Source organism: Poeciliopsis prolifica, unplaced genomic scaffold, assembly GCF_027474105.1.
Source record: "Poeciliopsis prolifica strain line A6 unplaced genomic scaffold, Auburn_PproV2 SCAFFOLD004, whole genome shotgun sequence".
In the NCBI taxonomy this organism is placed as follows: Eukaryota; Metazoa; Chordata; class Actinopteri; order Cyprinodontiformes; family Poeciliidae; genus Poeciliopsis; species Poeciliopsis prolifica.
In genome coordinates, this window is record NW_026562379.1 from 8,042,995 (window position 1) to 8,112,323 (window position 69,329).

Here is a 69,329-nt window from a genome sequence, read left to right on the forward strand (position 1 = left end):
TATATATATATATATATGGTCTTTCTTTTTATAAATATGCTTAACAGTCAATAGCTTAGCCAAATAGACAGCATCTCCATTTGGCTAAGCTGCTTCATTATTACAGATGAGCCCCACATCTATACATTTAGTTCATGATCCATCCTCCCATAACTTGTGAAAAAACACTAAGATACTGAAATTCTTATATTCAAGGCAAAGACTTTATCATTTGCTTACTCTAGGTAAAAGGTCAATATGTCTCCCTTTTTTAGCAGATCTTCAAAACAAACCCAATGCTGTCATGACATGTCGTTTATCTTATGTAAAGAAACCAAACTTAATGATCACTCCTCCTAACAGTTTGTTTTATTCCACAGTAGGTTAAAAGGAACAAGAGAAATACTGGCAATTAGGAGCTTAACAAACTAAGCCACTTAGTGCATGATATAAATTTTATGGAACAGACAGTTACTATAGAAATGATAAACAGCTTTACAAAAATATGTGTACGTATTGCTTGAATTCACTGTTTATGACCTACATGATGATGAAAAAGTGGCACTTCTGCTTTTTTTAATCTCTTAAGCTCATCTGTTCTTAAAAATCATGTGTTGTCAAACATTGAGGATGAATTTGATGTATTTCTTGCACTCTCACCCTTAGATTGAAGATTTTTCAAGTCGCTAATCTCTTCCCTCTGTCCACCCTGGTTTCAACATTTCTTATGATTTGTCGTATTATGTTCTTTTTCTAGAGCCACCTTCTGCATGAATACAGGGTGGATCTGCCATTCTCTTTTCTTGAGCCAGCTCTCAGGGCTCATGGTTTTTAGGATATGTTTGGAAAGAATCAAGGCACTGATTAATTAATTAATTAATTAATGTCATGCACAGGTTTCTGCATGAATTTTAAGTTTCTGTCCTTTCCTCAAAAAGTCTTTTTCAGAAGTGCCAGAGGTTGAAACAATAATGCTCACTTGTGGCCTGTGTGGAGCAATGATCATATTTTTCTAGTTTCAGTATGGTAACATATTTTTCCTCTCATTTTTGTTTTCAGTTTATTTGGTGAAAATCACAATTAGTGGTTTAAAGCAGTTACCCAACATCTATACTAAATAAGCAAAAACATGGCATGCATGTGATGAGGTATCATCAGGCAGTTCTCATGACTCAGTGCAAACTATGAGACAGCTGATTTTGTTTTCTTCATGGAATGAAATGAAATCACCTCTTTAATGCAACTAAAACGTACTTCAGAAACTTTCACCTGAGTGAGGAAGAATAAAGAAATGGAAGTTTAAAATTTCACAGAGTAACCCACGTTACAAATACAAGTCAAAAAGAAGTGTAGAATGAAACACCATTCTTTATTTATTGTTTTGTTTCTTTCCATGTACTCTTTAAACACTTTGTGTTAGGAAAACTTAGCTGTGCCAGGGATTTAATGGAAACTGAGCAGACAGCTACATAAAAGCTGAGAATTATTACATTTTGTCTCATGATTTTAATCTATGCCATTGACCACAACTGCCAGGCTTTGATATAAAATCACCTCTTCCCAAGTTTGTTTTTTTTCTTTTGCTGTTCTTCTCTTTAGGGTATAATTTTGCAAACATTTTCCATCATTATGCTGGATATCAAGAAGGTTTGCTTTCTGTCACAGCACTGTCACTTCAATAATACACACATATGAAAAATAGAAAATTCTTGACATTTAATTGGGTGTAAAAACATTCCCATGATCATTTGCAACAGAATGTATTAGACAGAAAAAATATGTACACTCTGTAATAGTTATTGCAGTGTTTTGCGAAGGTAATTTTCACATTTCAACATGTTTCAAACAGGTTTTAATGTCTTAGGATTTATGTATTAACCAACTGAAGAGTTGGTTAATACAACTTTTTGTATTAACAAAATCCTTTACTTGATATCTGAAAAAAGCATGTAAATAAAAGGAGCGTACAGTATTTATTAGCACTGTTTTACTAAAACACAATCAGTTAAGATCAGAATTTAGAAAAGAATTACAGAGGCAGTGCAATGAAACACAAGAACTTTCTTCGGGAGGGGCACAAGACAGATTTATTGGTGAAGTTTGACCCACATTTGTGTTTTAAGGCCAGAAGGCTCTACTGCTCTGTAAATTAGGATGCACCCAGCTGGAGCTGGACCATAAAGTCAAAGGTCAAAGGGAGGGAGCTTGAAAACAGGCAGCCACCGGTAATAACTATATTTGCTTTGGAGACAAGCGCTCTTGTATGAAAAGCTATTTTCCGAAATAATTTTGACTTTGTTGATGAGCACCTGTGAGACGGGGCCTACAAAATATTTTGGATAATTTGTATTATTGGCTCTGTTTTATTTCTGTCTGTTTGGGTCACACATAGACCCAGTTATTTCCACAGAACACACTAACTCCTAAATTCAACCAGCACTACAGTCTCCAAGTTATTTCTCCCATAATTGTTTGGCCATGGGGGCCAAAAACTCTGGAACAATTTGCTGGCAGAAACAACACAAGCACCATAACTAATTGCAAGGCAAAAGCTGTAGTTGCTATCACTTACATTATGAGCTTTACTTTGGTTGAAGTGAAAAATTGTGCTCATTTCCCAATGTCTGTAGACAGGACCTGCTACACTGAAAATCATTAATAACAACAGTAATGGCCAAATAGCATGACCAAAATAGGTGGGCAAAATTGTTAGCGAAAAAAAGTAAAGCACACAAGTGCAACTTGCACATTCACTTGTGGCAAAGCATGTTGACCTTTTGTAATAGTTTCTCATGAACATGGTGGCTTGAAGTGCTGAGGGCAGCAGTTAAACCATGTACGCTGCTTAAGCTTTCGCCTCCTGACTTTGCTGACATTTACTCCGGTCAGACCTCATTCAGAAACTAAATAACAGTGAAGCATGTTTTGTGATACTGCTAATGCTAATTTCTCCATGGCCAATTTAATAGTCATTTACAGGCCAAAACTTTGTAAAACAATTATCTTGACAAAGTATTTATACTCCTTCAACCTTTTCACATTTTGTCCTGTACAAAACTCAAACATTAATACATTTTACTGTGAATTTTTGTAACCAGGGCTGCAAGGTGATGCAGTTAATACCACTCTTTATTCCTTGGCAGGTTGTGAGCAGGACGTATATATGAGGATAACTGACAGTGCAAAGACACACATTTTGGATGTTATTGTGTGGTTTTGTATTTCTGCAGATGGCATAGGACCAGAGGGAGAATATAGAGAAAAAAATATTTTTTTTTCACAGATTATATGCCTCATATTAGATCTGTTCTTCCCACTACATAGCTCTCCACAGCAACTCTTTGAAGATATTTGGATGATGTGAGTTACAATATTTAATTTCCCTTTGGAAAGAAGAGAGTATTTTTTTTTATTTAACTGAATAATGTGAGGATGTTATTCATTATCATGGAAAAGGAAAGTCGTCAGATTTGAAAACTGCCCTTCTGAATGCAGAAGTGCAGTTTTCAACAGAATGGTTCTGGAAGAAATTCTTAGAGACTGAGGAGACGAGCAGGACAACCTTTACAAAGATATGGCTTTGATCAAACCACATTCATTTGCAAAAATGGGTTCACTCAAAGTCCAATTTGCAAAAACTTCTCATCCAGTATTAAATTGTTCGCAAGGGGGAATTCAAGAAAATGTACATCTCTAGATGTGCCAAGTTTGTAAATATTTGTAACCCTTCCTAGCTCGGCACATCTGAAAGGTACTTCTATCACTTATTGGAGTTTGAGCATAAATGAAGGTCACCCTTTTAAGAATTTTGTTTTGGCTAAATATTTTGATCATATTCTGTCCACTTCATAACTATGCATTGCTTTATTTTGCTCACAATATAAACGTGTGAGGCACTGTACGTCTGATTTTCATGTAAGTCTAAGTCACACAGAAGGAAAAAAAGGGCAAGCAGTGACTCTTGTTGATTGAAAGCAGATGCTGCTGAAAGCCAAGACGAAGAAGAAAATGTTTCGGAAAATTCTCAGGGCTCAGCCGTCCCTTTCTAGGTTCTTTTCCGGGTGGGCCAATCACTGCACAGCCCCCACAGGTCTTAGTTGTAAATGAAGCTCTTCCATTGGACAAGGACAAAAAACGTGGGCGTTAGGAGCAGATGTCCTGGGAAAGTTGTTGAATCCCACTTGACTCAAAGTGAAATAAAAGTGAAAACATTGACTTGTTTGACTGGACAGTAACCAAAGGCTGTTTTAATCCAGCTCACACGGTTTCTGCCTTATGCTGCCATGCTTGTTCAAAACGAGGTTGCGTCTGAATGCTGCAGCTGTGGATATTGAATTACTTCTCGAATGAATTGGCTTTTAAATAGTTTTTCGGCTTCTTTACAAAACCCAAGAATATTACAAGCTCACTTAAAGATTCTTTTCTTTTCTGCTGTTGTCTGTCATCTCACTTGGAGACAGTGTTTGAAATGAAAGCCTTTCAGCACCTCAACACCTTTGCCATCTCTCAACACTCGTCTCCCCATCCCTTCACACCTCGAAACCCTCCACTGCTCCTTTGCTCCTTTTCACCTCCTAACCTTCACCCTCCCACATTCAGCTTTCTATTCCATCTCTCATCTCTTTTTGTCTCCAAAATTCTTGCTCGTGCTCCCGCCCCCATCATCTGCTCTCTGATTCAGTCTCAGTTTAGTTTGCATGTGGCCTCACCTGCTCACAAAGCTTCATCACTCTCCTCTATTCTATGGTTCTATTTCCTATTCACAGAAGCAGTACAACACAAATCAATCATCTTTTCCTAATGGAAAGTCCACATTAACATGAGAGGACACTCCATTTCCGCCCAAGAATGCTAGGTCGAATGGTACCCGAACTCCAGCCAATGCAGATCCAGGGGCCAGCAGGCACTCTCATTTCGGGTGGGATAGCAAGGTGATGCAGTTTGGTCCAGAGGTGGCTCAGGAAGTCAATGGTGTATTAACTGAGGATGTGACAGCGGCAATAAAAATGCAAATTACCAGCCAAAGCAGGAGATGCCCTGAATCTGCCCTCTATAAACCTGGATAATATAACCACCACACCTGCCAAGACAAGTCGTTCAACACTTTGCAGACACAACAATGCCATAAATACCACAGAGAAAGAAAAAGAGTGAGTCTGACTATACAGAGAACATGCTTTGACATAACACATTTTACAAATTACTGATGAGCTTGTAAGTAGTCTGTTTAGTTTGTAGTGGGTTCAACAGGGAAATCCTTGAGTCTTATGTAGAAGTTTGGGTTAATTTATTTCTTAAAATCTCTAAAGAGTTTTTTCATGCACTCTAGGACTCTTTAGAACAGTTGTGGCCAGTTCTAGTCTTTGGTGCCCCAGTGTCCTGCTTGTTTCAGATGCTCTACATACACCTGACGAGTGCATGAGGACAACTCAGATTTTAGAGTTCCCCAATAAGATCCATTTTCCTACGGGTCAGTTTGCAAAGTCCCAATAAAAACCAGTCCCAAATTGCCAAAAATGAAAAAAAAAAATAACTGAAAATACCATTTTTGTGTGTATATTTTACCTTCTTAAACATTAAAAAGTAGACCTTACAATGATTACTAATGAAGTGAATGCTTGATTCTAGAAATTATTAGATCTTGTGAATTTTTCATAGAATCTTGAGTATACTGAATACTTAAATATGTTTGTGCTTTTAATAAGTAACACATACTTTAAAGCACCACTTAATGTAGCTTTACAATGATACATTTTATTTAGAGAAAATATTAAATTATTTGAATCAGATGTGTTAATTTCCCACTTCTGACCTTGGAACCCAAACAAGTGGGTCAGATTAGCATTTAATATGCTACTTTTATTTCCAGTTAGAATTCAAAAATGTAACAATAATTAAAATGTAATATGATGGATTGCCACAAGAACATTAAAACCAGCTGCTCATTAAACATTTATTATTTTCAAACCTGACCTCAATTTCAATGAAAGCAAAACATCTCTGACGCATACCTTAATTCCAGACATAATATTTGGCTTGACTGAAATTGGGGCAAGTCAACACCATTATACCTTAGTTTTGCTAAGGGAACTGCTATTTTATTAAATATGCCAGTTTCTTAACCAAAGGGTTTTCAGTGAACATGGTATAAAGTGCATTTTTTTCCAAATCATTTCAATTCAATTCAATCCAATACGTTTTTCTTCACTCAAATTCTATTTTATTTGGTGAATAAAAAATGTGCTAAATGGAATGTATGAAAACTCAATGGATGCAGTTTCTGAAGTTGGATAAAAGCAATGGTTCTAGTTGATAAACATGAAGAAAAAAATAAGATTATTCGCTCCTTTTAAACTCGGTACACATTTGAGAGAAATGGTAAACCAAACTCTTAATCCCTTGACACCAGTGGAGTCTACATTAGCCCTACCCTCCTTAAGGGTCCTCTGAGACACATTGTCCATATTTCACAACATGTCTGCGTAATGGAATCACAGACTTTGTCTCTTGTGCGTCACAAAGTCAGTCTTTTGACGAGGAGGAAAATAGATGTACTCCTGTTCCCTGAATAAAAGTGCTAGGCTCTGAATTTTAACCTCTATTTCTTCACAATATGGTTGCAGTAGATCTTGTAATTTCTTTCTGTCTGTTCTAGTGGTGCTACAGAAAAAATACATACCATGGTACAACCCTTTTGCTAAATATTTAACTTTGAAATCTGACAAACGAGATGCAGTCAGGCATCTGGAGGTATGTGGATGGATGAACATGGAGGAGGATCCTTCTGGACGGAGCAGCAAGGAGTTATCTGTAATTTTTTGTGACTGTCAGTTGTGACTGTTCTCACTTTCTGCTTAGACTTCCTCTGCTCTTTGCAGCCCTCCATCTTAAAGCTCTTGTTAAATTGGAGGAAATTTAAGCGGGGTTGCGAAGGCAGACAGAGTGGGGAAAGTGGATTCTTCATGATCCAGCTTTGAATCTGTGTTTGGATGTGGAGCTGGTGGGTATGAGTGGTATCACAATGGACTGTTAGAGCTTGCACTGTCTGGAAGGATATTTTAAAACCTGCCCAACAGTCATGTCTGGTTTCAATCATCAGCCCAGTCAGAGCAAGGAGGTGGAATAGGAGAAGAACCACCTGGTAACCTCGGCCTGCCCTCAGCCAAGAAAAGCACTGAGAAGGCAGCACTGTTGTAATATACATACACACATAAAATACTGAATTAATTAATATATGTTTTGAAGTATACAAACTTGTCTTTGACTAAACACACATCTTCGTCTTTAAAATATTGACTCTGCTTTGTCTTTTTCATTCATAATAAAGTACAGTGATCTGCATCTCGACTCTTCTAATGTGTTTCTACTCGGCTGCAGAAGGGCCAAAACATCTGTGCAGTCTGAGGCAGCAGGCCATGGCTCTGCATGTTTTCTATCTTTGGTGGAATTTATATGAGGGGTTGCTAGAACATGAACGAGTCCCAATGTGTCGGTTTCATTTTTACATGACCTTATCAACACGTAAGAAACACTTGTTAAAACTGGGACACTGTGGTCGGCTTATGTTTCAAAGTCCCCCTACAGAACTCTGGAGTCACAGCTTCAGCTGGTTCAAGTTAATACTATTGTTCTTCTTGTTACATTGATATGTTCTGGTTGGAACCTCAAATGTTAAAAATTATAATGGATATATCTGATACATGCAAACAAGTATAACCATCACATATAAACTGAAATGGATAGAGAATAAAAAGTGAATATATTTCTAAAATATTAATGAGTTTGAACAATAGGTTAAGAAAAGACATTTTTAATGTCATGTAGACACCAAACCCATTGAACACTACTGCCAGATGTTTGGGAAACACAGAGTCTAGAATTGCCAACTTAATGACAAAGTCTCTATATTTAGTGAGTTTTCAAACACTTGTAAAAATAGTAACAAGCAACAAAGCTAACAACTTTTTCTTATGTGAGATTTTTGGAGACACTGATATGAAACTGCATTTAAAAAAAAAAAAAGAAACACCAGTTAAAGGGTCCTTTGGTCCATCAGCTTGTCCCCACTAAACCAGTATAATAAAATTGATAAGAGTACTCCGTATTTCCATCCATAATCATATTGTTGTGCCACTTCTGAAAGAACCTAAATTGGATCTCAACAAGTGCCTTGGATATTACTGAAGGGGACAACAGCTGTTGTTCAGCCTGGAAGTCTACCTTTGGACTGTCCAGTACTCAGTAAATCAGGAGGAGAAAAAAGGGTGAAGCATGCATTTAATGGTCTGAAGCCTGGAATTAAACTCAGGGCAATCACATAAAGGACTACAACCTCTGCACATGACTTCATCAACTGAGTTGCCCAGGGCCCTATTTGATATTATCTTAAAGTTGATGCACCATAAATTGATTCAAAACTAAAACTTACAAGATCGTTTTCAAATGCACACACTTACACACTGTATGCAAGATAACGTAGATACAGCATATATCAAAAGAATCTCATTCCCAAAAAAATGCTTGATCACAAAGTTCCACACCTTGCCTATGCAAAATGAATGATGAATAAATTAAATAACACACCACACAGAATGCTAAAGTCTTTCTTCACATATATTTTATAACATTTTGAAGTACATTAAGTACATTTTAGAAATAGAAGCTACAGTTTATAAAACCTTTCCAGCAGAAATCATTGATGGGCCAGCATCAGCCTTTTTTTTCCTCAAGCAGACAGGTCTATTTTTGATATAAAAAAAGAACACAAAAACAAAACAGACAATTGGAAATAAAATCCGCTACATTATTTTTGTCCTGCGCTACCTTTAAATTCCCATGAAAGCACCAGCTGTCTGCGTCTCTCGTCTTTTATAAAATATAAATTATTGAAAAATATTCAAATGTTTGTGAACTAAATACAATAAAAATGATCTCATAACAAAAAATACAAAGACACTATAAAATATACAGAAAAGAATAACATCCATTAAAAAACAATAAGGCTTTCCTTCTAAAATCCATTTTGAGATATGCATGTCACAAAATATTGGTGTTTATGTTCTTGTCACTGATAACGCAAGTCCTGCAGTAGATTGTAGTCTCCCACATTGAACAACAGAATGGTTCCTGACAAAACACATTTGAAAAAAAAAAAATATTAGCATTATAGGCATTAAAGTTGTTCTTTGTTATGAACATCATGGCAAAAATAATAAAAAAACACAAAACAATGAACACTGTTTTGAAACAACTTGTAGAAAGGAAATAACATACAGTGCAGTTTAATACATTTTTAGGATCCAATTCTCTGTTGTAAAAGCAACACAGGTTTGAGAGTCAGTGCTCGATAACGATGGAGCTTTTTACCAGTCAGACAAGAAGAACAAATACAGCATCTCTTCTCTGCACTCAGTGGGAAATGGCAAAGACTTTGTCCAAAACCTGTCTGCTTAACAAATATTTTAAGAAACGATAAAAGACAACACTTTCCAAATACATGAGAAATTTCTGCTTCGTGTCAAACGTGGTAGACACCCAAAGCACCGTAGCCAAAAGACCTCACATGAGTTTTGGTTATTATTCCTGCTTTGTCTCCTGATTATTTGTGTAATCCGGGTCTCAGTAAAGCATTATGAAATACAATCTGTACAAATAGACATCTCCAAAGCTATTTTCATCCATATGGGTAACATTCAGCCACTGTAAACAATAACATAGTATTTTAGGATAATATTCAACTTTGGCATTTCCCAGTGTAACGACACTGTTCCCACTGTTTGGGGAGGAAACCGCTGCCAATTTGCCTAAAAGGTAACCAGTGAATTGTTATAAATGTGCTCTTAGAATACAACACTCTCTGAGACATATATTATTTTGATCATTGATAAAAACACACATAAACTACAATCTGAATAGTCTGCCATCAGCCATGCAACAGACACACAAATCAATGTGTATCCTTTCTGTTACCTAAGTGATAATTCACCTGCACAATCCACGTACTTCTTTCCATGACCTTCATTCACAACAAACAGGTTCCCATTCTTTACATTTGTCTATTGCCTTTCTGTTTTTCTTTCATCATACCATCACACTACTCTAGTTCCTTTCTTATGGACAAAATGTTCTGCATAACAAACCAAAGTTGACCCATATTTGACATTCTTATGGTTGTGTAAAAACCCGCCAATCACTATAATAACTTTTACAGGTCAGACAGACAGGACTATTAAAACATCATTAAAATGATTGGTTGATGTGGACAGTGAACTGACAAGATTGTTGATCTAATTTGCACCAACGTCTACTGATTCTCCTCACATAGATTGTCTACAGTTTGCTAATACTGGAGGCATTATGCAAAAATGCATACATTTCAGTCACAGAATGTGTCTCTAACAAGGTGTCGACATGTACATAAAGGTGAAAGCGTCAGTTTCAAAAGTAACGGCTTCTTTCGGTTGTCTTGCAGACCTCTTTGGGTATGAGTAATCTTCAACAGGCTCTTCAAACCTGACAGAGCACAGGGCCAGTGTGTCTAGTGTTGACTGACTCAAATCGGCACATTTCTGCTGTGGGCTCCATGAGAACAGAACAGTGTAACTTGGCTTCAATGATGGAATCTAATTTGAAACACCTAAAGATTAAAATACTCTGCCCAATAATCAGCCTAGTGGATTTAAATTGGGTGCTCTAACAATGTAATACTGGCACAAGCATATGGTCCTCAAACATCAAATTCTACATTACACTTTTTTGGTCCTTGCTGAAAACTCTCCCCTTGCAGGAGAAACAGTGATAATGGTTGTAAATATCAGTTCAGTTTTGACATTTTGGCAACTGAACCTTTTGCCTGCTTGTTGCTTAACTCAAAAATGAAACAAGTTACTTTAAAAAGGCTCCTTCTCGACTTCGTTCATTCACACCTTGTATCGCAGAGCTCTCGCCTCCCCCTCTTTGCTACTTAAACAGAACACAAGATAACCTGATAATTCTACCCAGTAGCGCTCATTTACCTTGAGCTGCTAAATAATACCAGTATTATGTCAGACGCGCGCACAATCCCACACTCACTCACTCATTCATGCACACTCGTCAATTCCAACAGGTTGTGAATACAGGGTTTTTTTTTTTTGGCTTCTGCCTTCCTTTTCAAACGTGGTCTGAAAGACTGGAGCTCAAATCCAACAAAGACCTCACTGAGTCATTAAAAACTTTTCGGTCCCCCCAGAAAAATGGATAACCAACTCTTATCAAACAATTAAGACAACTTCATGAGCCTCAGTCCCAGTAGCTCAACTTTTGTCCTAAGTTTGTTTTTGTTCTTTTCACCAGTTCTGCTTTCACTCGTCTGTATCAGGCTTTACGTCCAACATCGCGTGCAGCTCTTCGGGTGTGTAGCCCAGCAAGCTTTTCAAGTCACAGACAAAGCGGTAGACATAGCGCTTCCCAGATGTCTTGTGGATGATATTCTTGTCATAATAATAGCGTAGGCCACGGCTCAGTTTCTCATAATTCATCTTGGGCTTGTTTTTCCTTTTTCCCCACCTCCGGGCAACCTGCACAGAGAGAAAGAAAGAGCACATCAAATTTAAAAAAGTGCATTTGATAAATATTTTATGATAGATTGACACAAGATAGTGCATCATTGTAAATGGAAGAAAAACTACATGCTGTTCTCAGTTGCTTTTTACAAGTAAAATTACAAGAAGCATATACAGCTGTGGAAAAAAAAAAGAGTTCATTGCGCTGAACCCCATTGAAAATCTTATGGCTATTCCATCAAGTATTGATTTCTGAACTCTATCTCAGTATTGTTGGTGCTAAATCAATATGAACTTTTTTTTTTTTTAATTATTATTTGAGGTCTGAAAGCACTGCATCTTTTAATCATTATGACAATTTCTTTTTTGCTGCAAATAAATATTCAATTTGTGTTGGGAATTTCTGAGACATATTGTTAGTGGTTTACAGAATAAAAGAACTATGTTCATTTTACTCAAAAATATACAAAGTAAAATCATAAAAACTGATCATTTTAAGTGGTCTCACTTTTTTCCAGAGCTGTATTTTTTATTGTGATAACCATAAATATGTTACAGGGTAAATAACGACCTTAACTACTAAACTCCAGAGTACATACAGCCCAGTTGTATGTAATTTAACATGGTTGGCCATGAAAGCTGGCAAGCATGACAAAGGAAACATTAATTAGAGAAAAGCTGGTATAGCACTTATCAGTTGTCCAGAATAGCAAAATATGGAACAACTCTGTCTGGTCACATAAAATCAAAGTTATAAATGCAGTAAGATACAGAAAACAATGCTTCATAGCCCTAAACAAACCACCCTGTTGGGAATCTTGTAGAGTGGTAGCATAATCCCAAGGGTTTCACTTTTTCTAACATGAGAGAAGAAGCTGGTCAGAGTTAATGGGAAGATTGGTGGAGCTGTGGGAAAATAGACTGGCTCCAAAAAGTTTGGCTTACAGGCAGAAATATCATATAATGTCTTGGGAGGTTTATGCATGATCCCTTCCAATTTGCAAATATGTAGAGTTTTCTGTCATAATATCCCAGTTAAATCAAGTTGACTTAACTGGAATTGTCATGTGACAAAAAAAGAAAAAGTACTTTTGCCAGGTACTACAAAGTATATACTGTATTTAAATAGGACCTACTCATGGTAGACCAGCCTAAATACCATGCTACATAATTACTGAAGTCAGAAACAATAGGCAACTGTTTTCACAAAGACATCTTTTTCATCTGGCCAAACACTTAGGACCTCCCATCTCGTGTGCCAGTGGCCAACAGGGTCACAGCCTCTCACCTCATCTGGGTCAGAGAGCTTAAACTCCCAGCCGTCGCCTGTCCAGCTGATGAAGGACTGGCAGGACTTGTCGGTCAGCAACTCCAGGAGAAACTGCCACAGCTGGATGGGGCCACTGCCTGTGGAACAGATGTGAGAGCATGTTTAAAAGAGGTGTTTTGTTTAGGCAGCTTACTTGGAGAGAAGGCATTGTTGTTTGTGCTGATGCTGGCTGGTGTGAGGATTTACTGAGGTAAGTGTTAGTAGCTCAGGAGATCTGGCTTAAGGGAACATTCCCGAGTTCTAAAGTTTACCACCATTTTTAAGTTATTAAAATTCTGCAATTTAGATAATAATGCCCTGCATCCGTAGAATGGCAATGCTGCATGCAAACCAAGGTCTTAAGGAACAGTCGTAGGTATAACTTGCTTTCAAAAATTTCACCACTTACTGCAGTACAAGATACATTCATCAGGAAAGAAAACACAGATTTTAAGGTCAACCAGAAGGCCACACGTAACACGGTCCAGTCCTAAATATGAAACTGTTAAATATTCATGCCAATTATTCACTTAGGTCTGAAGAGGGACAAAGTAAACCATCTGATCTGGGTCAGGCTGAAGGAAAGCAGTGGAACCAAATGTCCTCCTAAACACAACAGTCTCATTCATCATGTATTCCCTTGTCTGCCAGTGGCCCCTTACAGTATGTGAATCTAGAGTCTGTGTCTGTATGAGTTCCTTATTGATGAAATCATCATTTTTAAAAAAAGAGGCGCTGCCTCTGGGCTTCTGCAGCACATCTAATGACTTACAACCAGTGCTTCAAGAAGAGAACAGCTCCAAAGCCTCATGTATAATACAATAGGGTTACATGTTTTAAGAAAAAGGACTAAAATAGTAACCCAATAAAACATATTTTAAACATTAATAAAGAGTTTCACTTGATGGAAAAAGGTGGAAAGGCAGATCAAAGAGGATAAAAAAAAGGTTTTGTCTATGAACTAGATTCACTGCGCTACACTTTGATCGTGTGGTTTTCTTCACATAGAAGAACGCGCCCACTTTTGAGGCTCGCATGTTGAAATCACACCTGCCTGTGCAGCATACGCCGCCTCAGCAGTTTAGCTATACTCACATATCTGTCTCACTCTCTGTGTCTCGCGAGTGCCTAAGAAACGTATGTGCCCTTACACAACACAAAACCAAAGCTTTCAGAGAAATAGACGCGTGGGCCGAAAGCTTGAAATGGCATTTCGGGGAGCTTTTTATAAAACTCCTGCTGGGACTGAAGACGGGACAGAACAAACAGCCACTTTGGTTTTAGAAAGAAGTGGCTTCTTTGCAACAGGCTCTGTCTTTCAGGCCCAAAATGTTCAAAATTGTGCCAAAGTGTCAGTCAGCCCACATACATGGGTGATCCCAGCCCGCTGTGCTCTCGCAGGCGATCCATTCCAAATGACAACAAAAAAAAATGTTTCCAAAAATATGTTGCTCTCTTCATGTACAAAGAGCTTCATTGAAAAAGCATACACTGTTGCAAAGGGGTAGAGGCTTTCATTTGCAGCAATCTTTAGCATGTATTTCATGGTATACCATAGGTGCCTTAACAACCTCTTAAATATCATGAGGATGCCAGTGTCCTCATGAACCCAGTAACAGTTAAGTTAAGGGGTTAAATATTTGCAGCAAAAACAGAAACAGGAACATTGATAGACAAATGGAACTTTTTACTAAAGTCATTTTTGGTTATTAGTAAAACTATTAGCAAGACTAATTTATTGTTGGAAAGCAAGAAAAAGAAAGTGTCTTTCAGCAGAGAAAGAAAAAGATCCACATATTATCAGTATTAAAATATTGCGGGGTTAGCAGTTTTAAAGCTGCCTGGTGTGAGAGTAGACGGAGGTGTAAATAACAAGCTCTCACAGGAAACCTGCAAAGATGACAACTAGAGCTTCACTTATCACTCACCAGCCTTATCTGACTCCCTGTCCTCGCTGTAAGTGTCACCTGTCACACTGGGGCAGGAAACCAAGCAGAGCAACTTGTCGAGTTATCATAAACACTGTTTTGGAAATGTTTCCAAGCCTGTTTATTCTAAATTTAAGCTTCAATTTTCTTTGTATTTTCTATTTTTTTCTAACTCATTTGCCTTGCGTTTCAATTTTTACATCTTCTATCTTGGATATGCAAACAGATCTACACACAAACATACATTCCACATCAGTAGGATTTAACTTCATCCATCTCCAAAGCAATCCATGGCTATATTTATTTCCATTTCTGCACAGGAGAAGATGGTCTACTGCACCATTAATATTATACACAAAGTGACTTTAATAGGTAAAAATCATATGGATATGACACCATCATGCAGTTACTGCATATCCAGGATACAAATATCTTGTTCCACCAGATCTCAAAGATGCTCTAATAGATGAGGTTTTCAAACCTGGGCCTCAACGTCTGGTGTCCTGCAACGTTTAGATGTGCCTCTGCTTAAAGGCCATCAACAGGACTCTGGAGAATTGGACTGCACATCGCGGAGATGATTCAGCTATTTGATTCAGGTGTGTTGGACCAGTGACACATCTAAATAATGCAGGACACCAGCTAGTACATATATCTGTGTATATATGTACATATATGTACTGATGGAGGATTTAAATTCAAACTGAGTAAATCTCATTTCTGATACCTTATCTGAAGTTCAGCAAGTGGATTATTCCTAAACTCACTTGGTTGCTTCCAAAAAATTGCTGAGCAGGCATCTCTAAAACAGTTGGCTGTTGAATGTACTTTCACCTTGCATTCTAATATAAAGCTGATGAAAGCTTTTTTCTTCAGATCGAAATGACACTACAACTCATTCAAACCTGAAATAGAATTTGCATGGCAGATATTTTAGCAGCGATTATATTGTTATATAATTTTTTGTAAAAACAAGTGATTATGCCAAAAAACGGAAAATTTTTGCAAAGGGTGTTTGGGTTTTTTTTAGTGGCTTGCCATTTTAGTCAAAAAAGGGTGCAGGGAGCAACGTGGAACTCTAATGGTTCTAGAGGAGCTGCATCTTCACTTTGTTATTTAATTATAAATCCATTAGAAAATCTTTCCAGCATCATTACAAATGAATGACTCATTGTTCCACAAGTGACTTTTGAACTAATAACCATGCACATGAAGAATTAACTTGTGCATACCGACTTTGGGTCTGTCTAATGAGATCTTGTGTATGTATTGTTTGTGACGTTAGAACAATTTGCTGGGATTTTCCCTTTTTTTTATTACAAACAGTGGTGCACTCTTGTGACTATAATTTTAAGCAAGACTGAAAAAGTCCCAGTGTAGTGTCTGCTCTGCAAGCTATCAACAGTCTTCAAAATTTTACTTTACAGAGGAACAACTGAGAAAACAGACCTTTCAAGAGCTTTCCTCAGGTATTTTGAAATAAACATCGAGACTAAATGAACCCAATGACAACTCCAAACAAAAACAATGATAAAACATCTATTTATCTCAGGCACACACATCAGATTAACAATTCAAGGCAACAGCAGCAGAATTTAAACCAAAACCTGAAACAGATGCAGAAATAGTGCATTTGCTTTAGAGGTTTGTGAGTATCTCAACATCTCAGTGAACCTGAAGAGCGTACGTCAAGCAGCTTTTTCGAGCATCTATGAGTGCGAAGATGCCTCAATAAGATGAAGAGATAATTTGCTGTAGTGCTACGAGCAAGGGCAGGCATAATTTCTTTTTTTTCACCACCGTTGCTAGGACGACCTGGAAAAATAGGTTTAGATGCGGGCTGCAGATACCAATGAGGTAGATGAGAAGTGAAGGCAGAACAAGAGGGTGAGAAAGAAATATAGAGAGCAAAGAAGGAGGAGGAGGAGGCAGGAGCAAAATCTATTTTGTTTTCTTTGATCTGCGTAACTTGGGCAACTTGGGTAAAAGCTGCCTCTCTCTTTCTTTTCTAAAAGTGGTGCAAATACATAACTCCCACACGTGGGGACTTTTGCAGAGCATCAACAAGTGTGTTACAGCTGTGCAGTGAAACTAAAAGGAGCAACAGCTTTTCTCACTTGAAGTCTGGCGATGGCATAAAGGCATGGCATAACTATGAAGTTATAATTTTAATTGAAAAATAAAATTATTTTTGTGACATTTTCTAGACATTCTAGTTTGAAGCTTAACTTTTCAAGTGTCCTCAAAATATTTTTCAAGCAGCGAAATTGTCCCATTTGATGTTTGACTTCTGGTCGTCTTACCTGTGTATCCTGCCAGCGCAGCCGCTGGGATGACGGGCTTATCCTTGCTGAGGTCGGAGCGCTCCCTCACGTAGTCTTTGAAGGTGCCCTTGGGCTTGTGGCCATGCAAGGCAGTGGGATAGTCTTCTGAGTCAAAGCTGTCATAGGATGGTACCCGCTGCAGGCTGCTGAACGAGGACTGGCTGCTCCATGAATGGGTCAGTCGGTCGCAGCTTTCAAAGCTATCGATGCTCTCAAAGGAGTCCTGCCCACCGAGCTTACCTGAGAGGACATTGGAACAAGAACAGGGGGAAAAAGATTTGTCATTACAGACGACCGTTAACTTTACTACACTGGGAGACTTTAAAGCAATATAATATACATTTGTATTTTTTTCTTGTATGCAGAATTTTAGAAAGGCTTAATAAAAGCAAAATAAAAGTCAGATTTCTTGGACAGCATGAGTGAAGAGAAATTTCAAAATCTGCCCACAGATTCTCAGTTGGATTTTGGTCCAAACTAACTAAATATACAATAATTTAAACCATTACATTAGCGCTGGCTGCATGTTCATGGTCATTCTCATTATGACTTTTCTGCTTTGCAGCAGTCTGTAAGATGTTTGGAATATTGGCTTATGACACAATTGTAATTTAAGCATCTCAACAACTTTACTCCTGACTTGTCTCATGTGTGTCTTGGTAATTCACTAATGTATCTACACTGGGATTAAATTATGCACCTACCTGTTTATTAGTCAGGATGCAACTTATCAGATGAAAATTGGCTACAGTGTATTTTTTTAGGAGTAGAAGTAAAAGAGGCTGAATATGCCACCATGCCACACTTTTCAGATGTTTTTTTTTTTTCTTAAAGTTGAAAATCATGCATTTCCCCAATGATGTATAATGTTTGTGTTGGTGTATTACAGGAATGACACCAAAAGTTAAAATGTAAAAAAAGTTCCAGGTGAAAGAATACTTTTGCATAAAATAATTTCTGATTTCAATGTTTTTAAGCAATAATTGGAAAACAGCCAACTTATGACAAAAATTATAAATGGGACAAATAAAACGCTCTAGAAATAAAAACTTTTGCGTTATGCCATTCTCTCCATTTCACACCCCATTTCGCTTTTACAACCACCATTTGGATTTGATTCTAAATGGAAGACAATCCCACAAACTGTCTTGCTATTTTTGGCCCTCGGAAAGATAAGCGGTGTCTTTGAATGGTAAGTCATTAACAAATGACAGATAATGCAATGCCTCAACCGATGCCGAGATCTTCAGCTGGTAAAATTGAAGCCACATGTGGATATCAGCCGGGATTCAAAGCACTTTCCCACGTTTAGCAAGCACAACACAACGCTTGAGAGCGTGGTATGCGTGTTGCGTTAAGATTGAACCTTAAATCTTGCAGGCAAATGCTTAAACGACTAAAAAGGGGGTGGGAGGGCGTTCAATGGTGTACATGGCAGATGCTATTCATTTATACAGCTGAGGATTTGTGAGAAGAAAAGCCTTTCTCTTCATGGCTTAAACTGCAAACCACGACACTAAGTCCTCTGTAAACTATCACTTGGGAGAGAAAACAAGCCTGCACATTTAAAAAAAAACAAACCGTTTCATGAGAAAACCCCTTGCTTGCTAACCGAGGATGACACTTCTATCTCCTTACGCAGAACATAGAGACTGAATCGAGGAAAAGAGGCCAAGAAAAACAAGATAGAAAAAAAAAAAACGTCCTTCTTTAAGGTTACACCACTTGAACTGCTTTACATAAGGGACCAGCGGTAAGCAGAGAACACACTGTGGCTTTGGTTCGTGTATCACTCTGACAAAAACAATAGGCTTTTCTTTTTTTCCCAACCTAGTCTAGAGTATGTGAGGCAGGTTTGCATCAACCACAAACCAACCAGAGGGCCTGCTTTTCTTCTCTTCTAATGCGTGCACACTGATGTGGCATGACAAGATTCTGGTTGCTTCAGCACAATCACACGCAGGTCGACACCCACAGACACCTCCAACGTTTGCACACACTCACACAAACACATGCATGCACCAATGGGTAGATTTAGTAACTCGGTTTAAAATAAATATTCAGTTTGGCATGAACGTTTGCTACTTTCAATCACTGAAAGAATTTACCTGGGAAAAGGGAAATGTTTTGCAAAGTCATTCAAATCACTTGAACTTTTTCACATATTTTTCTATTACAACCAAAAACTAATCATTTTTCTTTGACAGACCAGACCAACACAAAACTGTTAAATTAGAAAGTGGAAGAATAATAGTGGTTTTTATGGTTTTTTTTTTTAAAGCTTACTCCAAATAAGTTTTCAGATATGGGTATGGCACGGTGATTTCAGGATTATTGCCTCGTAGGCATCTGCCACTGATAGAGCTCTGCATGTATTGTTTAGAACTCTGCTCTAAGCTACTTGGGAACTGTATCCTAAACCTTTCTGATGTGTTGATTGGTTTTTATGATGCTGTTTGTTCACTAATAATTGTATCAAGAATTTATAGAACAGCTGGGTTTATTCTGAGACAGCATTACTTTGCCATTTATTTATGTTTTTATTGCTGCAATGCCTGACTTGGAGATCAATAAAGGAGCATCCTATCTTGAATCTGAAGGCATTTGAATTAGATTTTATTTCAAAAGCATCACAATAAAAGAGGTTGAATACAAGTGTATGCCACACTTTATAATTTTTTATTTTGAGAAATTATGTTGAAAACATTTTACTATGTTCTTTCCGCTTCACAGCTACACACTATTATGTGCTGCACTACCTAAAAAATCTCAGTGACATACAATAAAGTTTGTGCTTGTAACGTGGCAAAATGAGGAAATTCGTAAAGGGTATGAATACTTTTGCAAAGCACTGTATCATATATGGCTCCTCACCTCGACTGAGGCGACCCACACACATATTGTCGGGGGACACCACTTCCTGCTTGACAGAGAAATAGTCGCCCTGCATGGAGTTGAGGGCTGTGTCTCGTAGGATGATCCCAGGGTATTCACTTTCATACTTGAGCGTGAGCAGTTCCTCAGAGCTGATGGGATGAAGCGTCTGATATGACTCCGTGATGAAGCCCGGTTCTGAGTATTCAGAAGGAGGGACACACTGAGCATGCTCAATACCATAGCCTGAAAATACAGAGGCAAGTTAATGGGGATAGCAAGAGCAAAACGTAAAACAGAAGGATAAAAGAAGCAAAGGGCAGTACAGTCAGCATTCTTCTTGTGTTGAAATTATACAAAAAAAATGCTCATATTATACATTTTCTGAATCACTTAATGCACAAAATAATCCTTGCAGATCTTTGGCTTGATTTTAGAAGCAGAAACTAAATCTAGTTATTTATAATGTCAATCAATGTGAATGAATGCATTACTGAACTGTTTGCATTCACAAAGCTGATTCACTTTCAATCATTTCTTACGCATGCATATTTGGCAATTAGAGAGCACAACTGACAATGATTGCGATGAGTACTTACTGACAAAATAGTCTGAGGTATAGCGGGATTCCTGGAAGTTCGAGGTCAGTCCATTGATGGGGAAATGCTTTGTATCCTCTTCATAAAAAATGGATAGAGAATAAGCGTCAGTGACCTCATCATTGATTTTTTTTGTCTTTTTTTTCTATCGTGTAACTGTATCCAGCATGATCAAAAATTTATGTCTTGAGCCAAAACGTGCCTTCCTGTTTGGCTCCTGTTACTAAAGTAATTGCCACAAAAACCTTCAGTCAGAAAAATGAAATCAACCTGTTTTTTTTCATACAGCCAATACAGAAGAAAGATTAGTTTTTTTCATTTAGATTACTGTAGCATTACCTTTCTGGAGCATTTCTAAATGTTCCCAAAGGATGTCGCCCACAAAGTCAGGTGCTAAGTCCAAGAAGCGCTCCTTCCCCATCGCACACAGGTTGGCACCATTCATACTGAATTTCTCAAAGTCGACATTCTTCAGGCTGAACTCATTTATGGTCCATGCAAGCCATTCAGCCACATGGTTTTCTGTCCACTGTCTGGGATCTGCAGAGCAATAAATAGCTGATGATTGGTATATTTGCTGTGAAACACATTCAAAGTCCATGTACAGACATTCATCTAAACCAGTGATTGATTTAATAGAGTGGACTTATACTTTCTGGTTTTGTGCTTACTAAGTGCAAAGAGTCACAAAGACCGTAGGGGAGGAAAGGAACATAAATCACAATGGTAATGAAAATTAAAAAAAAAAAAAGTTGTCAGTTATTGTGGGATTACATTGCAATATTGTCAGCAAGGCTGATTCCAGACAGCATGAATTCTGTTTGTGGTTGCCTGGGTTTATAGGCAAACTCATCATTTTTCACCCGTTCAAGAAAAAAAAAAGTCTGCTTACACCATAATGCATGGAGTAGGAATAGATTTTTCTTCATTTTTGTCATTTTTAAAGAATGCATTAAATTAAGTTTCGGGGGTGATAAAAAAATGTGTGTGAAGTGATTTTTATAGTCTGATACCCAAGTTAGAAAATTTCATTTTCATAAATGAACAACTGACAGACTTTACCTTTGGGAATACCCAGCCTTTGCTGTTCTTTTGTGAAGCCGCTGAAAGTGGCTTTCAGAGCCTGGGACATCATCTCTTTACTTCCTGGAGTCAAAAGGGGGACGTCTCCACACTCTGGATCTGCAAATCATGAATTTGCAATACATGAAATATGCTTTTATTTGAAAAAGCAATACACAAACAACTTAATACAACTAACACAAGAAATGGAGTGAATCTCTATACTTTATGGAAAGAAACTTGATCGAGGAGAAAAAAATAAACTAGATAAAAAGGAGGAGGATATGGCTGTTTCCAGAAAAAAAAAAAAAAAACACTGGGAAACACATTTTTATATGTTGTGGTGTGGATTAACAACATTCTGCCACAATAAACCCGGATTTGTACAAAAGAACTTTCGAACATGAGACAAATATATTTACAAACTCCTCACACCCAAACTTCTCCCCTGTTTGCACACCCTGGGTGGGAACTCGATGCCTGGTGCCCATCAGCAACACTGTGACCCCTACCACGTCGCCCTGACATAGTGAGACTACTGTCGCGAGACCAAGCATGGGGTCAAACATTCTGACAGGTCAAGGGTCACAGGATGGGGTGATGATGTCACAGCGGCTGCTGGTGGGTGGCTCGGAAAGCGAAGGGGCTGGGCTGTCTCGACGGTCGCAGTGACAACACTGCGTTTACTGTTCTTTGCTCACTGCCAGTGGGCACCCAGCAGGGAACAGAGCTGCCTTTGATGGCTTTAAACAGAGCCTGATGACTTGCACTCATCTAATTAGATTGACCAAGCTGCAGAAGTGTGGGATAAAGGGGGTAAAGCAGGGGATGTGATGAACAAAGAAAGGCAAAAAGACCTCAAGGCTAAAAGCGCTGGAAAAAGACCTCCAAAAAAACCAAACTCAAAACTTTTTTAGCAGACAGTGCAACCATCTAACTAATCATTCAATCTGCAAAGAGTCCACAGGCATTTACAAAATAAGCCCACATCTAGCATAATCTTTTGCGTGCAGTATATTAGATAATAACGCTAAATTTACAGAGCACAATGCAGTGTCTAAGGTGCAGTATATTCACAGAAAAGGTTTTCGGCTCTCAAATTTTGTCACTTTCATCTCCTCATTTCATCCATCTATTCTGCTAAAAATCACTCATCTCATCACTTCAGGCAAATTGGTATGAGAGAAAACTGTGTCACTAGCCAGCATAGAACCACCGTTCGTTGAGCCCAGATGTCTTGGCATCTCCACCGTCGGGTGGTTTTATCTGCCAAGCAGAGCTCAGCTCATGCTTGTTTTCACCACTCACTGACGTCTCGACCTTGTCTGGAATGCACAGCAGCTGTCCCTCCTTCACCCATGTAATCAGTGTCTGTCTGGCTGTTAGTAAAAAGTAGGGCTCACTCTGTTCTTCTTGTCCCTGTTCAAAAGGGACCTGGGACAAAGGATGGTTTTTCTGGTTGTTCACTTCAGTCCAACTATGCCAGTCTTAATATGTTTCTCTCTTTTACAGAAATAAAAAGTTTCATAGGAAATTAAAAGGAACTAACAATGGACTGGGATCTGGTATCAATGTATATAATGATTTATTATTGGGATGCAAAAAACAAGGAGCTGAAGTAGTCAAGGTTTTCCTCGGATGAATGGTGCAAAGTGTATGGAAGCTTTGCCCTTCCTCCTCTTGTTGCTGGACAGCTTGCGGGATGAGGGAAAGAAGGTTTCTGTATTTTTCTTGCTTATTTGAGCAACACATCTAAATTGCCATGTAATACTAGTTATACTTGGGTTGCTTTATAAGGAATAGTAAGACAAACAGCCTTACAATAAATGTAAAAATCAGTGTGTTGAAAACTGCAAGTATGAATAACTGCAGTTTTCAAACTTTACTGGAGTATTCTATACTTTGCAGGAAGTCTTAATACATTTATTGAGAATAAAAAACAACAACAAAAAAATCCTCTTTTTGCTTTTACTATTTGTGGACAAAAAAACAGCAGAACATGTAAGAGAACCAGGTAGGGTACCATTCATGCAAGAACTGCCACTGTGCAAGAACCCCACACCAGATAATGCATTTAAATAACACAAAAATAATTTTTAAAGTACATCATTGCACATACAATTCAACTTCACATTTCCATAATAAAAATAAGACCAAGTTCTGAATAGTTCGGGTCAACTAGCCTTCTACCAAACATATTTTCCTTTTAAGAGGCCTTAGTAGAGCAGATACTCTCATGTTGCAAACGGCTCAGACAGTCTGCGCTTTGATGTGAAGGCAGAGGCAAAATGTGGCAGTTTATTTGAGCTGGATGGAGTGGAGTTTGTCTGCACTTTCGAACCATATGAGTCCCCTCCCTCCTTGTCGCTTTTATCAGCCTGGCTGCTGTGCATGCTCGCCCACGCAAAATGAAACCTACTTTAGCACTAAATCCTCCATCAAAAGACACTAAACACCATAGAGTATAAGTGATGTTGGGTTTATAAGAAAGAAAAGTATGAGAGAAGTATGAGAATCATGAATACAAACAAAATTAAACTGTGAAATACAAGTTTTGTTGGGCTTTTTTTGTAACATGTTCTTTTTGTTTACATACATTTGAAGAATTAGCTTTATTATTTTTAAAAGTTTAAATTGTAAATACATTGTACGTCAAGAAAATATGCTTTTTGCATATTTAGAAAATGCACAGCTTTGTTTTATTTGTGTGTTAAGTATGAAAAGGAAAGCAGAATAATATTGAAAGAGAAACTCTAAATGCAAAAGTAAAGTGATAATAGAGCAGTCTGCATGGCGAATGATCCATACGAAAGTTATCCATAGCAGCGCTAATGCACAATACGCATCCATTAGTAGGAAAGAGGCGAGCTCGGACCTAGACGATCTCTAGTAAATGATGAAGTTCTGATACAATTTCAATGCCTGCGAGTCCCATTAGATGCAACATGGTCAGTGCACGCAGAGCCTTAAAGCAGCCACAAGTCATCACTTTCCACATTAGACAGTGTGGGTTTGTCCACAAAATGAGTCCCATCCACTTAGCTCACGAATTGTGGGAGAGGGTGTAAATCATGAGCCAACATTAAGGCATTCACATTTCACCAGCAAGGCTTAGAAAGAAAGGGTGCCAACAGTGGAAAAATGAACTGGAGGCAATTTCTACTAATGATGCATGATGAATAATAAGTTAATCTATTCTAAGAATCACCAAATGAGAGTGATGTTTTATATAGACATGCAGAAAAAGGTATTGATTTGCTACTCGTGTCCTTAAGACTGGGACAACTTCCTTGGACCAGTACGCTCCTGTTACATTACCAAACTAAAACAACAAATCTACCAGACACCTTTTAGCAAACATGGTACACTAAATTACCAGCCATCTTTGTCTGCATTCTGGGTTATGGATGAGAATTTAAGATTGTTGTGGCTCAGACTGAAGTTGATAAGGCGTCAGTAGGCATGGCCAGGTAGGGCAGGGCAGGGCAGGACTGAGGAAGATTGGAAGATTGCATCTTGAATGGCTGAGGAGAAGCTGAGCTGGGGGAGCGTGACTCACCAGCTTGTAAAATGAGCCCACCATGGGACAAGGGAACCAGTGGTGGGCTAAAAGCAATTGAGAAAGAGTCAAACAATTGAATGGGAGGATTCATAAAGATCCTCTCGCTCTTCTCTTCATCCTTCGAGTGACATCACAGTGGGACTGGAGCCATCTCCCAGCCTCTGGCAGAGGATCAGTTCATTCATGAAGCCTGTGCTGCTGCCTCCCCTCACAATGATGCAATGATACATAGAGAGCAGGCAACCAGACCCTATAAATAAGGGACAATATGCTTCCTATCATGTGACTGAGCTATATTTAGCCTAAAAGAGTTAAGTGGGTATGTGTCAGGGTAGGAAATAGAAAGTGGACAGTGAAAAAAAATGTGAGAACGGTGTCTAAAAAGCTTTTCAAAGGGATCTCTATAATGTGGAAGAGTCCATTTTCTGTGGTTAAGCTGCAACTTCCTGTGGGAATTGGGGTGAGTGGGGAGTTCAGGTGAGGGTCATTTTACAGTCACTGCCAAGGATTTCCTGGATATCCCAACATGCAGGAAGCCTCAACAGCAACACAAAAAGGTGCGGAAAAAAAAAAAGACAGAGGTTTGAGTCGATCAGACAAGACTTTACACTGCAATTGGTTTTCTGAGGCGGTCTACTCTACTTTCAATTGAACAGGGCTGGAAAGTGCTAACCAAGAGTGCCTTTGATGAAGATCCATATCTAGAACACCAATCTGGGAACAAGAGGTCATAGACCCTACTAGTATGAAGAGGGTCCATTCACCAGCGCAGGGTGATAAAGTGGCTACTGAGGGCTGCAGTCAAGTAAGAGGGGGAGTAAGGGCCGGCTGTCTGATTTTAACAGAGCTTTTTGTTCAGTCAGCCAGCCAAGCTGTTTTCGATTTTCTATTTCAAAACTAAAAGACCGAGAATAGACGTGTAGGCAATGTGAAGAAGCCAGTCCAGACCCAGACTAAAACTTGCTTCAAAGCAGGACAATGATAGGCTAAGGAAATCCAAACCAGGAAAATCCCACCATCGTAGGCACCAGCACTGAAACACTAGTTTTATTCTAACATCATAACCACTGGCTTCTGGCTGCCCTCCCTGAAACACAAGCCTGTGGTGATGTTAGGAAGCTGTAAGAGATAGGCGTGCTATTTCCAACATCTGTCTTTGGCCATCATAGTAAGAGCTGCCCAGAACCATCGCTACCACAGACATATTGGCAACTGAAGCAGACATTAATAATTGAAATTGTGATTCATGCAAACATGTATAGGAGCTACACAGTGCTTAATTAGATATTTACTTTAAAGAAATCTCTAATTTGTTTAAAGCAAAGAGTGTATCACCCAGATCCATATTTAACCTCCTTGAAAAAACAGCAGAACTTTAGGTATGCCTCAAGTATTCAGGATTAGGCAATAGTTATGAATCTATTGCAAAAACCTATTGCAAAATTCTTAAGTTCTCCTTTAGTTCAAGGAGAAAAATTATAGTCAACAGGAAAGGATCTTAAAAGTGACTTAACAAAACTGACTGATAATATATTCCTAGAAACTTGGAAAAGTTTCTAGGAAAAATAAAACTGCCAGACAAGCACAATAATGGAAATGGTTGGTGGTGTTAGTGCAGTCCTATATAGGGAAGCTACCCCAGGACCGACATCCCTCATTGGCTGTGTCCGTCCCTGTTATAAACAGACATGGGATGCTCTGGAGGAACTGTTTAGGCATTAACCCAAACACACGACATATCTGACAAACAGTTTACTCTCCACGTTTAATTTTTTCCAACAAAACAGTGCCTGTCCCATTTTTAGTCCAAAGCAATGCATTCCACAGCCAGGTTTCTGATGCAAGAGTGAATCATGTAAAACACTGTACAGCTCTCAATTCATGCTCACTGATGCCTTTATGATTATTATTTTGGTCCACATATGTTACAAAATGCCTGGATTTAATTATACACCATGCATACATTAGAGGTTGTATGGCCTGCAGATGGACACTTGATAAATAAATTCCCACTAGACCACACTGTTTTCATGTTGCATGCCTCACATTCCACCTCTGTTTTACAATCACTAATGTGCTTCTCACAGCTTTCTTGTTTTCCTCTAATGTGACCAAAAATGACTTGTGGTCTAAGCGGCAAAATGGTTTCAGCTCTGGATGATGAATTACTCTTCTATTTTAAGCTCAGTGTCGCCTCCATGGCTAATAGGAGCTTAAAACGCACAAAAAAAGTTGTCACATTCCTTTATCTTAAAAAGATAAATGAATGCAAAACTCCTCAAACTTAACTGATTGAGAAGACGTAAACCAGAATTTGATAACATGAAATGTTAGTGTTTTGCAATACGAGATGGAATTGATTTCCAGCATGAGGGTGACAGTGTAAACTCTCACACAAACTGACTTTTTTATCTACCACTCTCTAGTTCTCTGCCTTTCTCTTAACACCACAAATCAAAACACACACAAACACACAGATGGGTTGTGACTCATTTCATCAAAGAATGACTGGACTTCAGGGGATAGCGTGCTGCTTCATTAGACTATGTGACTGGTCATGAGAAAAGCAATGACCATATCTTGTAAAATTCCATTTAGTGAGTCACAATTTGCCCAGCACTACCTTGTAACCTTGTATATAAAAAAAAAAAAAAAAAAAATCAGAAGCTGTACAACAGCACATGGAGTTTGTATAAATCAGGATACAAATTGTCAAATAAAAGTGATCCATTTTATATAAGAAAAATAATCAGCATTTATTAAAATGCTAATTATTAAAATAGGACTTTTTAATAAATGCTGATTTGACAAGAAAAAAAAGACAGAATGGTAAAAAATTAAGTAATGACTCCAATTTATGCTACAGTGTTTCAACTGAAAGCTTTAAATCTGTACCCAATTTCTAATTCCAAAGAATTATTAAAGTACAGGTCATCGTAAGGAATGAGAACTGTATCAACATTTAAGAGTACACAGCCTCAAAAACACAACCTTTCCATATCGTTTTGATTGGGTTAGTCAGTCAATCAATACGCCTTTCATTATGTAGGCCCAACACACATATAGTCTGTGGCTGTACCCCATTTATTCCGCTAATTACAGAACCAGACACAGACACAAAAAGCAGCTGGTGTGCAGTAAAAAAGAAAAAAAAAAGTTACGAAAATCTGGAGCATATGGTTTTAAAAAAAAGGGGTGGCATGGCCTCATTGTGGACAGTTAAACATCCGTGTTGAAACAAACATTTTAGGTCCATTTATTTTGGATCTCTATTTTATTGTATTTTATTTTATTTTTCACTGCTCCAGAAAAGGGATGCATTTCCCCCTAAATAAAAAGCACTCAAGCCAATGTTTAGACTTTAAATTTTGTATCAAACTACACCAGAATGAGTTCGGTAAGACTGGTAATGTAAAGAGGGCATAGGCATGAGCGAGTGCCAAAAACTGTTCAAACACAGTCAAACAGACTCACCATCGGAGAGCCAGTGGTGTGTGGTGCAGCAGGCGTCTAGTGCCATGACTCAGGGATTACATGCTAGGAATGACTGGGGATGGGACGAAGTACGCTCACTAGGAACTCACAATATCCCACATCAAGGAGTCGTGAGAAAAACTCATGTGGCCAACAGAAAGAAATGGAAACATTGGGGGTGGGGGTAAAGAAAAAAGAGGGGGAGGATTGCTTGAGGACTAGTGGGTGGGTAATTGACTAGAGTTACACAAAAACTCTTGTTTGTGGTAGACTTCCCCTACCCAAGTAATATATTTTTTATTTGGTTTGTTTTTTTAATTTTTTGTGAAAAGTGAGTCAATAAGATGGTGTAAGCTGAAGGCTTCCAGGAGATGCACTACATTTGGATTATTGTTCATTCAGACCATTTACTGCCATCGAACTGATCACACCTTGGTTGTTCTTTAAACCTTAAGATCCTGACTCTACATATGTTTATCATTCAGTAGAGTGCTGTATCTGCAACCGACACGCCTTTCTTTATGACTAAACTTTATAAGCAAAAATTAAGGCGTGTAGTCACTAGGGAAGCATTGTGAAAGGACCTACGCAGTACATGGTTTTATGTGCAGATGACAGGCTCAATCAAGAAGCATTAAATGAAGCACTGACTAGATAGGGGGAATAAGCTATGTTATAGATTTAATGTACAGCATGGTAAGTAAAGAAAGATGAGGTCATTGTGGAAAAGCACAGACCTCCACTTCATGCTGGCCAGCACAGGGAGGCCAATTGTCAAAGTAAGCAAATTCAAAACAGAAGGTCAAAACACACTCTGATACAATTTTGGTGCTGTAATGAACTGATTTGAACAACTAATGTTTGATTCTTACAGCCAGAACAGTCTCAGCTTCACCTAAAAAAAGGAAATTATTTGCACTGCTTGGTGAGATTCACAGACCACATGAAGAAGGGTTAGGATCACCCAAACAGTGTTTACACAAGCCACACTCTCAAATATTGTCATATATTACACTGTGCTACTTAAGTAGCGTTGACACAATACATGATAATAAAAATGGAACCTTATGCAACTCTCTGTCCTTGCTCCATAAAGCCGCAAAATGGGAATCTCCACAGAAAAGAAAGTCTGACGTAGTTCTGGAAGTCATCTCTGTGGCATGACTTGTATGTGCTTGTACTGTATTTGACTGGCATGGAAGTAGATGCCATATAAGGCCTTGCTACATGAGCATCAGTGCTGCACTGCGTTGATCAGATAAAAGTGAGCCTCCCTTCAAGGTCTCTCCAAGCGTCCATGCATGCCACCCAGCAGGGCATGCTCGGAAGCATTCCAGTCAGCCACTGAACCCCAAATTTCAGGTCTTATGAAACCAAGCAGTCAAGTGGGAGAAAGCTGAAAAGTATGTCTCATCCTGTAAATGATTGGCAAGTCTTTTCATTAGCAACTGTATGAAATTTTGCTTGATTGTGTTGTACTCCTAAAGATTACAGACCATCTTTTCAACACCTTCTCTGGAAAGCTAAGTTTTGTTATGACTACACAAAGCTGTCGGTAGCAAAATATCGTGGTCTGGGTTACCATGAAAAAAAAAAAAGTGTACTTTGCTGGGAATTACTCACTGTAGCGCTAGGGAGGAGGAGTGAGGGACAGCATAAGAGCTTGGGGAAACATTAGAAGCTGTGTTTGGTTGTACCTCTGACCCTGGCGTTGTGTGAGCGCTTTGAAAGAAATTACCTCAGCTGGAGGGTGAGGACAGCCCCACGAAAGCCGACACTGGCAGCACTTCCGTCACAAAAGAAAACAAATAGTATAGTAAGGTGGGCTGGAAACAGCCTAAGCATGTATATGTGTATGACTGTGATGCAGGTTTTTCGCAGAAAAGGTGACTGCTGCAATTCTAACAGAGCAACAAAAAGTTCAGCAGAAACTTCCACTACTTCTCAGTGGCAGTCCAGCACATCCTTTAAAAAATAATGATCATAATTTAAATTCTGGCATTTGAACTCAGCTTTAAACTTTTTAGAAGTTTAAGGCTGAACTTGCCTTCAACTATGTTGCTTTAGGTACTGGGAGTACATTTATCTTGTAAGCATAGTAACACCAAAAAGTAAACACAACCGTATATGCGGAGGCAGTTGAAGCAGTTTCACTTGGGTTTTGAACTCCTCCTTCACAGGCTTGCTATGACCCGAGTGCACTCAAGTGAGAGTAAGAGGGGCCGAGCATTGTGAAATGGTTTTGCAAGATAGTGCTACGGTCTGGCAACATAACCACGCCTGTCAGCACATTTTTGTGTTTGCAAGGTATATATGTATTTAGGCTTTGCTCTGCAGGTATTGACAGCAGGGAGAAGCTGGTTATTGTGGTGAATCACTGCTCCTTTAGTCGATCAACTCTGGCAATTAGTGTCAGATTGCCATAATGCATCGTTACTAGCTTGCTTCTCAGCTAACAGAAATCAAAATGCCACCTGAGGTGGCAGGGAAATTGATGTAAAAAGAAAAAAAAGTGAAAAATGCAAATCAGTCAAACAAAAACTTTAAGTACAAGAAGTGAAACTATACAACGTTTTAAAATCCAAAATAGCTCAAAACTGTGGCCAAACCCATCACTACTGCTTGTATAATCCTTCCAGTGAGCCAAGAGCTTGAGAGGCAAGCCTCAGCAGTGCAGATTCATCACCTCAGCCTGCCTCTCCTTTCGTCTGGATACTCCGTTTCAGCCTCTTAGGAGAAGGAGGAGGAGGCGAAGGTAGGGAGGACAGAGGAAAGGGAGGCAATGGAGAGGGGGGCTATTAGGGACCACTGATTGTCTCCAAGGTGAAAAGTCAAAGCTCTTCCCTGCATGACATGGGATATGTAGAGATGGGTAGGAGAAGAAGGGAATAAGTTGCACAACATAATCTCAAAACACATAACTATTAACTAAATATGAGCAATGTCTCAATTAGACATCTAAGAATTCAGAATGAGAAAAAGTAAGATACTCAAAAATGCCATGTTTCATTAACATGTCCCAGCTAGGGGAAATGTTATCACATTTAAACTTATTACAATCATCAGTAATTGATGCAAAGTGTTCGTACAACTTTAAGATAATAGGAAATGCACGTTTAGGCTAATGTAAAGTTAATAGCCCAATGCATTCAATAACAATGACGTGAAACACGCATACAGTACGGCACAGCCTATTGCATGACTGTGAAGCCTCAGGCGTGACAGTATTTTTCTTTGCGTGTTCTCCAATATTGAGCAACAAAGCAGTCTTAGTACATTAAAGGCGTCCAGGACGTTTTGTCCCCCCCACTTTTAGCGCGTCTAATTGATGAGTATGAACACTGAGGTTCACTCATCAACGTAATCTGTCACCGAGCGGGTCGCCTTAGCTACGAGGGGGAAAAAACATCTAAGGAGTGATGTTAGTCCCGTGTAAACTGTCAAAACGCTTAATAAGAGGAATAGTTGTATTACTCACCGTCCATCTTTTCAGCCTTTATGATCGTTAACGTCGGTTTCATATCGACAGCTGCCGTCATGATCATCAGATCAGCGTGGTTTGAAAAAAAAATGCCGCGTCCCTTTTTTTGTGTTATTTTAACAGCTCCAAAAGTGGGGGGGAAGAAACTCAATAAGTGGTTGAAATGTCTCCTCCTTTGACGAATCTAATTCTATTCTCCCCACACTACAACACGATTGAGATTCTTTTACTCTAACTTATCTCGTTGTCTCTCTCGCCGATGCATACACACACACTCCCTCTTTTCCTCGTTCTTTCTCACTCACACACTCCTTCCTCTCTATCTCTAGCCATGGGCGTTGCATTTTGCACAGACCCGGAGCGCTACGACTGTCGAAGGGGGCGGCGTTTGAGGGGTTGACTTGCCAGTTGATTCACAATTCAATTACTATGTCCCACTCTTGCCACCCCACCCCACCCTCCCACTCACACCCACACACACACACACACACACGCACACGCACGCAAAGACCCAATCACACCTCCTCATTTTGTAGTGTGACAATTCTCTTGCCAAGACCACAGAACGTCATCAAACGTATCACTCGTTCCCGAAAATTCCTCTTTTTCCAGGAATATGAGAACAGTTTGAAAAGTAGGGCTCCATGTTGCGTGCCTTCCATAACTTATTCATTATTTAGGCAAATTATTTCTAAATGACACTACAAAGAGTTTATTAAAAGGCTTTAATGTTTGGTATTTTGAGCCATGATGTTTGGAGTCTGACTTCAATGGAATCATACTTTGCAACTGCTAGAGGCGCTGGGGCCGCAAGACCATGTGGACTAACATGTCAAGTTGTATTGTTAAAAAAGAAAAAAAAAAAAAAAAAGAAAAGAAAAGCTTAATTGTGTCCTTTATTTATTGAAATTTATAATTAATTTATCCATTGCACTTGATTGAATTCCAATTTATAATAAGAACCACAACTTTAATTGCTGGGAAATTATTGCATTCATGTTGTAAATGGTTGTACAGCTCCGCAAGTATGTGGTTCTTGCAAATGCTACATTTGCATCTTGGAGTCTGACTTCAATGGAATCATACTTTGCAACTGCTAGAGGCGCTGGGGCCCCAAACATCGTACTTTGGCATCGTCTTTCTGAAACTATGTTGGTGTAAGCCTGTTCAGAGGACAGGACTGACATTAGTATGGCAGTCAAATATAGATAAGGATGCTAGTAAAACTGTTAACAAATTGCACCTCATCACAAATAATGTTTATGTAATAAACAGTGTGAAGTATTACTGTCTGCTAGTCTGTTTGCCTCATTGTTGGCTTATTAGGTAGCTGCAAAACAACAAAATGATAGATGAAACATGAATGGTTCAATGTTTCCAGAATAACAGTGACAGTTCTTGTGTGCATTGCAGTCTGGGCAGGTTCCCCCTTCTCTATGTTCAACCAAAAGTGTCTACGCCCAGCACAAAATCTATCCGGAAAAATAAATTAATTAATGTGATTAATCAGAAATCTAAAGAAACTCAGTGAATGTTAATTTCCTAACAATGAGTCTTGGTGGAAAGTTGGATTTCTATAGTGATGATTGGATTTATTTCTACCCTATTTTTGATGTCTCAGACAATCATAGTTTTTGTTCACATGCACCAATGACAAACTGTTATAAAATGCCTACATAATTAGATAGTCTATTTTTGATCAGTTGGTATTTTTGCTTTTGATTTTTGCTTCAATTTAAGTGGGCTCTATTCTCACAGAAGCAATGTGCTTTCTTGCAGTTTCTTCCACTTAAAAAAAGTAACATCTCAAATTGGGCTTTAAAGTATCTCTGTGTTTACTGTAAGACTAATCGGTGTAACTCTTGCCAACTTACACTTCTACAGTTTTCAATTAGACATAGCTAAATCCGAGTGAAAGTCCTTAAAAACATTGAAATTGTTCTTTAATTTAGTAAGGAATCATAGTTACTTTAACGTCATTGATCACCCAAAATGCATATTAGTACTTCTTGCAAAAAAAAAAAAAAATGGTTTAGAGCGTTGTTTCGCCGCCCACAGGCCTTGCAACTTGGAGGAGGCAACATTATCACTCATATTAAAAAAAGACACTTGGTCTCTAACTGGGAGCAAAAAAAAAGAGTAGATGGACACAATGTAGTTACTTTCCACTGTGTTTTAAACCTTAATCTTTCTATAATTGTGACTGAAAACTAAACAATTTACAGGGGTAAAATAGAAAAAGAATTCATATTACGGTATAGCTTCTTTCATTCAAAACATCTCTTTAAAGTCTTTGGCAGGCCCAGCCTTCCCCATAACTCACCCCCATAAACACTTCAGAGTATTTCCTGTTCACCTCTTACAGATCAATAAAACCTGCCATGTCTATTTACTTCACATTACTGAATCAGTTAAAAGTGCCTAAAATGAAACTTCACAAATAGATGCACACATCCATCTAGGTAAAGTTTAAAAATAGTTCAGTCTTTCTAACTTTAATTTTAATCTAATAATAAAATCTGCCAAACCAGGGTTGCTGTCACCATGATCATCAATGAAAATCCAGTTTCCTAAGGTAAACTGGGTGCTCTAGTTCTAATTTAGCCCCCTTTTATGAAGTTTTGTGCTTTCATATTGACAGTAATCAGGAACAATGGTCATGTCTTGCTGGAAATTGAATCAAAATCTTGTTCTGCCACTGAAAATGAACAATGACAAGAGAAAGATTGGGCTCTCCAGCCACAGTAAGTCTGTGCACAATGCTTTGCCATTAGGGGCTATCTCCCATGGCAACAGAAACTCTAATAACAGATTCTAATATTATTGCCTTTAACAACAACAAGAAAATTGAATGTTCAGGATAGACGTGGAATGATGCAAGTACTATCTGACGTTCATTACTGAAACAATCTACATGGTTTCTGCACCAGGTTCCTATTTTCTAAGCAACCAACCTCATTGTGACTGACAGCTTGCCCATTATTACAATACCTGTGCATATGCCTTATGCATGTATTTCTAAATGGGATGATCTGGAAAGAGACAGGGGAGCCAGGATTATTGATCACATATAGATTTTTAAACCGGTGGTACTTCACTGGCTCCATTAGCCACCCCGTATCAGGTTTCATTGGTATGATAGCAGTCTCATCTGAGAGGAGCACTAGTGGATTTTGCATTGAGAAGAGTTGCCTCACCAGAGGGGCTGAGGGTGGAAAAGAATGAAATAGTACCTCTCAATTCACATCAGCTATGCTGATCATCACTCGCTTGCTCTTTCTGACTGAACCTCTGTTTTCTGTTAATGAACTCCCTTCATTTCTGTTCTTAGAAGGACAGCCTGGGTTCCTTTGCGCCCGAGGGCAGCCATTTAAGGTTTAATGGCATTGCTGACTAACATTGAGTCTGGAGTCACTGTAGGACATTTTACTTTGGGCGTTCTTTTGGTTTTACTTACCGAAATCAGTTTAACTGCAGCAAAAAGCCAATTTAATTTCATTTTCTGTTTTGGTCATTTTCTCCCTTTGCAAAAGGTTATAGCAGCTAATTCAGTATAAAATATAACAGCATAAAAGTAAACTCCTTCCTTGATCACAAATCCATTCTTTAGATCATAATTGATGTAATTAATGGGATATTTCAGGAAATTTGAGGTGAGGCACTGGCAAAAGGTAAAAAGCATTTAACAGCTTACAAAAAGCAGTTTTTATTTATAAAACCAAATTGTTTGCCATCTAAAGGATGAAAGAGGAGCCAAAACTAAGACAGAGTTTTACCATCTTAAAATACTTTCAAACCCAAAATTCTCAAGTTTATTCTAATTCTATTTAATGAACCTTTAACACGTTGTCACCTTTGCATAGAATTAACAACTAATTAATTTGCAGTTAGGGATAAAGTAGTAACCTTTATAGCAGTAAACATGAATGTCGTTTTGATGATTATGTTGATGATTTTACTCATCCTTCTGGGAGTTATCCTGTGTTGGATTTGTCCATAAAATTATAGGTGAAAATTATGTTGCATCAGACTGTCCTGTGTTCAAGTTGAGTTGAAATACCAATGTGAGTCTGCAGTTGTTGAGTTTCGAACTAGTATTAGTTAGTATTAGTCTCATGGTAATTCATTTCTCTTCATGTTATCTGAACAACAGGGACATGCAGTCAGGGGAGGCAGGTGAGGCAGGTCCTCACCTGCCATCATGGAAAAATGATATGATAAAATAATTTATATAGCTATTTTCACCATCTGGTTTGTACTATAAAGTGTTTATTTTTCATTTAGCTTAACAAATTCTGATTATTTTTTCTACAAAATTGATGAATTTTCGCATTTTCCCATTCAAATGCTCAGAAGCGCAGCTGGTGAGGCTGCAGCAAGCTGAGCTTCACCTGGGATTGCGCAACCTCTCGCTAACTGAACTGGCTGCCATTCTATGATTATGTTCCTCTCGTCTGTACGTCGCCAACAAAATGGCTAAAACACATTTAATGTATGAGCTGATGTTCTAGAATTTAGCTTATGTTTATAATCTAATTTTTTTCTCACCAACTGTGTGTGCAACGTGTTTTGTGTGCTGGGGAGTGATCATAAACAGCAGAGAACAGACTCGAGGTCAGGCAGGCAGTTCTCTTGTCTCATGGCAGGGGGCGCTCATGATCCCAGACATTGTGACTCCACAACTGCAGAGGAAGAGAGAGTAACAGCGAGCTGCAAATACAGTAAGGCCAAGTTCAGCGATATATGTATAGTTTTCTCCTCGTGCCACAGCAATCACTTATTAATAGTCGCAAAATAAACATTAAGCCTAATACCATACCACTCCAACAGTCTGAATGTCCAGCTCTTGTTTTTTTTTTTTTTTTTGTGTTTTGTGTGTGTGTGTGTGTGGCGTTAGCAGTTGCTATGGCAACGAGTCTGCGCGTAGCTGCTCTGATTCAGGGAGAAAGAAGTGGTTTGAGTGAGTTTTTCCCCTTTGCTTTTGAGCACAGCACAAAATTAATAACATCTACATTTTCAAGAGTGATTGAGTTAATGGAATTATTCATGCATGGCATGTAAAAGAATAGTTTTTTTTTTGTCCTCCAGCCTTGTCCGCATGCGCAAAATTTCCTTTTGTAAACAATAACATGCAGGTGGTCTACATATCTCACTGCTGAACAAACATACATAACATTGTCATAACAAACACGATGTGCAACCGATTGAAGAGATACAAAGTGTCAGATACTTAAACGATGTTTGCTACATTTGGTGTTTTCCATGTACAGCAGCCATATTGGATACTAAATTCAGTACTGCTCAACTCTCAGATTTTTTTATTTGCTTTTTTTTTGGCTAAGTGACAATTTGAAGTTCAATACAACAGTATTGTATTATAAACTGCAATGATGATTTTGAGATCTGATAGGTCTTGCTTGACTAGCCCTAATTGTCATCCTGGGTGGCAATCAATCTGGATTTATACTGAACGAGACACCAAGATGGTTATCTAGGGCAAGTGAGATATTAAGTGATTATATCCTTTCAACAGAACTTGTTTAATGCAATAATCTCAGATCCAATGACACTATAAGCCCCTAATCTTTTGTTATTTCCAATGAATAGCAAAAGCAAAATATGCTCTTATTATGAGGGTGGAAATAAGGAGCACAGTCAACACTGATTAAGCACACAACAGCCAATTTTATATTAGTTTAGGAAGTTTTTGTTCTAAGCAACTATTGTTAAAACAAACTGTGTCTTTTCCTGTCTACTCAATGTGATTGTTAATTGTCTTCCAGTCAGAAAACAGACATCCAGTGTGTGTACTAGACCTGTCTCCGATCAAAGAAGTTTGGTTTCAGCATCTCCTATCTTCACCTGGCAAATGCTGTTTCCATGGTTTTGACAGTTAGCAGGCTTCACTCATTTGTGCTGCAGCGCAGCAGCCACAGGCTAGAGCAATTTTCTCTCTCTCTCTCTCTCTCTCTGTCTCTCTCTCTTTCTTGCTCTCTCTCTCTATCTATCTTTGCTGCTTTCTGCCACTGCTGGCTGTCTCTCATTGGCACATCTGCGTTGCCTGCCTGTCTGTAATCCTTAGATGTAACCGTTGCACCTGCTGCTTTTCACAGAGTTAACGGAAAGGTTATTCGATTTAGAGCAATCCGTACAGCTGTCAAGTGATATTTGTGTTTGATGTTGGCACCCTCCCAGCAGGTTGCAAGGGTTAGTTCTGCTCAAAGTCTTTTGAGTTCTTTTCTTGTTCCCCCCCTTCACGTCTGAAACTGCTAAATGGTGATCCATATGTAGGATTAAACTGAAACATGTCTCAGACAAAAGATAGAGTATGACGTGATGTGTTCGGTATGGCATGTGAATAGATACCATTTAGCATGTCATCAATCAGCCACTCATTTATAGCCACTCAAGTATGCACACAGACGGGTGATGGACGCACACACATGGACACACACTCATAGGGACAAAGAGAAAGAGGCCAGACAGTCAAACAGTAAAACAGTGGGGTTCTTGTGGCCGCTGTCTGGCAGCTCAGTCACAGCTCTATCTGTAGTGGGCCGCTGTGTGAAGGTGCCACAGGCTGGATGCACTCCTGCTGAGATCAGACACTCAGTTGAGAAAAGAACCCTCCACATGTGAGCGTGTGGCTGTGCTCGTGTACATCTCTTCCCTAGAACTCACATTCCAAACTATCTCCCGATAGCATGCGATGATGTGCGCGTCTGCTACTGAATAATGTGCATGTAAGTGCACTGGGAAAGTAGCGGGGGCCTCCCTGAACAAAGGCTCGGCTCTTTTCTGAACAATTAGCTTCGCTAAAAAGGACATCTCTTCCTCCATTAGCGGCACCACGTGCCCCCCATCACTCCATTGTGCTGATAATTCAATTATCCCCACCCCCCTCTGAGGCTCTTTGCCTCCCAGACTTCCCTCTCTCTGTCTTCCCCTCCCACCTCACTTTTAGAAGCACACTTTGAGAAGAGCCTCTTCTACCTCAGATCTAGAGGTTTTTGGGGAAGTAAGTGTTTTTAATTTATTGTGCATTACAGTCAACAGTAACTCTCAAAGAAATGGTACTATAAATCAGCCATGCAGTAGCAGAATAGAAGCAGCTGATGTTATTTTTGATAAACTGTCTTATTTCATTTAAGGTCAGACATGAGCATAGATGACCCCAAGCTACCACAGACTTATCTGGAGTCTTACAAATTTGTATTCACACAACTTCACACGTATTCACGGAAACAATTTTTAGGTCACTCTCATTCCACATAGCAGAGAATATCATCATGCCTTACGATTCATTCAAACAAAGGGGGAATCTCTCTAAGGGCTTATTAAAGAACCACCTTTCCTGATGAGCTGGCATCTGTTGCATCATGTCCCATCAATGATTGCGTAGTTTTTGGAACTGTGTGTTCTCCAGTTAAGATCTGCAATGAGTCATTGCATTAGCAGAGGGAACTTACCACACAATACTTCCTTGAAATAAAACTTACGGTACACTGGAAAAGGGAAGACAGAATATGGTGTGTTTGGATGATTTTACAGTAACACACCAATTTTGTAAATTTGAAGTCAGTCTAGCAAAGTCTCACCCACTTGCATTTTGCTTTATATGGTAAAAAAAAAAAAAAAACAATTTCAAAAAAGCAATTGTTGACAAATATTGTGACTGTTTTAATCATTTGGAGACTCATATTGTAATTGATAGCTTCTTCTGTGTTTAAAACTAGTTGTATTTTGCTCGTAATTAAAGCCAATATAGGCTGATCCCATCCTTGCTGTCAGCCATAACAAATAATTTGTTTTACTGCGACTTTTTTCAAACTAGATGTTAGATAGTAAATGCTAGCAACTTTTAGCAACTTTGAATGAAAACAGTAAAATCGTAGTGAAAATAATGTGTCTGATTTAATTCAGCCTTGAGCGTCCAATTAAAATTAATCAGTTGGGTTGGATCAAGTTCAGACAATGCCTGTGTTTGGTCTGAATTGGGTTGGAGTTTTTAAAGACCAATCTAAACCCTATCACAGATTTTTACTTTAGATGTGGATCAGGAGAAATTTGTGAGGCTTGGAGTTCAGACCCCAGCAGGTGAAATGCTCACAATTTAACCTAAGTTGTTTCATATTATTGTTTATATGTCACTATTGGGATCACAGTAAGTGGCGGAGAAAAAGATCTGTCATAAATAAATTCATTAAAACGTTTATGTCAATACAAAAACAAATCTCATATTTGTACTTTTTTACTAAATATTGTTCATCTGAATTAGAAACTGGTTGTATTGCTGTATTATTTTTCATTGTTCATGTTTTAAAGAAAAAACTAAAATCAAACTTAAAGAGGTAGGTCAGTTTTTTAGGCAGTGTTCATGACTAACATAGTAGCTAATCATTAGAAAAAGCAAACAGAAAAATATGATTAGCTCATGACTTATTATTAACAAAGTCACAGGAAATGGGTCGTAAAAGAAAACTGAGCAAAGGCTTTCTTTGATGTGTTACTTCTCCAAGCCTGTTTCAAGGAGGACAAGGATCCAGTGTAATGCTAAGTTTCACTTCTCACTCAACAAAGCCTAAAACTAAAATCTACAAATGTTCCAGCTGGTAGAAACAGATTGTCTCTTTCCTCTGTTAATTGACTAGCCTGGGTGTTTACATCATACTGTGCAGTTCAAATATAGGACCAAGGAGCTATCCAACCCATTCCTCCACAGTTGTCTGTTGGTTTTCCGTGTTTCCACTCTTGTTTTGTTACATTGTTAGAGGGGGAAGTGTGCACTGGTCTGATTAGCATCACTGTTTCCTCCTTTCCCATAACCCCCTGGACCCCAGCAGGCTGCCTGTTTACTTTTAGAAATAAAAAATGGGCCTGCGCCCGTGAGGACGTGCCCCTCATCAGAGACGGGGCCCCCCTTTCCTCCCTCTTTCCCTCCACTCCTCTCCCCACCATCACCACCGCCAGAGCTCCACATCTCAGATCCTCCTCTTCTTCTCTTCTCCTCCCACTGTCACTGTTACAGTCCTGTGTCTTATCCCATTTCCTTATCCGTCCTCTCTCCTAAAACTGTATTCCTCCCTCTCCCTTTTGCTCGATCCCCCACAAGTCCCCTCCTATTTCGACTGTCCAGCTGTCAAATCATATCAAATAAAACGCAGGCCGATGGTCCCTGAGAGGCAGATCACAGCTGTGGCTCCATGCACTAAATGTGAGTGCATGTTTAAATGTACACTGAACTCACAAGTGCCTGGGAGTGGATTTGTGTGCTATCTGTGTGTGTGTGCGTGTGTGTGCATGCATGCAAGTGTGTGTGTGTGTTTCTGCTTTACTGAATGGAAGGATGCTGTAATACAATACTTGCCAGAGTGCAGGGTGTGAATTTAATGAATGAATACGTGGAGTGTGCATCACTGGATGATGTTAGCAGGATGTACACATATATGTAGGACATATCTGTGCCTGGATTTCGGTGAGACTGCACAGACAAATACACTTCATCTTCTTTTCTTTCATTCTTGTCCTCCCCATGCAGACACATATAAATAATTTCCAAAGTGGGAAGTTACAGCAGGTTCCCTTGGTGTAAGTGTTGGATGGTTGAAGAGTGGAGCTGTATAAACAACACTATGGCATGGCTGTCGTCAGGAAGGAGTGTGTGTGACATTGGGCTCAGGGCCAAACATACAAAGTTTCTTTTTTCTTCTTTTTTCAATTTCCAACTCCCCCCCTCTCCCTCTTTCCCATCTGTTCTGAACTGCTTCTTTCTCACACTGTCACATTTAATTTCACAAACACTTAATCTATTTGCAACAAAAAACGCAATATTAGATCCAAAATATTAAACCTTTTAAGTAAAAAGCCAACATGTTATGTGGAATCAAAACTATTGCAACAAGTCTTAGTTCTGAGGCATGTACGCTGAAAGCTATCTGCAAAAACACTTTGTCTCCTTAAAGACATGTTCTTTGGGCAAGAAAAAGTGCTGTTAAAATGCTTACGTTTAAAGAGAGATTCGGACAACTGAGCTTAGTCTGAATAAAACATGTGGGACTTGTAAGAATAATTTACTGTTTGTTTTAATATTTGTGGTAGAGAGGGCAACATTCACGTTATTCATTGTAATTAACTTATGTTTCATTTTTGATTGGGTGGATGAATTTAGAGGAACCTCTCAATCATTAGAGAGATTCTTCTCTAATGACTTTGTTGTAAAACATACAACAATGCACACAATCACTGCTAAAAACATGAACAAAACTGTTGCTGCACTTCTTTAACCTTGAGCTTTTCAAACTGCATTTTGATTCAGCCCCCATATTACTCAGACACTCCTTAAATGATATCCAATGCAATCAATTGGTCTTGCCAAGTCAACCTACAAAGACAACTGAGTGTACCTGTGTGTAATTTAAACCTCATTAAGAATGCAGGTGTTCTGTCACCTAAAATATATGTCAATGAACATGTGTGAACAAATAATCATGAAGACCAAGGAACACAGAAGGTCAGGGATATGGTTTAAAATAGAGTTATATTATAAAATAATATATCAAGTTCTGAACATGTTATACCGATTTGTTGGTTCAATTGTACAGTTTGGAATGTGAAAAATTGGGGAAGGAAAGGTCAAGACACCTGTCGTAACTCTGGAGGAGCAGCAATGATCCACTTTTTGGCTTGGAGCGTGTGTTGATAAGAAAACTATTAGTCATGCAAAAAAAAAAAAAAGTAATTGCTGAAAGAATGCCATAAGATCTCCTACTTGAAGCCTGACATGTGGAAGAAGGTGCGATGCTCAGATAGAACTAAAGTTCAACTCTTTGGGCAACGTGTGCAGATGACTAATGCTGAATGTCACTCTATTCACTCCACCTCATGGTGAAACTTAAAGGTGGAAGCATCATACTATGGACAAACGTTTCTTCAGGAGGTGCAGGGAATCTGGTCAGAGATGGTGACAAGATGGAGCAACACACATATGAGATAAACATTCAGTAAAAACTATGCACTGCAACAGACTTGAGATTGAGACAGAGATTCCCCTATCAGCAGGACAAGAACCCTGAAACTTAATTTCTTTGCCTGGAATGGTTTAGACATGTTTCAGAATTATGTAGCCGAAATCCAAATTGAAACATTCAGTCTATTTATTTATTTTACTTTTGAAAACTGTTCTTTGCGTTGAGATAAAACACACTGGGATTTGTAGTTGCATGAAAAAAAAAAAAAAAAACGAAAACCAGTATGAAGACTGTTATCTGGCACTGTATTTGGAAAAAAAAAGAACTTTTTCAAGAGTTTGAGAGAAATGAGTCAAAGCAACGGCTCAGCATGTGGAGACTGTGTCAGAGGTTTTTAGCTGCCTTTGAGGTTAACAGCAACTCATAATGGCCTGTGCCTGTAGCACAGAAACCTCAGCAACTTTGTGTGACACCCCTGCGTAGATGTAAATGACTTGAGTATCTCCAGGTGTCTAAAAATGTTAAAAATGTGATCTGCTTTGGTTTGAGTGGCGGACGAGAGCAAATAAAAGGTCAACGTTCTGCCATTTTTTTCCACTTAGCAGCAATGTTTACGTCAACAGTTTCGCGCTGGGAGGAATGAAGCAAACGCTCCAAAGGAGTGTGTCTCTGGCAACAAACATCAGCAAATCCCATCAAATCCTCACTCCCTCTCATGCAGTCACAAATATGCATACACACACATTTGGTTACTTAGCCCCCCAACTCCTTCCTTGAACTCAACCTCCCTTCACTACCACCTCTCCTGGGACCAAACTTGAGGCTTGGGAAAAAGATGGCCGCCCTTTGGCCCCTGTCTTGCCCCCTTGCATCCAGCACAGGGAGGTGACGGAAGAAAGCTTGTGTCCCCCAGGCACCCCCACCCTCCTTCCATGGCATGCATCCCAGTCCACCAGCATCAATCACTTTAGAGGACTACAAGAGGCCAGAGTCAAACACAGGGAAATGCACTGGAAAGAATGTTCTGGCTTAAAATAAAACTGATTTGAAAAACAATGAAATAAAATCTAGAATGAGATGAGAGGGGGCAGTAAGTATTTGGGGAATGTCTCTGTCCCCAGAAATACAAGAGGAGGAAGACAGGATAAACAGAAGTATTGAAGGGCGAAGGAGGGCGTCTGGTAAAGGCATTGCCCTCAGGGTCGGCATAACCATCATCCCTTGTGCGGCAGATCAGGAAGAGCAGGCCAAGCTGAGACTTCACATGTGTGTTCAAGTGAAAGTTTGCTTGTATAGCTAGTTTTGTGGAGAAGGAAATTTGTTTACCTCAGAAGTCAGCTGGACTGAATCTTCACATGCTAGATTCAGGTTTGAATTAAAGCTTAAGATGAGTTTTGAGTTTACAAGAAACTGTTAAGGTCTTCATGATGTTATTTGTTGACTTATGTTCTCCAAGAAACCAAAGACACTTTCACAGAACACCTGGATTTATACTGAGAATAAATTCTACACAGAGGGAGTCTATCTACATCTCTGACTACCTTTGGAGGTAATTGGCCACACAGGACTATATTTAAGAGTATTAGGTAAGGGGATTGACTATGAATGTACAGCACAGAAAGAAGTCCTAAAAATATTGTCATTTTCATTTAACAATTATTTGCTGTCATGTATTGGTTTACCACATTAAATCACAATGAAATACATTGAATTTAATTGTTCTAACATGACAGAATGTGCAAAGTGTAAACATAAAGGATTTGAGTTTTTTTTTTACAAGTCTAGTTGCTTAAATTAGCTTTTTGTATACTCGTTGCAACCATTATCGAGATATTGTATTTCACCTAATTTCCATGATGTAGTAGTTAATCTACAACATGAAAATGTTGTAATTAAAATAAAGTTACTTTAACTATACAAGCTATAGGTACTATGCAAGCTATAGGTGCAGCTTATACAGTAAACTGACCGGAGCTGTCTCCTTATTTCTTACCTGTGGGACACATGTTATGGCCTTCTGGGACCTCCTGAAGAGGTATTTCATGTGGATGAATTGGCTGTGAGGGGTAGAACTGCTGCTGGGGGTGAACCACACCCGGGAGCTGGTTTTGAGGGCCAATTGCCATTCCTCCACTTTGTCTCTGGATACAAACAGAGGACACGTGTTCCACAGTTAATTTGCATTTATGTTTAGCACTGCATAATTAATCTGCACAGGACAGTTGTTGAAGAAGAAATTCTACTCTCTTTCTAGTGTGCACACATATTTTGTTCTTTTGACAGGTGTCAAAATGTACAATAGTTATTCATTTGATTCTGAATGTATCTTATGGTAAGATATTTCATGTTGTTTTGTGATGATCCATATGTCATCTTGGATTGATATGCCTTCAATCTACAACAAATATCAATCAGCATGGCAGTGATCAGGCTGCCAGGCTGATCACTCTGTCAGCCAGGCAGACAAAGTGATCTTTTCATTATACAATTAATATTGTATAATAATAACAAGAAGAATAAGAATAATACAGACCTTTGGGCACTTAAATAACTTAAAAATCACACTATATGTAGGAGAAAACATAAAATACAACTTTTTACTTAAAAAGACACAGAAGATTTTGAAAGATGCATTTTTTCTTTGTTTTCATGTACAGATAAGCCTTGCATCTAAATTTGACTCATCGGGTTTATCTTTGCTGTGTGTGTTTTATTTTGTTTATACAGCAGCTTATCATGGAAACATTCATGCAAGAAGCTGAACTAGCTGAAGGGGGAGTCTAAAGTCAGCACTTGACGCAGGAGCCTATGGAGATACTGGATTCTGTTTGACTACAAGGAGAGCAGGGAGGGAAAGAGCTATTAGGCCATTGCAGCTATTTTTTTTAGCATTATTATTTTTACATTTTGGAATTATAATAAGTAGATAACTAACGTAGTCTGCGTTTCCATTTTTAGCATATGGGCATAATACCAAACATGTTTCATTTTTAAACTTCTCCATCAAGTGTCTCTCTACTGGGACATTTATTTATTTCACATTTGCAATGTAAGAAAACTAACCACAATGCAAGCCTTCCAAATGTTGTTTGTCATTTATGTGTCTGACAGCCTGGCAGACAGAGTGATCTGATAAGCAGCCTCTGTTTAGGCCTAGCAGCATCTATCATCCAGGTTCACGGATGGCTAATGTGGTCAGAGGATCGGGGAGGGCAGCTTTGAGAGATTTGCATGGAGCGCCGTTATCTTCTATCGAGATTGCCAGCAAGTGGGGTAAGTTAGATAGGCACGGAAGGGAGATTTCTAGATTACGCAAAGATAGAAGAATGATAAAATCAAACCTGAAATATCTCTTGATCAGTGTGAGTGTAGAACAGCTTTCAATGTTAGACCAGCAGTTTATGTCAGGCCAGCAGTTTATGTCAGTTTGAAAACATTTTTTACCTTAATTTACATACAGAGTAGTCCACCTTTGTGAATGTTTTGCTACTCTTATCTGCTTTATTTCCATAAAGTACCACAAGCTTTTCTTCTTTTAAATCTCGCCAAATCTTTGGCTAGATTTTTCACTAACAAAGCAATTCTTACATATTTAGCACATTTGTGCATAATGATTAGCTGTATTGTGCTTGTTCCAGGTCCACTTCAAGACAGAGTGTCTTTCTGATCTTGCGATTCACAACTCACTGTTCTACCCCTGTCAAACTATTTTGAATCAGTCTTTTGTTTCTATGGAGATAATAAGCTTTGAGGGAATAACTTTTCAGCATCAGCTATACAACTGACATGGTAGCATCTCCAGCAGTCCAGACTGACTTGAATTTAAGTGAAAATGCTTAGAACGTCTGGGGCTTGAATGTAGCAATTTGGTGTCAGCATTTTGGTTTCATTGTTATTTTACAAATAATGTTGTTGATATTTTTATTGTATTATTATGGTCTCAGTAATTTGTTCCTCAACTTCCTGTATTTACTCACATTTACTGAGCATTGTGTACTCTAATGCTGATATTACTGCCCCTGCAAATTCAAGGTGAGAAGAATACACAATTTAACAATTCCAAGTTACAAAGTATTCTTCATGAGCCAGTTGGTAGCACTATGCAAATTTCCCTTATGCAAGTTACAAGTCTTATTATGAGTTTTAGATGAGTGGATGTGTGTTTAAGCTTTAACTTAATTGGATCTGTATTTGAGAATCTTATTTCAAATATTTATGGAAACCATTCTTAAAATTTCCTGGGTTGGGTAATAAAGACACTACTCAGACACTAACAATGCTTTATCTTACATACTTTAAAGCATTTTTATGTGGCAGCATTTTGGATCCTTGGTAGTAAAAATGAAACATTGAAAGAGTGAGAGACAACTTATAAATGCTGTGCAGGGCAGCCTCACCTCTGTCAGACTGCCGCAGGGCAGCTGTCGTAACAATCCAGTGACTTACCACCATCAGAGTGTGAATGTGTGCCTGAACGGGTGAATGACTGAATGTGGTGTGAAACGCTTTGGGGTAGTCTGGACTTGATGAAATGCTATACAAGTGGAGGCCATGTACCATTTGAAACACTGCATTTGGTCCCACTTTATTGGGATTGAATCATACATACCATGAATGACAAAGTAAAATTTAATAGTTTGTAGTAATCCTAAAAAAAACAAAATTGTTCCCAAATAACATTACTGAAAGCTCTTTTCTCTCAGGAGACAGGTGGAAACTGAGTATATTGTGCCATAAAGAACACTGTATTTAGCAACTAGGACTGCAATTTATTAAACAAAGTTTTCAAACTAATCCATTGATCTGACTTAGCTTCTCCTGTTTCAGGTCAGTCGAATTGTCAAAACAATTTTTATTTGTCCCACAGTAACTTAAATCTTCATCTGTTAAATTATGAAATGCTATATACATGTCTTTAAATTTAGAAGTTTACACAAATTTCCTTAGATTGCACTTCTCAAAATACTTTGTTAAAATTTTTACCCATTCTTCTTGACAGACCTGTTTTAACTTGAGTGAGGCTTGTAGGCCATTTTACTCACACACACCTTTTCAGATGTGCCAATGCATATGCATATCTCAGAAGAAAGTATGGTGGCTACTTCAATATTGATTTTGCTGTGTTGTAACCAATTTTCAACAAATTTGGTACAATGCTAAGGGTCATTGATATATTGAAAGAACCATTGGTGTCTGACGTGTCACACGTCATAACGATCATGTGTTCTCTCAATTAAAATTCACACAATACATTATTACAATAAATTTTTGCTAAGAAATGTCTAAGCATTTCACAAGTAAAAAAAAGCTATGAGTTTTCCCAACTTATGTTTGTCTCTAGGTCTTCAGGATCCAACAGTCACTTCATTGCAAATATGAAATACAACACACATATGACCCGGTGCTATATTTTTGCTCAAATTTATGTAAATTCAAGAGAACAGTTACCAAAGTGACATGGCTTCACCTTTCGACCAAGCAACTGTGGTATACAGTCTTCTCAATTTCAAAGGCAAGACTCACCACCTGAGCCAATTAGGAACTCTGTAGCTGCATCCTTCCGTATTGTCTATCAGACCAGGGAGGGGTTACCATTTGCATGTAACCTCAGTCTATTATCCTAATGTACTGGTGCTCTGCATACAAATGGAGGCATTTATTTTGCCGCTCCTTGGCCTTCACCCTTCAAATGCTCACCTGACGGGAATTCAAATGTTCCCACCAACCACTGTCTCTGAGTCTGTGTTCAGTGCTCTTATTTCGGAGGCTGGAAGAAGCCTCAGTGCTCTTCCAAACAGATTGCTGGCTTTGGAGGGGAAAGGTGTCTGCCGACAGGGATTGTCTGATTGTTTAGTGGCATTGTCAGAGGCCTGCAGGTCTCATGATTTACAATATTACTTGCTAAATAGGAGCGCATGGTGCAGTGTGGTTGTGCAACCTGGGGGAAAAAGCTGTCTTGTTCAACAACTGTTTCCTAATTGTAAGTGAAATCCTGAGGAACAATCTGTACAAACAGAAACAGTATTATTGCAATGTTGATGGATTAAAAAAGTGAGTGCACCTTATATACTGATGGAATCCAGAGTTGCTAAGCACACAGAGAGCGACTTCTGCACACATTCTTGCAACGTGAGCTCCTGACATACACACGCACACACACACACACACACACACGCATGCACGCACGCACGCACGCTCGCACACACACACACACAGACTTCAACCCCTCTTATTGCAAGCCAGCTGCGTGGTAGGTAGCCCTAACACAGAGATAATTTACGACGGAGGTCCTACCGTTGCGCCCAGACGGTCACAGGGGTGAAGAGCTGGGTAGGAAGAAACTGGATCCATGTAGTAACTCATCACGGACGCTGCGGACAGGAGAAGCAGGGCCTGCTGAATGGATCAACATTCAAACAGCCCAGGCAGGATGGGATGAGCTAACTGTCACACATTGTTTACACTCGGTGTGTACACGTGTAGAATTTGTTGTGTTTGTGAGTGGGAGGGTGAATAGCAAAAATCTGAACTACGTCCCAGCAAGGTCCAACCTCTGCTCCGAGAAGCTTCAAAAAAGTTTTTAAAAAAATACACATATACAGACGCATATATGTATATAACTGGATCTTTATTTAAGAGAATGATGTAAAGAATTCCATCCTCTACAAATCTGACAATCCCATCACTTCCCCCTCTGTCGCTTTCCTTTCCTATTATGCTATCACCTCCTTTCATCAAATTCAAATCTTCTTCTTCCTCCTCTTCCCCCTCCTCCTCTCTTCCCTTTTTCCTATACTCCTGCTCCTCCTCAACCCGCTCCCACACATTCTACTTCTCACTTAACTAGACGCGAAGCTGCAGGATTAGTACACTAGAGGGGAAGCGGTGTATATGGGCAGTAACATTCTGCAACACAGGTCCCCATCTTCCTCACATTCATATGCTAAGCAATTTGGCATTTCTAGACTGTGTGGCAGCTGCTGACAGACTGCTCAGTGTTCAATGCATGCAGATGTTCAGCAGCTCAAAAAGAGTCAGACGCGCTTGTTTCAGAGGAGAGAGGTGGGAGGAGGGATGCTCATACACAGAATGAATAGAAGTCAAATCAGTTCTGCCATTCACCTTGTTTTTTTTTTTATAAGTTGTTTTTGTTTTTGTTTTTTTTATCTAGGCAGTCTTTCAAAAAATATCTTGTGAATGTGTTAGAAGGTCTGTTGTTTACAGTAGATTTGTTATTATATGTGGGAAATTACAAAAAAGTTGAACAGAAAATTCAGTTAATATCTATTTCTTCATACACACTTATGTCCACGCACACACACACACACACTATATATATAACAAAAGACATTTGCACAGACAAAAATATAAAACAAGTAAAAGGTGAAGCACCTTAGTTGTAAAAAAAAGAAAGAAAAAGAAAGTAAAAAGAGCGCTTCACATCAACAGGCTACATCAGAATTCCTGTCGGGAGAAATTGAAACTTTACAGGCAGCACTTTTCGTCGCGCCCGGACAAAAGCCTCATTCAGTCAGTTACGTTTGGTTTAAGAGTACAAAACTTCTCACTTACCGATTGTAGTGCGCAAAGTTTCCTGCGAAGCCAGGAGTGCTGGGCAGCTAAGAATGACAGCTGAGCGGCGGACTGCAGAGATGCTGTACCTGCTCGCAGCGAGTCCCGCAGAGGAAGGAATATAATGCACGTTTCAAGTCCCTCCCTCAATCGCACGGTGATTCTCTCCAAATCCCAGTTTTCCTCTGCGTGGAGCAGTCTCTGGACTTTACGTGCAGCCAAAGTACAGGTGGCATATTGGGATGACAGATTATGCTGTATATCTACAGCACTGCAGCTCCAAAACCTTTACAGGTGCATCAAAATGAGTTGTTAAAAAGACAAACAAACAATCCTCAATATCAATATCTGCAGTTCTTTGAAAAGACACCTCCTTTTTTATTTTAAATCTAGGCAAATTCAAAAGAAATCTGTCTTGATTATACACATTTTAACATTGTATCAGGTCAAAGAAAGGATTTCTATTCAGACGATTTATGTTGTGGCGTCACCATAGATCACAATCACAAACAAGACACTTGACATGACAGTTGTCCCACAGTCACTGACAGCAAGTAAAACCACAAAAGGTAATTTTGAACAAAACTAGCTGAAGTGAAGTAAAGCTTGTGAAAAAAGACTGGACAGAAAGTGTACACAAGCAACAAAGACAACACTTTATTTTCTGGTCAGCCCATCATGCTTTTGATATTGCCTTGAATCTTGGTGTGTAACTATTGCAGCCCCTGCTCTGGTTATATCTACATGTGATGGCTCTTGAAACACTGATGTCAACCTTAGTTTGCACTTCATAATCTCCACTGAGCTCTGGACTGGAGCTTTCGCTGCAATCCTCCCGAGGCTGCAAGCACTAAAATTTGGCCAATAGGAAGATAATCCACAAAAGGTCACATCTAAAGAAGAAGGAGAAGCCTACAAAGATAATTTTTGTAAAGTTAAGTGGAAGGAAAAAGTGTGTTAATTTCTATATAAATATCTCCTGATCAGTGTTAGTGTTATTCTGTTAAGAACACAAATAAGAAAGATAACTAAGGATTTTTTTTTCTCTTTAGCCAAAGCATGACACTGCTGGCATTGCTTTGGGTTAAAGAATGGATTAACATGAGGAATAAGAGAGTCGTCGCCCACTTCCTGGATACATGGTAGTATGTGCTACTAACTTCAGCCTCCATCAACTGCTCAATCTCAATTCAAGCTTTGCGTAACATCCCCTAAAGACTACAGTTTCAAAACAGTTGTCCCTTGCAACTTTTTCCTACCATAGTTTTTTTTTCCTTCCACTCAACTTTCCTTTGCTTTTATTGGACACACCATGCTCAGTAGCCAGTTTATATAGCAGCAGTCTTCCACATGATTACACAGGTAATATATGTAATATATAAATACTGTCACAAAATAATTTTTTTGTATTCATTAAAAGGTACCTCTACCCAGTCCAATTGTTGGAGTTGTTGCTGCTAATTCCAATATTGAACAATTAGCAGTCATTGAATATTTACTTTGAGAATGGTTTGCAAAAATAATTGTCTTTATTCTATGCTAAAGTGTATTAGACTATGACTCTGCTGTTGGAATCTAACTGGGGAAATAGCAGGAAGGAGCCAGGAAAACATCACACGTAGAGGGTGTGACTGTGACAATGCCTGATCTTCCTGTGATATTCTCATAAAAAGAAGCTGCCAGATGTTTATGAGCAAATCCATGATTCTTTACACATCAGATAGTATAAAATTAGACTAACCCTAACCCATATTTACCCCTTGATTATAAACATATTACCTGACAACTATAGCCTCTTTTTTTATAGATTTCCCAGATCCCAATCCAATTGAACATTTTTAGAGATCTGCAAGATGAATAAGACCAATCCATTTGGGCCCAACTTCTTTACAAGACTTAAAGTATCTTCTACTAACATCTTGGAACCAAACATCTTACCACACATTCAGCAATCTTGAGTCCTTGTTTTGATGGGTCATGTTTGTTTTGAAGGCTGACAGGGTTCAGCAAACTATTGGACATATGGTCATAAGGTTACACATGACAATATAACCAAAAAATAAACTTCAAGAAACGTCAAACTAAAACTCTGCCGCTATGTATCCGCTGTGTCTGCATTTTTTATTTATTGTACACATGAATCATTATCTCCACCACCAAGCAACTGGAACTTTTGCGACGCTGATTACAGCTGCAGTAGTAATGTTGGCCACCCTTCTGTGAAATGAGAAGTGAAGTTCCTCCAACGGAGCACAAGATCTTCTTCAACTTTCTGGGATCACTTTTAGTGATAAGAGATCAGCATGTGTATCAGTCTGTTTGCTTATTTATCGGTTTATTTGATTTTTTTTATTTCCATGCCCCAAGCTTTTAGGGCTTTCCAGTAGAGTGCAATAGCCAATAGTAGAGAACATTATGTCTTTCCCTCTCCCTCTTTTTCTCCCCTCTCTCAACTTAACACTCGACACTTGCTGGTGATCTGAAACACCTTGTGGCTCTGTGATAATTCTCTGACCCCAGCGCAGCATTTGTTTGAATTAGAAAGTGCACGGTCCAAACCTCCTGACAACCACTGCTCTTAGCATTAAATCTTGAGTCTGCGGGTAAAGAAGTGTGTGTGCCTGAGAGAAGAGCTCAGGAGACATGAGAAGACGGAGGGTCAAGTCCAAGGTGAGAGGCGTAAAGAAGTACCATAAGGGGCTCAGTGGCAGGCAGGCTGCATTTTCTCAAGACCTCGTCTGAATCCTTGTGTGCTCCATGGGCCTCTGCACTGTGAGGCCCCGGGGGACACAACTGGGCAACACGTCGAGGGCAAAAGGCGGGGGCATGACTTATCGCCATGTGGAGAGAAAAGTACGGGCTGCATCCCTGTGATGAGACCAAATTGAATAAAAGCAAAGGCTCAATGTGATCCAGATCTTGAAGTCAATGCCCCAGCAATGCTGTTTCAATTAGCTGGCTCAACGGTTCAAAGGCGAGGCTCCCGATACACTTCTGCTCCACATGAAGCCACTATCATCACATTGGCTGTCCTTACACCTTCCCATTACGATGTCACATTTTTCTGCACAGTGCCTCTGTCTTTCTGCTGACTGCGTTCATGTTTAACATTTAAAAGATAGTGAGACCATTGCAGCTAGTAGAAAGAGTTTAAGAACCTGCAACACTTTGTGGGTGTCATGATTACACACTTTCTAAAAGCCATCCTTTTTAAGCGCTGTTTGAATAAACATTATTTATGCCAAGACTTTTCATTAGGCAGTAGGTGCAATTTCTAGCACAAAGTCTTGACGTTGCAATGCACAGTGTTTATTATTTTTTACTTACTTATTTATACAATAGTTTAACAATTTTATTTAGAAGTGTCAGACCCATGAAATTGACCATCAGCTAAGTGATGGTCAAAGTTTAAACTGCCTTGCCTGGGTCTGGAAGATTTTTGAGTAAAACCCCAAATGTTTCTGCAAGTGGTGGGAACTACTAAGTCTAATTCAGGCTCATAAACCTGCATCGATTAGCAAAAGTGATTTATAGACATTTAAAAACGAAAAACATGAAGAATCAAAGAAGAGATCAACACTTGGGAGACAGAAGAAGAAAACCAGGCCGAGTTCCTTTACTAATGATATTTGCTTACAGGCTCTTTTTCTGAACTGTTATTTTGGGTGATTAATTTTTGTTATCTTCACAACCTTCATTATTACATTGAGTTTTTACTGAGAAATTCCTGAGAGCATAAGGATATTCAGTGAGCTGCCACTCTTTCAATTACAACCTGTTGGTACAGAGGTTTTCTCCTTTGGTCCAGTTGAACTGCCTCAGTGCTCCATGCCACAAATTTAACAAGATGTCAGAAATATTCTTCAGACATTTTGGTCCATATTAACATATTAGCATCACACAGTTCTTGGAGAGTTCCTGGCTGTGGGACCATGATGCAAATCTGACCCTTCATGTGATAGTCCTCTGTGTATCATCTTTGAACTTGTGTATTTGAAGGGAATAGTACATAACTACAATATGGAAGAAAGAGAACTCTAATTGTATTGCCATTTGTTTAACACTATATGAAGAAATTTGCCAGGTTTACTCTTTGTGCCTGGATAGATCCAGCCTTGTTGATTATGAAACCTATCATTTTTTCACCCCACCTTACTAGTTTCTCCGTTGTCCGATTTAAACTGACCCAACAATACCCCCATATGCCTCCTCCACTCTGTGAGTTCTTTTGTCTCATTTTCTCATTTTGGATCTTCCAAAGATAGCGCTGACAGGTGATATTAATGATCTTTTATTAGCATCGGCCTGATTGCTGCAGATTTTCTGGAAGCGCTAGACAGAGCGAAGGAGCGAGAGAGGCCAAAAAAACGAAAAGAAGAAAAAAAAGAATATGGAAGTCCTCCACCCACCACTTCTCACAGGAGATCGCCTCTCTCTTTGATAGCCTGCCCGAATCTGTTCCCCCCATAGAAACTGCCCTGCAGATGTTGTTGCTGTATGCCGACTACAAAGAAAGAAACCCTTTATGAGGAGAACATCTATTTTGGGTCTCAGTGTTTCCGAGCCGTTGTGCTCAGCAAGAGGGGTGCAGGCCTAATCTTTCTGCTGTTGAAAACTCCGTTTTATTCCATGCCCATGGTATATTTAGATTAAAGCTCAACTCTAATGAATAAAGTGAGGATGTAATATTTTATGATGCTCACAATGTATCAGTGTGGTATCACTGTGGTGGACATGAGCCTGAAACAGTCCTCATTGTTGGGGCTTTAGTTAGGACAACAACCTTGTAGAAGCCTTTGTAACAGGGCTGACTATGTCCATTCACAACTGTTTGTTGCTCAAGCTCCCAACCTCCCTAAAAAAAAGAAAAGAAAAAACTCAGATCTGTGACTTTGTTGCACTGTTGACTGTGAGGCAAAGTTCCTGAGGGCAATATTTGCTCTTGATATTATTTTTAATTAAAGCACCAATCCCTCAGCCAAGTTGTCCAAACAGTTCTAAATGGGCTCTGTAAATCAGACAAACATCCTTGATATTTGACGGGCTGAGAGTGTGCACTATAGCCTCCAGATGGTTTGTGTTTCTTAAGCGTTTCACGAGGGATGGTACGGGACAGCGATCTTCTGTTCAAGTTTGCCTCTTGACGGAAAAAGCTCTTCCAAATCACATGCTGAGTCGTTGGATCAGTGCCGAGGTTGCTCGATCTGCTTCTCCCTCTCTGTCTTTCGGCTTCCCTGTGAATGGGTTTATTTGTAGGCTATACAAAAACTGCTCATTTAACTTATAGCTCACCAATGACCAACTAAACTGAATCCAACCTTTTCACATTTTATTTTCTTCTTACAAAATCAAAAATTGTTCTTTGTTTAGTGGGATTGTGTTTGTTAGGCAATCTTCAATCAGTAAGCAACACCAAGGTTAGGACTTAATAGTCATCTTTTCTTGCAGTGGCAGTGTTAAAGTGTTTTGGAGTATCTCTCTGCCAGCTTTACATTCTCAGAGACAAAAAAAGCTTAGAACATAATTCTTCCCAAAATAGCTCATGCTTAATTATATTGACTAGGTGTAAGTATTTTAGGTGTATTGAGTATCTGTAAACATTCATTTTGATGTCTGAAAATCATCAATAGTTTTTCTTTATGTTGGACTATCACATATTTCTTTGACATACAGTTTATAACTGTATGATACAAAATGTGACAAACTTCAAGGGCTAAATACTTTCTTAAGGCGCTCTAAATGTTCCACTTTGCATGGAAAGACAGGACATAAAGATGCTGAGTCCAACTCACCCTTGTTCATAAGGCATTGGCCTAGTGCCACAGTTCTCCCCCTTTCCATTCACGCAGGCATACAGTCAAACAGCCTGGCCAGTTGTGAGTTTAACCCTACCCCCACCCCTTACTCCAGTGGCGTCTCTCCAGCTCCCAATTCCTCTTCATTAGTGTCCCAGAATGAGATGCTTGTAGTGTAATTAGCAGAGAAGGTCCTTCTGAATGCCTGTGTAACACACACTCTCATTAGAGGAGTGAGAGACAGCGTCTGGAGCTGCAGAGGAGAGGTGGAGGAGCAGGCCTGGGAGAGACAGACGAGAACAAGAGGGGGAGGCAAACAGGGAGGGACAGAAAGAGAGATAATGTAAGAAAAAAAATATTACAAAAATTAAAAAAAGCAAACAAAATGAAAATGTGACATGCTGAAGGGGTTTTTGACCAGGGAATGACAAGGAGTGTGGTCAATAAATATTTTGTCAGGAAAGATGGTTCTATCCTGTATACTTACAGTTGCTTGCAAACAAAGTAATTCCATCTGAACTTGATCACTCTTAGTCACAAATGTTGATTACCCAACTAATCTAGTGATTACTGAGCAATGATAGAAACAAAAAAAAAAAATAAAAAATCTGAAAATGATTGTTTATTTATCCCTCTTTAGTTGGCTGTATCTAAACAAAATTTTGTACAATCAACTGCCTTCAAAAGTCTCCTAATTGCTAAATAGGTCTTTTTGGGTGTAGTTTATCTCCGCATAATTTGAGCTCTCAGTTTCTCAGCATTTACTTGTGTAGCTTAAAAACGTATAGGAGTAGTTTTACTGTGCAATGCTTTTCACGTCTACCTGAATGTTGGGAATCAAAATTTGTTTCAATATTTATCGTATGATCAACTAACTAGACAGCATCTCTCCAATCATTGCACCAGAGACTTCACTGATAAGAAATTGACTCCAAATACAACTAGAGCTTCACAGACAAGAACTTGAGGCCCAGCTTGAGGCAGAGACACACACACGTAAAAAATTCCCCTCCTGTTCTCTTGGATGGAAAAAGGAGTTTTAAGATCTTTGAAGTGTAACCTATAGAATTTTTAAAGAATAGCTGTATGTGAATCTGGTACTTTAAAGTTTGCATATCAACTGAAGCTGAGGCGTGGGAGACCATGCCCAGTGCACTGAGGAAACCTTTCAAAGAGGTCTGCTTCTCACCACAAAGACAGGAGTCAGCTAACGCATCATCTTTAAATCTGAGTCTTATTGGCTCACAAATAAGGTCAGAGTTTGGATTTCGTCTGGATTGTACAAGATACTTAATGAAATGACTTTGTCTTCTTTCTTTTACAAATCAGTTCAATGCCTCTCACTAGGCAGATATCTGTATGCTCTGAAGATTATTATGGTCTTTGTCACTGTTGATTCTGATTATATGCTACGATCTGTTTACGTGATTCACTTCTAGAGAAGTAAAGTTCTTTAGAAGAACTTTATTTTCCCCCTTTTTTTTAATCTTTTTGCTTTATATTATCAAAGAGTCTTGAGTCCCAAAGCAGCGATCCTTGGTCTAACTTAGGGTTAGACCTTAAAACAAAGAGTCATAAAACAAAGAGTTTTATGACTCTTTGTTCCAGAGTGGTGGGCGGGTCTAATTCTGGACAGTCTCCTCAGATCTGACATCAACCTCCACCTCATTCCTCTCACCCCAGGGGGGTCATGTTGTTTGTGATAACATGCTTTCATTGCACTGTGGTTTATGTTAATCTTTCTTTTTTTTCTTCCTTCCTTTCTTTCTTTTTTCTTTTCTTCCTTTCTTTCTGTTTTGTCTTGTTTAATTAGTAATTTGTTTTCAAGTTATTTTTGCTGTATTCCATTTATTTTTGTCATAGTTTCTTCATTCATCTGATTTAATGCCAATTTTACTGTTAAATATATTTATTTATTTTGTCTTTTGCATCATTAAAAGCATATCAGTCACTGGAGAAATAGTTTTTTTATTATTATTATTATTATAATTGTTTAATATTCAATATGTAGTTCACTGTGTAGTTCAGCAATAAAGCTTTTCTATTTTGACAATAAATTTGCAGACTTAGTTAAAAACTGTATATCGTTTCTTATATTGTGATGAGTTTCTTCTGGTTATTAATTCATTCTGACAAGCTTGACCAAAGATTTCAGAGATTCTGAAATTGATTGTTATACTATTAATCATAACTATTAATAATTACATAAACCAAACATTCATTTTTATTCCCAACAAGGTGGACAGAACAAAATTGGAGGGGAGTTGAGACGGGCTTATGTCAGGTCTGGACACTGTCCATATTCATTTTTGAACAAATAATACTAAAACTTGACCATGTGCACCGGACTAACCTAAATCTAGTCAAAGGATTGTGGCTTTGGCTTCAGAGTGAAAGTGGTTGATGTAGGATAATGAGTGACAGAGTGACAAAGATAATAATAGTACCTACAGTGTACAAATAACTCTTAAGCAAGAGGCATTAAGATACGAAAGGAAGAAGATGACTACATAATTTTATTTAACCACCTTATCCAGCCCAGACACAAACAAAACTGACCTTATTTGTGAACTGATCAAGCTAACTCATAATGTACATTGTAGCCACAGCTGCCCTGAGGCAGCCTGACAAAAACAAGGTTATCACACACGATGAGTGAAGTATCTTGTCCAAGAACTCATCAACTGAGTTAGAGTCACAGTTCTCCCCAAGAGACTTGTTCTTTGTACATTGGTGTTATCATTAAAATTTTAGTTTCCACCTGCTAAGTATACTGTACCATTTGGAGGCCAAATAAACATAGTTACATCTGACAGATAAATTACAAAATTCTTAGAAAATAAACAATTAGATTTGAAAGGAATCAGCTGAAACATAAGCTTAACAATGGTAAAAGAAAAAAAAGAACAGTTATTGCTAATTTTCTGAGCATAGCTTTTATTTTTAGCTACATGGAATGCAAATGCTCATCAAATATTGTGTTGATACAATTTGGAAGAACTGTAGATGTGACACATGTGCACGACCCATGAAAACAAAGACAGTTACGTAAAAATTCAGTGTATTTCAGGGCTTACAAGGACAACTATGACTCAGTTTCCTGCTTTTTAACCTTTTGTCCTGTTTGGGACTGTTTTTTGTGAAGTTGTCACTCTTACTTCCTTGTCTCACCAGTGTGAGACTAGGATTACTGCGATTACAGACAAACAACCCATGAAATGGCTTTAATTTTCATGTTCCCTCTTAAGAATGGTTAAGTCCTTGAAGAGTAAAAGATTAACTTAAAGTGTATCCTCCTCGAACAGTTTTAATCCTTCTGTGCACACTTTTCCTGTTGCTGGTAATTAAGGATTTGAGTCTGAAAGTCCACCTGAGGACCTTAGGCCCTCAAAAAAACATAGAGTGATCATTAGCTCCACTGCATCCCTCTTGTGTTCACACTGATAACCGAAGGCACTGCCATTAGCAAGCCTGTCAGCTTCGTTCTCTTCAGTCAGTCTGCGCGGAGGTGTGGTCACGCCACAGAGAAAGACCTTATCGGGGTGATGAGAGGGAAGGGGGAACTGCTGTCAGTGGCTGGTTTTCAGTGAAATCTGTTTTTTGTCTTGACACTTAGCATAGGTTGATATCCAATGTTAATTTTAAGCCACGCGTTTCATTTTCCAAGGAGGAAAGACCTTTGTATGGTTTCTAAGTCCTATTTAAAGTTTGTTATTTATTGTGTTTTTCACTGCACCTTGTCTTGTTCTAGCTCCTTCGGTCTTGTTCTCTTGGCTGTGATACTAAGAAAGAGTTTCTGTACAGATGCATTATATACTGTCTTGAGATTTTGATTTTTTAAAAGTTTCTAAAAATATGTTTCACTTCTTGCCCTGTTATCTATTGACAATTTATGCGGGGTGTACTTCACCTTTTCCCTCAATGACAAGAGGTGGATAAGTCATCAATTTAGAAATGGAGGAAGTTACCCTGTAGTAGCCACAATAAATGATGTGTGCATAGTTAAAGATATGTGAGTGAAAATTATAGTCATTGTCCTGTTTTGCAGCTGTACCTGAAGTTGTGTTTTTTCAGTTATGGTTCATAGTGCAAAAAACTAACAATTGACTTTGCCATGATTGAAGCAGGTTGAAATCATGGGAGCTGAGTTTGCATGCTTTTATTTATGGGCTTCTACTTCATGTGGTTATTGATCTCTCCCAATTGACTTTTTTTTCTGATCCTGCCCTGTTAACTGCTGCCTGACTGATTTAGGATTTCTGTGTTTCTCCCCATCTTCTCACTTTCAGTTTCCTGCTGAGTCCCATTCTGAAATGCCTGCTGCTCCCACTCACCCACATACACCTCACTCAACCCATACCCCCACTATTTGCTCCATCTGAGCAGAAAGGAGGTTATTTTTAGAGTTCCGTTGATGGGTTTAAGATACTAAGTCCACATTGTGGCTTGGATTTTCAGGGAGGAAACAGGCTGTTTCTCCTTTTGCTCCCCTCACTTCGATTCATTTCCTTCCTTGCTTCCTCTCAGAGATTTTGCCCAAACAGCACCTCATACTAGCACACTTTCAATTTTTCACCATGCCTCAACTCTTTCTCTAACCAACATTACAGCCATTGCAACACAATCACCACCACCACACTCACACCTCCACAGCTCTCCTTTTCTCACTCTTTATCTTAATTTGCACTCTTCCCTACAGTTTTTCTTCTTCCTCCTCTTTTCAGTGTGTTTCATTGCAATTTGCAATTGAAATGAAACATACTCTTCATTCAAAATAAATAATACATTATAAATTACATACATATCCACCGACTGCAGCAGAAAATAGAGAAAAAAATAGAGGCCTAGAAGGCAATGTTCTGAAACTTTAATAATAAATAACAAAACAAATAACAACTAAGGAGTTTGTTTTTACCCTGTAAACATTAAAATATTTGTCTCAAGATGAACATTTATGCTTCAGATGTATTCAATTTGGATCCTAGCTGTTGAATAATGTTATGAAGTATGCATATAAAAGTGATAAAAAAGAGGCTTGAATATTTTATATAATATTGTTTATCTAATTTAACCAAAAGGGGGAAAAAAGTTCTCTCTCAGTAGATTTTTATAGATAATAGCAATAAATTAATTTTGTTTTTTAATGCAATTAGAGGTGAATGTTTTTGGAAATTAATTTCTAAAAACCAAATTGTAATAGTAAATAGGTTAATTATAAATTCAGTGAATGTGTCTTTTCATATTTCACCAACTTTTATATAAGAAGGACAGAAGTTATGGATTTAGACCACAATCATTAATCAATTGAATTTGAATTATTTTACAAAAATCAATGTTCTGAATAAAACGTTCAGTTGGTTCTTCTTCTAGCTTACGCAGGTGACTTGCTGATGTTAAAACGGAATTTGGAGCTGATGAATTGGTTGCAGGCATACATATTATTTATTATTTTAAAACTGATCTCTTTTTAACTAGGAGGGAGGAGAAGTTTGAGGTATTTACATCTTATTGCATTAATCTCACTTTTAGTATGTTTTTTTTCTTCTTCTTCTTTCTGTAATCTGGATCTGTCATCTTTTAGAATGTCGGGTCTCTTTGGAGCCTGTCTGTGCGTGGGAGATGATTTCAGAATAACATTTTGACAAAAGATTTTAACTGGATTTATGTGGTGTCATTTTCAATGAAACTAAATCATACCAGATTAAGTGTCTTGATTGGAAACATTTCCCTTAAGTAAAAATTGAAAACTTATTAAACAACAATATGCTTTATGAGTGCTAAAGATAAGCGTACATATTTGTGATGTGAAAGTTTTTATGCATAAGCCCGTCATCTCTGTATGAATGTTGTGATTGTTTCAAAGCTCAATTGTGCCCTCTATCAGTGGGCAGCCAAAACGCAAAGACAACTTTTTACCTTTTAGTACACATTGCAGCATATTCGAAAATTGTGGAGAGATTCTGGATAACTTTAACAAAAAAAGGAGAGAAAAAAAAGAGTTCAGGTTAAATAAATTCGATAAGTTATTTGTAGTGATTTTGGTCACAGAAAAATATACTTTAAGGTCAGATTATCCGACACACTGTGAGGTGGCAGTCGTTAAGGCCATCAGAGTGGGAGATTGGCACAGCCACCTAGCAGCTTCTGTACATCTTACCAGCTGTGTCAAAGAGCCCACAGCATGTGTTAACACTTTACTCCCCAGATAGCTATGATGACAGCGTCAGCCTGTCTCTTTAAGAGTCTGTGTGGAATGTTGTGGTCTGCCCAGGCGTTTGGGGTAGTGCCCTCACCCACACATAAACACAACCCTTAAAAAAGTGACTCAGGCTGATTCTCACTCTTTCTCCTGTTTCACTCCCAAAATTTTTCACTGCAGTCCAGTCTGCTTTGTGGGACAAGTTTTTTTCTTTTTTTTCCCTGAGGTTGCTTTATTGGTTTTCTAGTAAAATATATATATATATTTCTAATATGCTACAAATACATGCACCAGTATAAAGAGGACATTAATTTTTGACTTGTGGAATAGTTTTCAGACCCAGTACCACAAGTTTTATTAAATATTATACATTGGAATCCAGAAGTATCAATTAATTGTTGGTAGAAGTAACTTTTAGTTCATCACAATTTACTAATATAAATCATGTTTCCACTTGCGATGATTCAAATGAAACATTATTATTTGTTTTTCTATATATTTTCTTGTTTTTCACCAAGAAGAAGCGGAACAAAGTCCTCAGCTGGCCACCTCAAGCTGGAGCCAGAGAGCCCTCAAGTGGCAGGAGTTGGTACTACTTATTCTTGTGAATGGGATCAATAGGCAGGCTCTCTTTATTAGATCCAGATTTGACCGTCTGAAGGCACAGATGAATGATTTTCGTAGTCTGGTGAGCAGCCCTCATCGAGTTCAGGCTGTCAGACATGTCTAGGGGGAGGTAAGAAGGGGACTCTGGCCTCAAAGTGAAAGCCTTGAGAATGTGGGACAGGGTAAACCCTAAACCTTAGAGCTCAGCCCAGGCCAATGAACAACACTCTTCTTATTTAGCTGGTGGGCCAGACTCAAATCAGAGGTGACAGCATATTCATTTCACTCAGTGTTTTTCTTTAAGGGCTTTTTTAAATGTCTGAATGATGAGCGGTCAGTGGATTTATAGTTCAGAGGATGATTTAGGTTTTTTAAATGGCCCTACCTTCCTCCTGCTTTTGCACGCCGTGATTCCTTTTACCCACTTTCATTGGCTTTTCCAGGTCACATTTTATTTGTGTAGGGATGACCTCCATTCCTCAAATGCAAGATGATTTAAAATGTAAATTGAGCACCCTGGGTTCTGATGTCGAGTCTGGACTGGCTGTGCCCACACTTACAAATGGATTTACCTATAATAGGTGGTCTGAAAGACCCATATATGTGTTGTTAAGAATACATGATGAATTGTGGTGTTGTAAAATGAAATTTCATAGACGCACCAAATCACACAAGTATACTCTTTGGCTTGTATTTAAGGCATTCTGAAGGATGTTAATAAAATGCTGCTTGTCTCGCCACCACATGTCCTTCCAGGCTCATCCAGTTCTCATCTGTTCTCTACCCTCAAGGGCAAAAATACCAAGGCCAAACAGAAATCATCCACAGGACGATTTTGGGGTGATGCCTGTTATTTATGGGCATGCTTTTACCTTCATAAATGCTGGCCTAATAAAAAGGCCACTTTGCTTTCCTTTAATACTTCCTCTTTGCAAATGACCACCTTTCACACAAGTAGGAAGATGCCTGCCCTCTGCTTTCTGTAAAGTTGTCTTAGTAGACCTATGGACCAGCTCTTGATCAGTACAGAAAACCATAAAAAGCATCAGACCACCAGCAGAATTAGTTGTGGAATGCCCACATATGGACCACCATCTCTTGCTATTTGTACAGTGGACTTTTTTTTCTGAAATGCTGCTAATTTTACTACAGATGTGACAGGATGCAAAGTTTCCAAAAAAGTTTCTTGTGATTAGTTTTTCAAGACTTCGGGAGCCTTCGAGATGCTGTCCAAAAATAAGACACATCTTTGTGTTTCTTTGTTTGATTTTTGTCAGCAATGGTTTTCACCTTGGTCGTTTCTCATCTTTTCCTTCTTAATCATAAACTCTGACATTGAGATCATTGAGTCTTTAGATTGTGCACTGGGCTGTTTTGTTATCCTCTTTGAAAGAGTTGTTGATGTGCTTTTGGAGTTATTTTGGTGAACTGTACACTCAAGTGAACGTTCAGTTCTGTCAATTTCCAATTTGTGAATAATGGCTCTCACTGTGGGTCCCTTTATTCTCAAAGCCTTGGAAGTGGTCGTGTCAACCTTTCTATACTGATGGAGGTTAATGACTATCAGTCTTGTTTTCTCGTAATTTTCCTCAAATCGAGGTATAATATATGCTGTTGTTCAATATTTTTGCTAATTTTATCTAGTTAAAGTTTAAATGATGCTTTGATTCTACATGTCGGGTAGAAATCCAGCCAATGTGAAGTTAGTGAAACTGAACAAATTTTCAAACAGTGTGTTTAAACTCAATTGTTAGTACTTAATATTTGGATTATTATTATTTTTTGTTTGTTTTCCACAAACTCATGCAATGTGACATATTTTTTGTCAGGTCAAGAATACATTACTGATAAAATGTTCACAATACCTCTTTTCAAAAACTCCCGACAATTCATATAAGGCAGAAGCACTTTCAGCCTCTTAAACTTGAAGATTGCGATTGTTTGCCATTCCTTGTCTGGGTCATAAGTGCTTGAGAGCATGCATGAAAAGATTTGATATTCATGCCCTGCCTTCCCTGGTGCCACAGTGTGATTTTCTCCCTCCCTGTGGAGCAAAGAAAAAGGGCTGGAATGAAGTAGGACCAATCTCCATCTCCAGATCATCTCTCACTAGCCCCTCAACAAAATAAATAACTCATTACAGTTGAGAGCAAGGAGCTTCATTTACTCTAGGCGATGTAATCACACAAGCCTGCAGGTTGCCAGCATCATCTCAAATACAGGAGCAATTGGTGGAATCCCAGGAGGAAGTGTTGTAAATGTTAGCATGCCAGCAAAGAGTAACTGGCAGCTGGGTGTTTGTGGGCAAGATTCCAAACTGCCAGAGAACTTTGCATCAGTGCCGATCAGGATTGCGGCTTCTTTATAAAAGCACACAAGGAGAGTCAGAATACATCAATACTGAAGCGCTAATGTCAAACTGGAAGGAGACACAATCATCTCACAGCCACATTCCACTCCTAATGCCATTGCCAGATGGTGCAGGATTTCATAAAACAGAAAGACAGAGGATTTAAAGTCTCTTTAAGATCTTCTTCAACTGTCTTACGAAAAAATGACAAGCAAAAGAGAGAGAATGAAAAGGGGATAGATTTCAAACAAGAACTCAGTTAGTGTCAAAGGAGACTAAAATAAACTATGTCCATCTACATACATGGATAATGTGTGTATCCCTCTGGTAATGACTGAACCCCCCCAACACACCTCACCCCAAATGTCAGTGAAGTAAGTTAAAATAAACAAAATTAATAGTAAGTATACAGGATTGACATGGTGAGTACAGCACCAAAGATGGACCTAAAGGTACAAAGAAGAGAAATTTGGCCTAGGAGATTAGAAAAACATTTATAGACAAGCATGTTAAAGATAAAAACCATTACACCATCTCCAAGCAGCTTGATGCTCCTGTGACTACAATCACATTCTACCAACAAGATTTGGCAGAAGTCTTGTTGGTAGAATCAACACAAATTTTCTTTGTCAAGTCTTGGTGTTTCAAAGAGTCCAACATGATTCCCTTGGGTCTCAAAAATTAAAAATAGGCCCATGGCATTACATTCACTCCACCATGGTTAAAAGAGGGCATAGCTGCTATTTTACGTATGCATCCTTTGTTTCACTCCAGGTCCACCTGGAATGTTTGTTGCCAAAGGTTTTGTCATAGTCTCCTTCACCAAAGCACAGTTCCCATTAAGATTCGTGTGAACTTTAACTAGCTTTTTAAGTCTGAGGTGGCAAGCTTTGTCCTGCCTTATTTCCCAAATATTTGGCTGGAATTTAGATATCATTTAATATTTACTATGGAGACTTGCTCTTCCTACAATGATGTTTGTTGGTAAGATGATTAAGGGTTCTTATCCAGCTTGACTAGAATAAATTACCCTCTCCTTTACATTATATGTATTACCTAGATGAACAAAAATGTTGCTAGAAACTAATCAGTTTACAATTCTAAACTCTAAATTATGAAAACAAATCCTCTTCAGCTATATTTATTTTTAAATTATTGCAAGAGGTATCAACAACTGGATAGTTCTAGCATGTATTATAATCTCATGTGTGATTTTGTTCATTCTGAGGATTTAATTTTTTACCCCATAAAATTGTGTTCTCAAATTGATGGTTTTGAATTTCGGGCTTCACTCAACAAATGCCATTCTAAATGTCATCCTCATTCAAAACTTTGACATTTTTAAAACCTATTTAAAATCGGAACTTTTTCACCGTAGATTTGTTCAAAATTGTGGGTTATGTCACAATCCAGCCAATGAGAAAGTTTGTGGTGTGAGTAAGACTGGCTGTGGCTCAGATACTGTGCCCTTTTTCATTCCTTTGTCATTTCAAGAAGTTTAGTGGTTACCGCTCAAATGTGTTAGAAAACTTCTTCCACAGCATCCTGAGGAAGGCAAACACAGCAGGCACATGAATGCCATTTTTCTGCAGAACGGATGTTGGGATTTCCGTCCATTGTTTCTCGCTGGGAACACCATTATCAGTGTTGTTGTTCCTAATCATTGCATTAGGAAACGGAGCAACAAACAGAAGGTCCAGCCGCTGATGAAAGGCAAACCTTCAAGCTGATGATCCTATCACTGTAAAACATATGTGCAGTTTTACTTTCAAAGATTTTCTTTTGTTCAGTTGGATATAGCCGATATTATTTCTTCTGAGGCCTAAATACATATATTTCTGTAGTCATAATACAAATTGTTCTCCATCATTTGGAAGATATAGAAATTTGTTAGGTTATAATTATTAGAGAAGCAAAACAAAGACCAATCTAATTACAGAACAAATAATCCCTAAAAAAATATAAAATTTCTATTCGTACAAATTTCAAGATAAAGCATTCAGATAATGTTTCTCTTACAGCTGACCCAATGCAAATTCACAGGACAACCCAATCTTTCATTTTGGTTTGCTTTGTATGAAACAGTGACCTTGATGAGGCAATAAAACATCACGGTTGGGCGGCTTTCCCCACCGTAAATTGCCCCACATCCTTTGGGGGTTGTGGTGGAGGGGAATCTCTTGTTCGAAGATGAGGGGAGCAACTTGAATGAAGGAAATGAAGTTAGTGAAGTGAGCGGGGTCAAATGAGCAGGAAGAGGTAAACTCCACCAAATAGGGTCTTGGTTTGTTTGAATGTCCCACACTGTACAAACATTTAAACATTTAAGCATTTTTACATGCCCACTGTTAAATCAACTATTATAAAATGTTGAAATTTAGTGTGCAATGCTTTTCCATTGTTTTAGCCAAGGAGCTCTGATCTGACACCATAATATATTGTTTTCTATATACTATAATATATTGTTTTCCAGAGCAAGGGAAAGAAATATAGATATTTTTTTAGTCTTCGAGCATCTGTAATTATTTTTGAATTTGGTATATTTTGCATAGATTTTGGTCGATATTAAAGGCTTCTGTTGCAAACGTGCCCAACTGTTTCCTCCACTATGTGAGTGATATTGCTCAGTGCCCAGGGCAGCACTGTGTCAATGATGGCATAAATGTTCATGTCTTATTTGAATCCTCATATTTTGAGATGAATAAATGGGCTCTTTTGGAGCCCCCAGCCCTTTAAAAATCTAGTATGTTTATACATATGGAGAAATAAAATCATTTCTTTCAATGTCTGTCATGAACTTATGATTACCAAAATTATTGCTGTTCTCAAATATTAGGAGAAATCTTTCATTATGTTTTTCTGTTAAAAAAATTCCTGAAGTTTAAATACACTAAGCTTACTGTACATAGCTTTGTAATGCAGTGACTCCCTCCTGAAGTTAATTCACAACATTTGAGTAAAACTGAGGCACTCAAACAACTGTATGGCCGGTTGGACCATACAGGATACATCCTGAATATATACATCATCTCAAAAATGAATGTATGTATTCTAATGTGTGTATCAACCCTAGACAAACAGCAAAAGACCTGTTGAGGAGACTTGTTGGAGAGTGTGATTATCCATTGGGAAATTATTTCCATTTTGACTTGCTGAAAAAATCTCAAAGAGGAAGAGCTTAAAAGAAATATAAAAATCAAGATTACAGCATTGAAATACACAGAGGAAAGAGTCAAGTCATGCTTATTTGTATAGCACATTTCAGCAACAGCGCAGTTAAAAGGGCTTCACGTGATTAAAAAAAAAACACTGAAATCAGTTGTGTTGGGAACAGGAAAAAAATCAATAAATATTACATTTTGTCAAATAATCAAAATCAATGAGAGTAAGCATTTTAAAATATTAAAGATACATCTTATTTATCTGAGACATGCCCTGCACTCTAAAGAAACTAAAACGTATTTGACCATAAAAACTATTTCTGCATTTGGAAAAAAAGAAAAAAAAAGGGGAGAGAGTGAAGTTTGTAAGCCAGTTTGTGGCATCATCATGTTGTGAGTGTAATTTGATTCATACAGGACTAGTGTAGTGGACTTCACAAAACAAATACTGTCACATGGAAAGGACACTATGCAAATATCTGAAATCAGAAAGTTAACACTTGGACAAAGATGTTCAGTTTCGATGGGCGATTGTTCAAAGACA

The 69,329-nt window shown here is 38.5% G+C and overlaps 1 protein-coding gene across 4 annotated transcripts; it reads right to left on the bottom strand.

Moving 5' to 3' along the window:
• Positions 1-8,574: 8,574 nt before the first annotated feature.
• Positions 8,575-50,771, bottom strand: ets1 (v-ets avian erythroblastosis virus E26 oncogene homolog 1). Of its 4 annotated transcripts, none has more exons than XM_055028481.1 (10): positions 50,675-50,771; positions 49,397-49,498; positions 45,096-45,243; positions 21,619-21,738; positions 20,896-21,096; positions 20,557-20,634; positions 19,958-20,203; positions 17,063-17,323; positions 12,811-12,929; positions 8,575-11,537 (listed from the first exon to the last, which is right to left on the bottom strand). In XM_055028481.1, exons 2-10 carry the CDS (start codon positions 49,463-49,465, stop codon positions 11,322-11,324), a joined length of 1,458 nt encoding a protein of 485 aa, XP_054884456.1. In that variant the 5' UTR covers positions 49,466-49,498; positions 50,675-50,771; the 3' UTR covers positions 8,575-11,321. The 4 variants fall into 4 exon arrangements, with proteins under 4 accessions (XP_054884456.1, XP_054884457.1, XP_054884455.1 ...); XM_055028482.1 differs by having other exon boundaries at positions 19,958-20,155; positions 49,397-49,473; positions 50,675-50,756; XM_055028480.1 differs by having other exon boundaries at positions 49,397-49,473; positions 50,675-50,756.
• Positions 50,772-69,329: the final 18,558 nt, after the last annotated feature.

Excerpts from the sequence above, each read along its gene's own strand:
- ets1 (XM_055028481.1), bottom strand. The coding sequence starts at position 49,465 with ATGAGTTACTACATGGATCCAGTTTCTTCCTACCCAGCTCTTCACCCC. Across the intron at positions 45,244-49,396 it reads GTGACCGTCTGGGCGCAACG|AGACAAAGTGGAGGAATGGC; the intron begins GTAGGACCTCCG and ends GTTTGTATCCAG. Across the intron at positions 17,324-19,957 it reads TGTGGGTCGCCTCAGTCGAG|GTAAGCTCGGTGGGCAGGAC; the intron begins GTGAGGAGCCAT and ends ATGTCCTCTCAG.